This window comes from Lepisma saccharinum, chromosome 13 (genome assembly GCF_977018435.1).
Source record: "Lepisma saccharinum chromosome 13, izLepSacc3.1, whole genome shotgun sequence".
NCBI classification, from domain to species: Eukaryota; Metazoa; Arthropoda; class Insecta; order Zygentoma; family Lepismatidae; genus Lepisma; species Lepisma saccharinum.
The window spans coordinates 67,164,269-67,236,357 of record NC_139241.1 but is presented as its reverse complement, the minus strand read 5'-3'; the positions used below and the strand labels follow the sequence as shown (position 1 = coordinate 67,236,357).

General features: G+C 39.8%; 1 protein-coding gene across 3 annotated transcripts; it reads right to left on the bottom strand.

Moving 5' to 3' along the window:
* Positions 1-30,951: 30,951 nt before the first annotated feature.
* Positions 30,952-63,526, bottom strand: LOC145997018 (small ribosomal subunit protein uS3m-like). Of its 3 annotated transcripts, XM_083133640.1 has the most exons (4): positions 63,409-63,481; positions 61,827-61,904; positions 44,661-44,847; positions 30,956-31,387 (listed from the first exon to the last, which is right to left on the bottom strand). In XM_083133640.1, exons 2-4 carry the CDS (start codon positions 61,836-61,838, stop codon positions 31,098-31,100), a joined length of 489 nt encoding a protein of 162 aa, XP_082989766.1. In that variant the 5' UTR covers positions 61,839-61,904; positions 63,409-63,481; the 3' UTR covers positions 30,956-31,097. The 3 variants fall into 3 exon arrangements, with proteins under 3 accessions (XP_082989764.1, XP_082989766.1, XP_082989765.1); XM_083133638.1 differs by lacking the exons at positions 61,827-61,904; positions 63,409-63,481 and adding an exon at positions 53,116-53,225 and having other exon boundaries at positions 30,952-31,387; XM_083133639.1 differs by lacking the exon at positions 61,827-61,904 and having other exon boundaries at positions 30,958-31,387; positions 63,409-63,526.
* Positions 63,527-72,089: the final 8,563 nt, after the last annotated feature.

Below are 72,089 nucleotides of genomic sequence, written 5' to 3'. Positions count from 1 at the left end.
AAATAATCTTGGTGTAAGAGCCCATTAGGGCAAGTTATTGCGTACCGACTTCGGCCTCATTTCCACCAGAGGTGTGGTATGCACGACGAATGCCCAGTCGTTACTGTACGTTTTCTATGACTCGGTTACTCCACTCATTCCCAACCCATACCAGATGCTGTAACAGCAAAATGTGAAGAATTAAGAAATTGTTCCAATAAAATAACAACATTGTTAAATACGTTAACTAATAGCATTGCCGTCGAGTATATATTGCAGAGGACATTTATTCAGCAGCCGACAGAAGCGAGGAGGGAGGCCGTTCGACTACCCTGAAGGGATAACATGAGAAGATTGCACCAATGCAAGGGAAAAGCGGGGGATGACTTTGGGACAGTGTGCTACGACAGCCTGTTCAGGAACTCAGGTACCGGTCAGGCCCATGGTGTCAGGCCTGCCGGCAGAGGCCAGTGTTGCCACATTGGATTGGATAAAAGGATCTAATCCCGGCATAAATGGGGATATTATTTCTCTGAACCAACTAGAGATAGTCTGCAAAGCCAAGCCTGGATTGAACTACAACTGAGACCGGTCGGATAATAGTTTCTTGGTGCGATTCGTGATTTGGAGAAACCTTGCTCCAAAATACTAAGTTGGCAACAGTAGTAGATACAGCTTGAGTTTCCTTCCACAATTTGGCTGCCCCTGCTCACTGCAAAAACGTCAAACTGACTCGAGAAGAAATGTGTGATTCTTCTTCTTCCCATTTCCACCTCATTTACAAATAAATAAACAAGGTTCGACCACTATTCATTTGACTCTCGTGGTAACCGTTTCATGATTTTTAGGTTTTGCTAGGAGTGTTTGTGGCTAAATCACTGAGCGGATTGCAAGAACGAAATGAACAAAAATCTAAATCGAAGGCGTATCTTTTTAGGGGGTGTAGATGATAGCGTGTAGCAGAATACTGATGGCCGGTAACACTTTTGAAAAAGTCACGCCACGCCACTGCTGTCACAAAAATTCTCTTTTGTCTCCCGAGGTGGCCTCGGGCTACGTGTTGAGCGCAGGTTCGAGTAGAGTTTTTTCCTCTGCTGTGCGTTGCCCTCAAATATACAGGTCGGCCTGATTGGACATAGCAATTGAGCAAATTGTACACGAAAAGTGAACGTCTCGTGATATATGCATTCAGGGAAGTAATTGGGGCCTTTCTCCAATGACATATTAATTTGCCAGTTGCGAAATTGAATGTAAACTTGCCGGGATCTCTTTGTGTGTGAGGGCATGACGTTTTAGTAAATTCAGACATCATGGATTGTCTCCTCTTAAAATATTTTTCCATCCAACACAGGACAGAGGGTTCTTTGAAAGAATAACAAGGACGCGAGACTTCTCAAAAAATTGAAAGTTCCCCTTCCATATCTAGAATTAGAAGTCTTACATGCGCATTAAGGAGTTGATTTTCTCGATAATGATTGTATTTTCTATGGTGGATTTTCTCTTCTGAGGTGCGTGAGGCATATGCCCACGAATGTGTATGACTTGGAACCAGTGAATGTGCGTCTACGCGTAAACAACGATAGTCTACATTCTACACCTAGACTTACTTATACACGTAGATGGCGTAATCTATGCAAACAACATGGCGAAAGTTGATGACTTAGCAAAGGGTGAGAACAGGGATTTCTTCCACCTGTTCAAGAAGCTCTGGCGCCCATCCAGCGTCGTATAAAGTGGGTACCTGGATGAAACTCTGTGGGGTAAAGGCGGCCAGGAACGTGATGCTGATCACATCACTTTCTGCCGCAATCAAGAAAGTGTGGGGCTCTAACTCCACACCCCCTATACGCCTTCATGGCGTGGCGCAAACCACAAGAGCGAGCACTTTATTTTGTAATAAATATAAATATATGAAGACTTACATTATGTACTAGTAGATGTAAAGGTGGTATTATGAGCCCCCATTTTGTTTTGTATTTTTTAAAATTTGATTTTTATCTCTTTTGTTCAGATTCTTATGATAACTTTAACTACAACATTTCATAAAACTACTGTTAAAATATAAATCAATTTGAGCAACTTTAAGGATAAGAAAAATAATAAAATACAAAACAAGTCATTTTGTGGAAAAAAGTTTTGTGCTAGGAAAAAAATAATAGAATAACTGGTTTAGAAAAGTGTATGAAAAATTGAATCATACAAACAACATTTTATTCATTACAAAACCTTAAAAAAGATATTATGATGTGAAATACCATAAAAGAGTTCATAACAAAATCATTGAAAAAATCATTACAAAACCAATGGAAAGTGTCATTAAAAATGAATTGAAAGGGTCATTAAGAAACCATTTAAAAAGTTTTATTTTGTTTCTTTGTAATGTCTATTTACAAAAGTCGCAAATGTAAATATCCAGCGCAGTCGTTGTGTGCCCACATTTCACAGATGAGACATTGCACCCACAGTTCTCCTCGGTTATCAGCCGAAAATAGACCCTCGAAGAACAGACAAACTTCTTCTTCATCACCGGGATTTTCCACTCCGATTGGTGTTTCTGAGACAGATTCCCCAGAATCGATATCTGATTCACAGGATTCCTCATCTGAATCTTGATGAAGCTTCGGTTTCACTGCATGCTTTGTTTTAGTTTGTGTTTTATCAGTAGGCTGTTGATCATCATCAACTGATATTCCTGTCTCGTCAACATTAAATACTCTAACTGCCGGGCGTACTCGGCTTCGAGGATATCAAAGAAATTGTCGACTGCCTCTTTGTTAAAGCCATTTGCTCTTGAAAACGATGTCGCAGCAGGTTTCAAAAGAGATAAAACATTGTTATGACGATTCATGAAGCGGTCGAACCAAGCTCTACCAGCTAACCCCTCTTCTGTGAATGGGTGATTAATTCCATTTCTTTCACACAGTTGGTAAGCTACTCTGCGAACATCTTGTCTGGTAAGACCATAGAATTTACTTTCCATGATAAGTAAATACTCGACTCACTCTGTTTCCAGCTCCTCGCCCATTATAGGTTTTCTCTCTAATTTTGTTAAAGCGACTTATTCCGGTGGTTTGTCAACTCGAACAAGTCTTTGAAGAGTAGGTCTTGGAACAAGAAACATTTTTGATGCCTTTTTCAATCCCATATCTTTGTTTCTTACAGCCTTGATCGCCTTAACCATATCTTCAGTATTCCAGTTTTTTCTTTTGGTCTTGTTTTTTGTACCTAGCACTTTTCGTGGCATCTGAAAAGACAAAGTTGAAACCACTCCTGTAGTGTATATAATATGAGCCCCTTAAAATTTGGGGGCTCATATACCAAGCACGATGGGGGCTCATTTTACAACCCTCGCCATATTGGAATTGGAACACGCATAACGAATCCTTGTTACTTGCAAAATTACATAGTATCTACACAAAAACAATCTTTTAAACATGCTTAATCCAATGCAATAATGCACTACGATGAGTTTAAATGAATAAGTACTGCAATTAAAAGCAAAACACTTACCTTTCAAGGTTTTTCAGATCGAGAAAACAAAGAGAACACGTTCACTCATAAACTATCAGCTGCAACTGAACGAGAACTCTCTGGTGGCAAAAGGCATTACTAAACTAGCAGTTCAAATCGTCGCCTCCAGGTTGAGCGCGCTCCATGAACAGATATTAGGGGGGCTCATAATATATGAATGGCTCATAATACCACCTTTACCTCTAACGTAAGTAAAATACATGTAAGTCTTCACAAAATATTTTTTTACAATTAATGATCGATTTCTGTAACTTGGTTACAGAAAGTAACTGTAACTTACAGTTACTTTTGAAGTACTGTAACTGAGTTACATCAGCCCTGACCCATATCCATGGTAACGGTTGAAGTTTTTGCGTGCGATGACGTATAACCGGCCAAGTGAATGTATCACTTCAATGTGAAGTCACGTGAAGTGACTGAACGACAGTGTTGCAGTATGCAGATATTAAACACCAGAACAAGAACAATGTCTAGATGAGGATGTGTAGCCGCTAACGCTGTCAAACGGTTGGGCGGGAACTTTACGTCACATACCATGACACAAATTTCTCTCAAAATATAACATATCAGAAATCAAAACAAGCATATATTATGGTCTTATATACCTGTACATTGAGTATGGTTATATAACACTGGGAATTGTGGAGGAGTACCATAGAATCGAATTCGTAGTAGTAGTTGTGGTCATATAGATATCGCAATACTATACTTCACTTCACTGAACTGTAACACTGATCACAAACTTGCATATACAAACACATATTTCAAAATTAAATACCACTCTGGCGGGAAAAACTATATAATATCAACATTGTACGAGGGGAGGGATAGGATAAAAGGGAGGGTATGATACAGGAAATGGTATCTTGGCTCTATGTAGTCTGTTAAAAAGGGCGTATCTGTGTTAGTTCCTTAACGGGCAATGGAAGAGTAGATAATTTGGCGTTTGTTTGATTACTCTGCAATCACAGGCAGGAGATTCATAACGTGATGTTCTTTTGATTATATGAAAAAAATACTGGTGATTTTTTTAAGGATTCTATAGAGCAGAAGTTTAAAATTTATTATACAAATTAGTAATAGTATTTTAAATATTTGTGGCAACGTATTCAATTCACTGAAGTATTCTTAAAAATATATATACTACTATGTAAGACCATTACAGACACAGTAATATTTATTTCATAGAACGTATAAGCGATATTAAAAATACAATACTTCTGCAACTGAATTCTACCTTATGGCCAAGTTAAAAAGCAAAAATTAAACCATTAAGCTAAACTACTACAGCTGATCAAAATCTAATTACGGCTTCGCAGTGACGCAACTTAGCTTTGAACAAAACTTCGTGTATATTTTGTGCTTATAAAATACCGACACGAAAGTTGTCGTATTAATCATTTTACACATCGGTAAGAAGCCACTCTTGGTTTCTACCGCAGAAATTAAAGACTACACATCGAAAGGTGTTAAGAATGTGCCCTTGCATGTTAACTGTGACTGCAGTGGCGTGCCCAGGATTTTCGAAAGGGAGGGGTTACATACACTATTTTTGGTAGTCATCCCTCATTTTGCCATCTTTTCCTACATTTGACATTCTTTTTTTTAGGAATACTGGGCAAAAGGGGGGTTTATAACCCCCACCAACCTCTTCCCCCTTGGGCACGCCACTGCCTGAGAGAATGAAATATTACTTCATGACAAGTTTACGTGAAAGCAAAGTTGAACAGTATTACATTTCATGTTAGGCAGACTTAAATTCGCGGAAGCATGTTGTGCACTGAAGAAAAAATACAAGTGCATAGCCTAGTGTAAATATAGCGGACATAAATATTCATTTGAACTTTAATTTTCTGGTATGTACAGTATATTATGTTCAACGTACTTGGAAGATGTATCTTGTGCTGAACTAAAATAAATAATAGTAATAACAAGTGGTGTGCGGTATCTCGAAAAGTAGGGACCGGGATCGGAAAGAAAAATTCCGTCCCGATCCCGACTTCAGCAAATGACTTCCCTACTTTTCTGGATCCCGAGCAGTCGAGAAATACCGAATGGTCATTTTAAAACGGTATTAATTCTTGACGTTTTCTACATTGCAAGTGTCTGGAACTTGTTAGTTTTCATTCCAGAACAGTGACGTGCACTGAGGAGTAGCTAGTCTAGCAGAGATAGATCAATCAATCTCACATCTCGAATTATATTCAAATCACAATATATATTGTCTTGTTAAAGCCACAGTTCATATGCAACACTTTCTTTTCCACGCGCTTCTCGTCCATCGGTGTGATCCGCGGGCAAAGCTGGCTGGATGCCCTAGCTCGTTCTTCTTCCGCCTGACCAGTTTCCAGGTAGAAACGGCCGCCCGAAGGAAAGAGGAAGATTTCTACCTCTACCTCCATTGCCCCGTCACTCCCCGCTGCAATAGTTGAAATCCCAGGCTTTCAGGTCCCCCAGTCTATCTCCTATAGGACAGATAGGGGATTTGTTTCTCATAGATTTTTTTGTAAATCCTCTAAAGAATTCAGGGTAAAATTTCTGCAATACTTATGTTCTCTGTATTTACACAACCTTTTACACGTTGAACAATATGTATGTATAATATGGATGTAGTTTTATTATTTATGAAATGGGAACGTGTTATGTACAGACAATCATGTTATGCTTTCTTTCTTCTCTTTTTTTCAATTATGGAATATATAATGATTAAATTACAAATATGTGCTCAGGCTCTCTCTCACTCTCGTTTCAGTAGTGTTTTATTTAAATATACTAATCTCTTGGCCTCTAACAGTCATAAATACGGATGTATTTATTTGGGCAAGAGAACGCGGGTTCATATTGTTGTTGGATTGGTTTGTTTTACTTCGCTCTTCTGCCACATTTGGTTATTGCAAAAATGAGGATGAGTAGGATATTATGAAATAGATGAACAATCCAGGCCAGGATTCGAACGCGTGATGAGTGCGCATTCTTATCCTATGTGTTGTACTCTGCAGTGAATAATGAAATAATTTGGAATGAAAAATGTATCTCAGAACTCAAGAAGCCAAATGAATATTATTGAAGAAACTACAAAAAAGTGTGTTTTGTTACCTGTTTTGTTTCTGTGCATAAAGTGGACTTAAAACGCCAAATCAACCATCCGTGGGGGAGTGGTTATCACAGCGCGCTACGACAACAGGAGTTCCTGGTTCGAAACCCGACCTGGCCATGGGTGTTCTTTGTATTTGTCCCTTCATTAATTTTATCGTATCATCTTCGCAATTAACCAAACGTGACAAAACGCGACGCTAAGTAACAAAAATGAAATCAAATCATTGATTGATTGCTCGATTTGGTTTATTTTACTTCGCTTTTCCGCCACTTTTGGCTATCGCGAAGATGATACGATAAAATGGATGAAGGGATACACACAAGGAATACCCATGGTCAAGCCGAGATTCGAACCCATGATCTCTGGCTTAGTAGTCAAATCGTTTTTTATTTCGAATGTGGGTGGGTTTACATTTACTTTCTTTTAGTACTCATTCATCATTTTGCAATCTTTTCCTGGTATTGACATTCTTTTTTTAGGAATACTGGGCCCTAAAGGGGGGAGGGGTGTGACCCCCCCCCCTTTAGTACGCCACTGACTGCTACCCCAAGTGTCGACGTCACCGCACGTCACTGTTCCAGAAATGCACTTACGGTGAAAATGACGTGTAGAATTCGAGATTTCCAGAGCCTCTGGAAATTTCGGAAATTTCCCGTCCCGCAAATTTCCCGGCTAGTCGAGAAATTGCGAATATTTCCCGTCCCAAATGTCGGAATTTAAAAAAAATTCCCGTTCCGATCAATAATATTCTGTCCCACATGGGGTAAGTACCTATCGATATTTTCAATTTGTCTGAAGCCACAAAATGTAAATGGGTGGTAATGCTGATTTGTGTATTCGATTTCGTGTGTTCAGTTTCTGGATGGTTTGCTATCTGCATAGTGCAACACTAGCGCATAGATTTGGAATTCAATTCATTTCATGGATAAATTCACCTCTTACCGTCGTTTCGTCCAAAGAGAATAAGATTAGGGGTTTCGGTTTCGTCATCACGAGTAAACAACGGATTGGCCCAACCTATACTTCCAATAACCTTGAGTTACATTTTAAAATGAGTAAATGTTACTTTTTTAAGCAAGTTACTGTAACTCTTTCTTACATCTTTTCTTGAAGCATGTTGCAGGAATAACAACTAAGCGCTGAAACTCTACTGTACATGCATTCCAAAAATTAAACATTTAATCCATAAATATTATCAGTTTGATCATTCTCAGTTACCAGTTACCAGTTACGAGTCTTGGCTTGCTTTGCGCAATATGATGTGGAGTACCAGCGTCAGTGGACACCTTGCCTCCTCTTTGAATTGTTTTTAAAATGGCGTGCGATGTTTTCGGTGTTGAGTTCCACTCTTGCAGCTGTCGCTTGGGGTGGGAAAGTGAGGGTGGCAGTGGCGGTTAGGCTGTGGTCAGTTTTCACTTGTCCTGGCTGGTCGGCTCAGGGTCTTGGTAGACGATGAGTGTGTCTGTGTGGGTTGGCGGTACCAATTGCTCGTGCCGTTGGATTTGGGTTTTCCTGGAGTTTGGCCCAGAACGTGGCGGTTGTTCCATTGATCACGTCATCTAGCGGTGGAATGTCGAGGTCTTCGTGGAGTTGGACGTTTGTTGTATACCGTCCGTGTCCGCTGATGATACGTAGGACCCTGTTCTGTATGACTTGGAGTCTGCGGAGGGTCGTCTTGGGTAGGTGTTGCCAGGCAGGGCAGGCGTAGAGCAGAGCTGGTCGGATGATTGCCTTGTACAGTTGAAGTCTGGTTTCCAGCCGCAGTCCTGGCGATCGTAGCATCGGGTAAAGTGCTCCCACGCGCTTGTATCCTTGTTTGACGATTTTGGCAATGTGGTCTCTGAGATAGAGCCCTCTGTCTAGCAGCATGCCGAGATATGTTGTGGTTTATTTGTGGGGAACAGGTTGTCCTTGTAGTCTGAGATGGTATTCGCGCGGACGGCGTCTACGAGAGAACACGATGGCGGTGCTCTTGTCGGGATTCACTCGCACTCTCCATTGTTTTGCCCAGTGATCGTATTGTTGCAGTTGTTCTTGCATTCTGATGTAGGAAATACGAATATCCTTGGCTGCGGCAAAGTATGCGGTGTCGTCTGCGAAAGTGGCTGGGAGGCAACCAAAGGCTGTTGGTACATCCGCTGTAAACAGGGCGTACAGCAGCGGGGAGAGGGAGGATCCATGGGGTACTCCAGCCGTGGTTGTTCGAATGGTGGAGATGGCTCCTTGAAACACTTCAAAGAAGGTGCGTTGATGGAGGTAGCTGTCCAGCAAGCGTACATAACAGTCAGGTATTCCAAGTCTGTGTAGCTTGTATATGAGTCCTTCGAGCCAAACCTTGTCGAAGGCCTTCTGTATGTCGAGGAATATGGCTAGTATGTGGTGTTTCCAGTTGAAGCGTACCGAGAGATGGTCGACCACCCTCACCAGCTGGGTGGTCGTGCTGTGGTGTTGCCTGAAACCAAATTGGTGGTCTGGGAGTAGATCAAAGTGTTGTACGTGGTCTTGTAATCGGTACAGGAGGAGGCGCTCGAAGACCTTGCTCACGTGAGACAGTAAGCTTATTGGCCGATAGTTCTGTGGGTGTAGCGGGCTTTTCCCCTTCTTCAGGATTGAACATACTCTGGCGGTTTTCCAAGCTCTCGGGTAGTAGCCAGTGAGAAGAATGGCGTTATATATTTGGGTTAGGACAATCAGAAGTTTCCTTGGGGCTGGCTTCAAGGCTTCTGTCGGTATTTTGTCCGGGCCTGGCGCTTTATTATTTGGCAGCCGTCGTATGACTGTGTGAATCGCTCGGGGAGTAATTAGGTGTGGTATGTCGCTGCTCTCTGAATGTGTCCAGGAAGTTGTCCACCGTTGCTATTTGTTCCTCGTCGCATGGTTCTGTATTGGGAGAAAACTGTTCTTCAACGTTGTTTGCGATAGCGTCAACTTGTTCTTGTGGTTGAAATAGAAGATTGCCCTGTGGGTCGTGGAGGACTGGCGTCGTTGAGCTGGCGGTGTGTCCGCGGAAATTTCTTGCGAGCTTCCAGAATTCGTTATTTGGCTTGTCGGAGCTCTTCAGTTTTTCGTCCCAAAGGTGTTCCCTTGATCTCTGAAGGTGTCCTCTCACTCGACGTTTCAAGTTCTGGAGGAGCTCCTTGTATTGTGGATGTCGTGTCTGTTGATATTTGCGTCTGATCCATCGCTTTAGGTGCAACAGGATGTGTAGCTTGAGGTCCGTTGTGTTTGGTTGCTCTTGACGGTTTTGTTTGGTGGTACTGTTTCGAATTGCTGAAGTGATCTTGGCACCGATTTCCTCAACGGCCGTGTCGATATCTTCCGGGGTTGCAACGTGGAGAGGCAGCTGGATTGCTTCGTGAAGAGTTGTTTTGTACTGCTGCCAATTTGTCAGCGGTCGTGTTGGTGCGGTCGTGAGATGCGTCAGTAGTCTATGGGCGACAACACATATAACCGGCTCATGGTCCGAGTCGAGATCGGCGACGACATACGGCGCTACGGTAAAGTTGATTCCTTTGTGTAGTGTGATGTCTAAGACATCCGGCCTAGCTCCATTTTTGGGGTAGTGTGTCGGATCCTTTGGTGCTGTTACCGCAAGGTTTATAAATGGTATGTGGTTGAACAGCTGTACTCCGTTTCGATTGGTGACCCTAGAATTCCACTCTGGATGTTTGGAGTTCAAATCTCCAGCTATCAGTACTCTGGTGCATAATGACTGTAGTGTTTGAAGGTCTTGAAGCTCTACCCTCGTTTCCGGTCTTTTGTATGCTGCAACAAGGACCAGCGGTTCAGTTGGTGTGATGATTTTGATGGCCAAGGCTTCAATTGTCTGCAGTTGTGGGATGGTGATTGTCTCTGTGGGAAAATCTCTCTTTATTGCTATCATTAGGCCGCCTTTTGGGGTAGGTCTGTCTTGTCTGTGTATGATGTAGTTTCGTAGGGTGAATCTGTTCTTGGGTTTCAGGTGGGTCTCGTTTATTAGAGCGACGTCTATCTTTTGCTGGTGTAGATAGTGTAATAGTTGCAGTCTTTGGTTGAAAACTCCATCCGCATTCCAGTAGAGGATAGTCATGTGTCGGTGTACTTGGGTTTTCTTAGAAGCACCCATCGTTGAACATGGCGATGACTGTTTTAATGCACACCGCACACCGTGATTTTGGTCGGAGTGTCGTCTGCTGATCGGAGTTTTTCGAATCCGGTTTTGATGTGCTGGAGAATTTTTTTGATATCCAAGCCATTGATGAGAGTTAATATTTTCTTTATGTCATCGCCGAGAGTTCCTTTGGTAGACGTCGTTGCCGGTGTGGAAGCTACAGTATTTTGTTCAGCTTGTGTGGTGCTCTCCGCTGACGTGGTTGGCTGGGGTACATCGGGTTGGGTTTCTTTTGTTTTGTTTTTCATGACTGGCCATGCCGGAACTGGTGCAATTTCTTTACTGGTTGGTTGTAATCAGGGGTTGCTGGTTCTGTCGACGTGGGTTTTGGAGGTTTGTAGTTCGCCTTTGTTTGTTTGTATTGTTGGAAGGCTTTGCATCCTCTAAAGTTGGCTGGATGTGGCTGGCTGCAGTTTGCACATTTGGCCGGTGTAGATCGATCTGTTTTTGGACAATCCCTAGTATGGTGATTGTCTGCGCATTTGACACATCTTGGTGTCGCATTGCAAGTATGCTGACCATGGCCTATTCTCTGGCAGTTGTAGCACTGCAGGGGCATCCCTTGCTTGGTACGTCTCAATCTTGACAGGCATATGCAGAAGGCGTGTGACGTCGTACATCTCCTTGGTTATTGGAGACCGTTTGAATGCGGCGAGGAACAGTGGCATTTTTACCCGTTCGTTGCTTGAGTTGTCTTTCTTTGACATCTGGGTTACTTGGATTACCGGGAAATTCTCGTCTCTGAGTGCTTCCTCTATGTGCTTTGGGTCCGTGTCGTATGGTAGGCGTCGGATGACCACTTTCATCGGCCGATCTGCCTTTGGTACTCCGGTGGAAAAGGACCTTCCCGTTTGTCGCAGAAAAGCTATCATCTTGTCGTAGTCGCTGTAGTTGCGGCAGGATATTTTAATGTACTCCGCTGTCGGATGTACTTGCGGGTTGTCGAGATTTGGCGTGAGTGTAGATATGAAGGTGTACTTTGATATTATATCATATATGAAAGCAGGAGGTGGTTTGCCTGTCCTCCTTGTGTCAGGCCTTGTTTGTATTTCGTCTTGTGTTAGAGGAGTGAATCTGTTTGGGTGGAAGAAATCCTGCTCAACTGTTCCTTGTATATCCGGCTTCACTGTTTTTCTTGGTGCCAGGAATTCTCCCTCCTCTGGGTCGTCCTCTTCTGTGGTGCTGGATTCGCTATCGCTTTCTGCTTCGCTTGGTTTTCCGTGTTTTTGGTTTGCCAGTGTGCGTGTGTTGGTCTTCGTCGTGCTTCGAGTTGGTAGATTGTCTCTGTCTGTGTCTGCACGTGACACTTTGTTCTTGCTGTTCGCTTTATTGTTGACCTTTTCCTGGCATTCTTGTAATAGTGCATCTAATTGTTGGTCGAAGGAATGTTCACTGGCTGTGTTCTTGGGCTGGATCCCATTCGCTTTTGCAGGCGTCGTTGGTCTGTCCGGTGTTGATTCTAGGTCGTTCTGGGACATTCGTGTGCCTGTCCACCGCTGTTGACCTCTGCCTCTTGATAAACCACCTCTTGTACGCATGTTTCCTCTTTCAGTTCTACCTCCTTTTCTTTCTATTCGATGATCAGTCTATTTATCCCCCTTGATTCTATCTCTCCTCTTTCTCGCATGTGGTTCCGTAACAGCAGGCAACGTTCGCTTACCCGGTGTCCAGTATCTTCCTTTTTGTCAGTGTGAGATATCGCCTTTGTTCACTTTACCTCCTCCGCTGATGCTGTTCGCGGTAATTTATTCCGCTCGCCTTGCCGGTCCGAGGGGGGGGGGGGGTTCTGTCAAAGTTTGCACACTCTCCTCTCACCTGTCGCAGACGTAGACTAGCTAATACTGCTCCACACCGTCTCGTTACACAAAATCGCTCACTTGTTACACTCGCACTACACTACTACACACTCATCGCCACACTGTCTTTGTCGTTAATATGAGTTGATTTTTCTTCACTTTACTTTCTCCACTGGCTTGGTCGGTGGGGGGGGGGGGGTGATGGTAGGGCACTGACAGTAGGTGTGCGTTCTCTTCTCTCCTGTCGCTGGTTATGTTAAATACTATACTCAAAACTGCTTCCACTTTAATGGAAAAATAATGAAAAAGTCTTTTACAAAATTTTAAAATGCATTTGATGCGTGGAAAATACATTTCAGTTGCAAAAACATTAGTAAAAACTTGGAAGAAATAAATTGTAAGAAACATGACTGCCATCTAGTGAGCTTTCTTGAAACTTTAAACCAATCTTCAACCATATCCAGTGTTGCCACAATATAAAGGCATAATTTCCCTTTTAAAAGGATAAAATTTATATTTTCTCTACCAATTTTTCCCTTCAGATAAGAAATTATATAATTGTAGTAATAAGTAGTAGTAGTGTTTTGTTGGTCCATGCTTCATACTTGAAAGTGTTAAAATATTAATCATGTGCCAGATACCTGGCCACGTCCATTCCCCATGGCATAAGCTCGTCCTTATCGTTGCTACAACGAAAGATGTGACGTAAAATAAATACAACAGGAACAAAGAAGGAACAGCAAAAAATGATAGATCCGAAATTGGAAACTAATATTATAATCTCTAGCAACACTGAGTCTGAGGTCTTCAAATTCCTCCGAAAATTTGGTATTTTATTGAAATTTCCCTTCTTTCCTTTTGGCTTACAACAATTGTCTTAAATTTTCCTTCAAAAAGGGAAAGTTCTCTTCATGTGGCAACACTGACCATATCCTGCTAGCTTCATATATCCACATTACACGTTCCTTGACGTCCCAAAATTTATTGTATCTGAAATTGCATCTTGATGGACTAATGATGTGACCTCACGAGCTACATCCAAAGAAGTGATTGCAAGTAGTCGACACGGATACCGCTGTAAATTACACAAAAATACAACACCATTACAATTGTATTAATGAATTAATTTAAAACCAGCATTTTTTCATCATGTACCAAGCAGTGTTGCCACATGAAGGGAAATTACCTTCTTGCAAGGAAATTCGATCAAAAATACCATAATTTCAGGGAAATATCATCCTGCCATCTATGATCATTCTCATCAAATAACAAAACATTCATGAAATTCAGCACTATCCGTGTTATATATTACCTTGATGTCATGTTGCGTCAAGAAGGAGAAGTAAATTCATTCCCGAGACAACAGAATTAATCATGCTTTCAAGGAACAATTTCTCTCGTTCAGCGTTGCCAACCTTCTGATTGTGTTCGGATTTATTATTATTAATACTTTATTATTATTAATTTACTATTTTTTCGGATGACTACAGGTTCAAGTTAAATTTATGCAACTTGTGTTATTGATTGTTTACTATAGTTAAATAATATTGCGAATTGCCCCATTAAACTAATGAAATAGGTTCAATGTAGTGATTGAAAAGAAAGTTTGGGAAAATTCAACGATTACAAACATTCTATCGATTTTCTACAATAAAATGTTGTTCGTTAACTAACCTAGGGAGGATTGATTGATTGTATTTTACTTCCTTCGATGCCACTTTTAGCTAATCGCGAAGGTGGAGATGAGTGATGATAGGGGTACTCACAAACACCCATGCCCAGGCCAGGATTCGAACCCGGGACCCTTAAATAAGGGAGGATAAAGAATATATTAAAAGAAGATGGGAAGGGTGTAGAAGGAAAAACATGCCCTTGGGTCGCTATACCGTGTCATTCTACTATGAATTGATACGAGACTACCCTTTGTTTGAAAATGTCCACCGGAGAAGTAAGATCTCCAGATTTAAAAAAAATCCTCAAAATATAGTCCTTGAATTCAATTCATCTGTCTCCCAGGGATACTCGTTTACAGATGATGCTACATTTTAAATTATGCAAAATACAGTGTGCTAGGTACCAACGAAGTTCAAACTGTGCTAGATTAGTACTATTATGCTAGGGTTGGCATCACTGCTCTCGTTCAAGAAGTTAATGCATCGCTCAATTGGTTGTGACTATGCTCGATCATAGAACACCAGTGGCGGAGCGTGACCTTTCCAATAGTGTAAGCCTAGCATGACGAAGGCTATTTCCCGTTGTGCTTATTTTTAGGCTGACATGGTTAGTGATTTATCCACACACATCGCCCCCCCGCCCCCCCCCCCCCTCAATTTTTCAGAACACTTCCCTGGAATTTTTCACCAAATTAAAAATTCTGGATATCTGATAATTAAGTCAGTGTTATTCCTATCACAATGAGTAACGTAACGATAAAAAATATGCAAAGTTAGATAAAATTAATAATAATAATAATAATAATAATAATAATAATAATAAACGAAAACAGAAGGAAACAGAAAAGTGCTGAATACTTTTTACAACCGCATAACCAAGTATCAGCTCCGTATCATTAATCGCAAAATCGGCGCACTTTATTTTTCGTTTCTGTTACTATGTCTGCTAGAGAAGGAAGGGGTGGGCCTACCTATATCCACAAGTTTCTTCTTGGCAGCAAAATCCTTGCTGGATAACGGCGTCTGCACCAAGTTCTCCACCCCACCGCACAATCACACTCATTTTATTCCATAATGCACTTCACTACTGTATTACACCACAGCACAGGGACGACAGTCCGCTTTTCAATAGATGGAATTCGCAAAAGCAATATCTCGAGACTTTAACAAAGACACAGCAAGAAGGCCGAAGGGGAAAACAAAAAGAAACCAGATCCAAAATCGGTCACTGCTCAAAGCAGTGATCTTTCGGACTGTGAGGGGAATATCCCTTTCGGATATAAATAAATTCACTCTCTTGCCTTAAAATTCCCTATATTTAGTAAAAAAAAAATACAATATAAAATATAAAAGAAATGCTCACAAATTGTAGGGATATATCCAGAAATTTCTATCAAAGGACATGTAAGTGTTTTCTTACGATAGTGTAAAAGCAAATCTAGCACCTAAAAGATCAGAAACAGGCTTTTCGTACGTTGTTCGAAGAGTGTTTGAATCACGGACTATGTAATTAATAATATTTGGTTCACATTTGACATGAAATTTGTAAAATTGGTTCAATCTTCAGTTTTCATTAACATTTATTTATTTATTTACTTATTTATTTCACTTTTTAGCTCAATTATTACCAGCTGAGTTCATACATAAACGGAAAACAGAGTCATAATATGTCTAATGTTTATGCTCTCCTACAAGCGAAAAACAGAAACAACAAGAATTTAGCACATCAATGTGTATCTAGTTTTTACGTATCCCGCTCATTTCTAGGTTTCTCCTTTTTCCCCTTCCTGTTAGTTTTTTGCTTCAGAATTCCCTGTTCCTGGAAAAAAAACCCTCCTTGAAGCACCACCGGCTCAAATTTCCTTTGCAGTCAACCATTCATACCCGACAACGCTGGAGCCCCTCCTCTTGCAGGACCTGTGTCTCGCTGCCGCGTATTCAGTGAAGCCAACCCAAGCATAATGGTGCTAAATTTCGCACAAGTTTAAAAAGTCGTTTGTAAGTTGGAGATATAAATAAAACAACAGGGGCGCTTTTCGTTGTGGTTGAATTTTCTCAAACTTTTCACATAACGTGGAACCCATGTCGTTGGTTGAACCATTCAAATTTATATTTGCTTTTGTTATAAATTAAATATTTATAATATGAAAATCCCAGAACAATTTAGTAGTATGTAGCATAATTTCGGAGTTTAAACGACACCATGGATGTCCAGAAGGGGCAAGGGGAGGAGGCACTTCCTGAAAAATGAATGTCAACCATTTTCACACATATAATTTCATATCAGTCACATCAAATTGTTAATTATTGTAAGCGCGTTGCAGAAAAATGTTAACTTCAAATTGAATTAGTATATTTTGAGAAGGGAAATATACCTAGTTTACTCTAACCCCTGAAAAAATACTTTGCTTAATCCTCCCTGGTGGAAAGAAATACTGCGGACGTCCATGAACAACACTTTTTGTAAACATGAGGTTTGCAACGCTGCTGTAAGCCTCTGCCCGTAGGTTTACACACCTAGGGTTTCGACGCGCTCTTCTCTCTATATTCCTCGCTCTTCTCCTTCCAGATACGTTGGGTGACGGTAGGCACTGCTCCTTCGCGGTCAGAAATTTGTAAGGCAACATTCAGACGGCTTACAACTTTTCCCAAGCAAAAGGCGGGAGTTCTCATGTGCCATCTGGTGTGAAGTGTTGCAATCTAACAAACAGGATCTCGAAGACTGGTATCAGGCCGAGATGAACTTTGAAGTTTTTACGAATTTTGCCATATAATTACATACATTTTACTAGAATTAATAAAGTGTAAGCCCGGCTTACACGGCTTACATGGACGCTCCGCGCCTGTCTAAGAACACTAACTTGTAAGTGCAAATGCACTCGCCATGAAAGTTACGGAAGTCCTCCACATGCTCTAGATGAGCGAGTCATAAAGTCGTCCACACCACACTCACCAATCTCATTATAGTTGTAGATAATTGTGGATTTTCGTTACAACGCAAACTGATAGGATGACAAAATGAAATCCTGCAGTTTGCATTTTCAAAAAAATATTTAAACCATTTGGTTGAGTTCTATTGAAAAACGCTAATAACCTTCTTTATATTGTATATTCTAAATTTATTGTCTGGGAGAAGTGTCATGTCAGGAACATTTAAATCATAGTATTTCAATTAAGTACAAAACTTTCAAAAAATTATGGGTAGTTTATTTTCTTCTCATTATTTCCTAGTACTATATCTTGCAGACTAGAGAAAACAAGACATAAATCTGAAAAGGCTTGCAAAAGAAAGCGTGCTGCCATCTCGTATCACTTAGATGAAATAACAAAACATATTTGATATTCAGTACTATTGTAGCTATATATTTACTTGATTTTACGTTAAGAAGGATAAGTAAATTCATCATTACGTTGGAGACTATTCTCCATCAATAGGGTGAGCGAGAGGGGATCTGGGTAATTGAAATGGTGCACTGTAACATTTATGTTTATAAAAATGCCGAACTACCCGCTTCCGTCTAAAAGCGAGACAGTCACACCTGTTTGTATGAACAAGAAGCAAATTGCAGATAATCAACCGAAGTTAGAATCAACCCGATCATTTGCACTCCGCAAGACTTTTACTAATTCGATTCGAAGATCATACCCAGAAATCTGACTGATTTGCAATATGCAGATGACATCACTAAATTGGCCAAGATGTTTTGGGGGAAATTCTAAGCATGTTTCAGATGATCCAGGGTAGAAGGCATGCTCTGTAAAAACGGACGAATTAAGGAGGACTCATGAGGTCTGAGTCCCTAAAGAATTTCCAAGCACTAAAATTAAATAACAATGAAAATATAGCTATCTACTTGCCTAGCATTTCTTGTATTCGAGGGTTATTTATATCCTCCAAATTTACTGAAAGGCAAGGATTAGATTGGCTTTGAATTACAGTACCAAAAATATTTATGCGCACTGGGCAAATTATAAGTAGTATAGCATAAAATATTAATCAGAAACCTTACTGTTCATCAACTGAATCTGATATGCTCTTTTGTTCTTTCATACATATGTATTCAACTCTATATTTTTTACATAAATTTCCTTTGCTAGGACAGTTCTTACACAAATTTTGACGATCTTTACTACGTATCAGCTGGATAATGAATAAATAGGCACTCTTATTTCTCTATCCTTACCCGTCTTATTACATATTCATATAATAATAATACAATATTAATAAATTTACAATATACTTATAGCATATTGTAATGTGTAATTTAAGCGTTTATATTATTATTATTTCTTGGACGCTTGGTACGAACCTCTATTGAATTATATATCCAGGCAGAGCAGGAGTTTATCCAAGTCGGATCCACAACATATTACATTTTATTAATAAGATCAGTTAGAATTTTAAAAATGAACTTCATGACAACGAACAGAAAGTGCTAAATGAAAATACTTTGAAATTTTCTCAGTGCTCAGCTAGGTTATTAGAAGTATAGGTGCTCAGTACTGCATTTCACAAATATCAAGTTGTAAACACTGGTGTCGGCCTTGGCCTATTTTATTTCGTATAACCTTGAATGCATGCATACGAATAATGAATTTTTTAAGCATGTTGCAAGAATTTTGGCCAAGAGCTGAACATCTAATGCACAAGCTTTCCAAAAAAATCAAAGAATGTATTGTTATTTACTGGATATGTATTAAACACTGGATAATAAACCTTTTCTCGAGCAAGGCCTCATATCAAGGAAGCCATCAACTCGCAGCAAGCCACGGCACCTAGCGACCTGTTGAGGGAGATGAGTCAAGGCAAAATGGATAATAAACCTTTTCCTGCTCCCACAAAAGTTCGTAGGAAATTTATATATTTTAGTTTCTTTATAATAATGTGTTCTTGTATGGTAAATAGAAACCTAAAAATGCGAAAGATCTATTTGATATTGTACTGCCATCTGTTGTCACTTTTATGAACTACAGCATTCAAAAGATATTTTGTTCATTGGAAGTGTGACTGATTCTTATATTCTTCTTTGTTTTTGTGTTTAGTCTATTGGGTAGCTCATTCTGAACTATAAGTGCTTGACTTACGGATGGTACTTCCTGATTTGCAATGTTGTTGCTTGACGAACATGATTATGAAGTAGCTTCCAGAATTGTCATTTGTTGGCGTCAAAAATTTGTAACGTATAATTATTTAATCTTAACTCACTAATCAAGTATAGACCAATTTAATTGCAACTTATCAGTAAAGTAGCACTTTACAACTGAAAATTTGAAAACCTCGATGATATACATTTTTCTGAAGACAAAAGTAATATTTTTATAAATATTCGACAGATAAATGTTGCTCCTATACTTTTTTAATGTAATATTATTTATTTATTTGTTATTAAATTCAATTTTTTTCAATGAAACAGATCGAAGATGCGGCAATTTTAATCTAACTCCGGCAAATGGTTCTTCAGACACATTACGTTTTCAACCGTATTTCCAAAATAACTATAAATCATTCTATTTTATCAACACTGACGTTAGATTCTTAGAAAACTGGTAAGAAGCTCCAGCTCTATAATAACTGCTGAGAAAGGGGAATTCATAAAATTTCGACCCCCTAAGCTATGCTTTGTTTTAGGCCTGCTGACAATACTATTATTATTATTATTATTATTAGCAGGTATCGAGCCATCTGTGAGTTTCATTCGTGTTTTAACGTGTCGAATTTGTCACGTTAAAACATTATATACAGCTAGCTACACGCTACGAAATACAATACACCCTAAGAAATCGTCTGTTATCAAAGGCAAAAGATCCCGATGCATTAACGCTGGCCTACACATTTTAACACAGGTAAAATCAGCGACAGAGGAAGAATTAAGGCGAAACGAAGGGTGGCTCAGGTGTTAGCGTAAGACACAGCATTCTATAGACACTGTCCTATTAGAGGCTGCAACTTCAATTTGTGTAGGTTTAGAACCATTTTGCTAGAGTCAATATCAATTTCAATGATTGATTTTTATTTTTTGATAATGCAAGGATAGGAAACTGAAAAATACAATTTCTTCTCGTTGCACTTCAAAAAAATACAAACGGTTCACCCGTTCTGATGTTGTGTATGAATTTGAATAATAAACCTTTTCGAGCAAGGCCTCATCTCCAGGAAGCTATCAACTCGCGGCAAGCCACGGCACCTAGCGACCTGTTGAGTGAGATGAGTCAAGACAAAATTAATAATAAACTTTTTCCTGCTCCCACAAAAATAGGCAATAATTAGGCTGGAGAGTTCAATGAACTAACCGATCACTGATTCAGACTGAATTTCCAGTTTGTTCTTTCTTGTGTATGAATTTGGATAATAAACCTTTTCGAGCAGAGATGAGTCAAGGGAAAATGGATAATAAACCTTTTCCTGCTCCCACAAAAATAGGCTGGAGAGTTGAATGAACTAACCGATCTCTAACTACGCACTGGTAATGATCAGGTTGCAAATTTCATACAAACTAACCAATCACTAATGGATGCTTGGTTTCTTTCTTATAAAGGATAATATATTTAATCATGACAAAAGAAATCGAAGTATTTGCTGAATATTTAAAACAAATATAAAACGGTCGGAAGATCGTCTGTTGCATTTAATAGAACGAATTATATTTAAATTAACCTTACTGCCATGGTACATATCTTTGGTTCTTGTTCGTCAGAATAGACTTTACTTTTAAGATTCTGTTTTAGTACATATTCCCATCTAGCGGGAAAAAATTAAACGTAAATGTCAAGGTATTTGCTTTTAACACTCCAAAGGAACTGATGGACAAAATATATTACCAACTACGTACTTAAAAGAGATGATGATTGAACAAAGTAAGTAAAAGAAAACACTCTCATTACTCAATCGTCACAATAAAAAGTGTCATCGATTTGTTAAATTTCTTTCTGGTGCCATCTCTTGGGCATAATCGGATTTTTTGTTTAACGTGGTTTGATATTCAGTAATGTAGTCGCAATATAATCACGCAGCGACGGTGCTACAGGAGAGCTGGTAGGGGGGGGGGAGTGTGAGGGCTGAAGTTACCAAAACCGATATCAGTCGGTTTTGTAAACAACAGTTTATTACAACTAGACCTCGGATTTTTAGGTTCTGAAGAGTATACCTTGAGGTTCCTAAAATAGGGTCTAAAAACCCTAAAATAGGTTCTAAAAACCTTACATTAGTCTCCAAAAATCCTCAAATAGGTTGCAAGAAGACTTAATTTGGTACAAAATTCCTGATAAATACAATCGTTAAATACAAAATTTCACAAGAACCGTAATAACCAAATATTAAGTTTCTAAACAAATTTTCATTTCTTTATATCATTTTCAAAATTATCTACAAATGATTATAATACTGTACTTGTGCTGTTAGAAAAAGTTACCTGTTGATAAAAATGATTTACGTTATATATAATTTACTACACAATATCAGAGTGGTTACTCACTTGGAATTCCTTGAATTCCGGGGATTACACGTGAATTATTGGCTCCGGAAATTATGCATGAATTATTGGCTCTGTAAACCCTTTATACTGTTAATATTTTTGTGTATGGAAGGGAAGGTGAGAGTCAGTAATACGTAAGGTTGGAATAGAGAAAAAATCTGCTTGTATCCTTGAATTTTTGGAAAGTTCGCCTTGAAAACCAGAAATTAATACTTGAATTTTATCATGGTCCTAGTGACCACCATGAATCTTTTTGCGATATCGACACTCAAACTCCGCCTTTTGTCTGTGAGGAGGATCATTTCATGTGCTGAAAATTATCTTTCAACAGAATGCTGAAACATTACTTCGAAAGGCGTGAATGCCAAAGAGGGCAAAACTGACACGAGAGTGAGCAAGGCCACACACATCAGAAGTTTGCACTTGGGACCGTGCAGGCATTAGAAACGATTGGCTGCTTAAACTGAGAATGGGGAGGAGGGGGGCAGGACAGTTTACTTTATCTTAGTAGGCATGGCTTAGCATTCAGTGTCTATAGTGCAGGGGTTAAAAAGTAGGGAGTAACTGTCCCATTTCGCCGCCATTGTGTGCAGGTAACCGAGACGCCAGACATTTTTGTTTTGCTTAAAGCTTTGATAAACATCATATACTTGGAGGGAGGAAAATCGATAGAAAACATGTTTTAAACACGCCAGTCATTAAATTTCGCCACCAAACCTAGTAAATACCTCTGTGAGATATAAAAATCCTGTAAAAATCTAAAAAAATATAAAAAACAAAAAAAAGTTAAATTTAGGCACATAAACCTAAAATAGGTTCTAACAAGCAAAATAGGTTATTTTAGGCACTATAAAAATTCGTCAGTTTCGTTTTTTAAAGAAACGCTGATATAACTTGTTATTTCTTATTTACCTGCAAAGGAAAGAATAGGTTAAAACCTAAAATCCGACGTCTAGTTATAACACGGTAGGTGCATTTGCAACGAAAACATCAACACCTAAACATTTTCTTACACAATATTTTCCATTGTGAAAACTTCCATTGGGGTAGATCAATTACAATGTTCAAGTACACTTCGTACTTTAATAAGATCGCAAGAAATCAAGTGGTCTAGATGAAATACCTTCATATATCTATAAAGGTTGTGCTGACCCTCTTCGACTCCCACTATGTTTTATCTATAATCTAATTCCATCGACACAAACCTTTCCTGATCAATGGCAAATTAGTAAAATTACGGCTGTTTTTTAAAAAGGTAATATTAATAACATTGAAAATTATAGACCTATTGCATTAATCTCAACCCCAGCGAAGATATTCGAACAGATCCTGTATAGTATTTTTTTTTTCATGTTCAGCCTTATATCTCTGTTGCTCAACATGGTTTTTATCCAAAAAGATCCACCTAAACTAATTTAATGTCTTTCACTCAATTTATTTTGGATTATTTTAATGAAAACATTCAGGTATACGTTATATATACACTGATTTTATTAAGGCATTTGATAAGATTGATCATGCGTTATTATTAAATAAACTTTCTTCTCTTGGCTTATCTGATGCTTTATTAAAAATAATTATCTATCTCCTATTTGAAAAACAGAAAATACAAAGTGGTTTATAACTATGCTACATCGACATTATATACAGCACATTCGGGTATTCCTCAAGGATCAAAGCTCGGTCCCCTTCTTTTTGCGTTATATATAAATGATCTTCCATCTGTTATAAAGTTTTCACGCTGCTTATTGTATGCAGATGATTTAAAGATTTTTAAAGGCATCATACTTCCAGAAGATGCCATCTTATTACAAAAAGATATAGATGCTTGTTATCAATGGAGCGTTCAGAATAAATTATATTTTAACATTAGTAAATGTTCAACAATAACGTTTACAAATTTTTAAAAAAAGCCGTACATCCCAATTATATCCTTAATGGAAGTGTACTTACACGCGTAGATGTAATCAATGTTTTAGGATTAATATTGGATAAGAATTTAAACTATAAACATCATTATTCTTATATCTGCTCGGATTCATATAAACGTCTTGGATTTATAATTAGGCCAACTAAAGATTTTAAGAATAGGCAGGTTTTAATGAACCTATATAATTCAATCGTTCGTTCAAGGCTTGAATACTTAAGTGAAATCTGGGATCCATTTTATCAGGTACATTCAGATAATATTGAACAAATTCAGTTTAAATTTTTAAGATATTTGTATTTTAAAAAGTATAATCGTTCAGCAGTATCAAATAGAATTTCTTACAAATTTTTTACTTGTAGATTTTGAAGTGCCACCTTTGAAATCTAGATGATTAATAACTCAATATTTTACACTTTATAAGATTATGAATTACTTAATAGATTCGCCTGAAGTGTTGCAATATTTTAAGCTTAGTGTTAAGCCAATAAATTTTAGGTGTCTGCTTCCTTTTCTTTTATTGATAAATCGAAAAATAATATACACAAATCTTGAGTTGTTATCAGACTACGCACAAATTATAACAAACTTGTTCAAAAGGGAATTAAAGTAGACTTCGCACTTCCTTTTATAACATATAGTTCAATAATAAAAATAAATATATCATCATTGCCTAACATTTAAATTTGATTGTATTAAAATTATTCAGTGTGTAGTGAAGCTGTGTTTGTATTATATTATTTTTATCGATACTATGTATTTAAGTCATACTTCATTTACGCTCATATGGATTTGATATTTGTGTAATTAATCTTAGTGTTCATCGACTATTGTGCGATGTATTATATTTTTGCATTTGAAAGTATTTAGCGATACCCTGTTGTGATTGTACTATATTGTGTTTGTATTTTGTTCTGTAACTTTGTATAACATACCTACTGCCTTTTCTATTCTCAATTTTCTGTATCTTTTTCTTTGTACTTTGTAATTTTGTAGTTCTTAAAATGTATATTTATTATTTATTATAAATGTTTTAATATGATACTTTATAATTGGAATTGTATGTTCTGTTAAGGATCTTTGCAAAAAAAAAAAAAATAAAGATTATTACAATTTGTTCTAACATCGTTGGGGGAGGGGAGGACACACGCAGATCTGCCTGAATTAACCACTGATTCTCTCATACTCATTAATTGGCCAATCATGAGTCGCAAAATTTGTTTCAAAATTGACATGATCTGCTTGCCTGGTAGGTGGACGTATTCTAGTGGCTCACAGATTGTTCTCTGGTTGGAAGGTTCGAACTGGACAAAGCATAAAATATACACATACACAGCTAAATCATTATTTTTCGAAATAGATCTGATTGGTGTAAAAAAAAATGAATTTGCATACGTATGAGGACGTTTACCATCTAAGAAGCGTTATTTTTTTCTGTGTGTTCTTCCTTCCAACACTTAACTGTGTAGCCTACATGTTGACCACCATTGGCCAGGCACCCATATTATAGCATACATCATCCACTTACCACCACAAGGGGTGTAGGGAGTGACCCTTCCACGTAGTACTCCGAATTGCCAATCTCACCTCCACGTAATATACTCTGGACTGCATTTTGCAGACTGACGAGGCTCTGGTGTCTGAACCTACGGCCAGAATTGTCCTTGTAGAGCTGCTTGTGTGCTGTCCTGTGTTTTTTTCCTTATGGGTGCTGAGTGCCCCTTTACAGCCTCAGCATTTAATCCAAGTAAGAATGATATAAATCCGACGTTACTGTTAGATAACTTATATTTTAGTTATGGAAAGCGGCTGAACCCCGTATGATGAGACGGGTGCAAAATAGCATAAGTACTGACGAATCCAAAATTTCACATTCAGTCAATCAATCAGTTACCCCCCCATGTGTGTGTGTATATACATAGATATGTATATATGTATCCATCTTATTTCAACTAATCAATATCATAAAAAGTAATGAAAAGTACAAGATTATGAAATATAATATCGAGCATAATATATCATAATAATGTACATACTTGCTCATACCAAGACAAGCCTTACGGATTATATACATGGGTCGTTCAATATATAAGTTCCTGTATGCTGTAAAAAAAATATTTTCAAGATACATTAGAAAACTATACATACATGTACATGTGTAGGAGGATCCTTCCTCACTTCTCCACATAATTCCCATAGAGATTGAAGCATTTGTCCCACCGTTGCACCAATTTGTCCATACCCTTTGCAAGAAAATCAGGGCTCTGGCTATTGAGCACTATTCTCACGTTACGCTTCACTTCTTCATCTGTTTCGAAACAGTAACCTTGCAATTCAGACTTTAACACCAGAAAAAGATGGAAATCACTCTGTGCTAAATCGGGGCTGTATGGAGGGTGGGGCAGCCATTCCCACCCCAATTCTTCAATTTTGTGTTGTGTTTGCAATGCTGAATGGGGGGCAAGCGTTATCGTCAAGAAGAATGACACCAGCTGACAGGTGACCTGGTCGCTTATGTCGAATTGAGTTTTTCAGTTTATCCAATGTTTGGCAATAACGGTCAGCATTAATTGTTCTTCCTCGTTCCAAAAAGTCCATAAGCAGAACGCCCTTAGCATCCATGCTTCTGAACTCCTTATGACGTGAGCCCGCATTTTCCGAACAAGCATTTACCTTTCGCCCTCGAGCGCATGCACCTTCACGAATCGATTGTTGTTCCTTGTAGACGAAGGATGGCGCTTGTCAACCATGTGCTTCTTTTTAATGGTATTGCTTTATACAATATTTTATAGCACAGGGAAACTTATATATTGAACGCCCCTAGTATATAGCAAGGGACACTTAGACATTAGACTATGTATTGATATCATCCCAAAAATATGGTCAAAACACTTTCCGAAGACCGAACGAAGAAAGAGAAAATGTCCAAGATCCACCCTAGTATTTCAGTCTGACCTCTGACAAATTCATTTAGCATGGGTGCCAATCATTAACATTCCATGCAGGTAAAAGTTTTTGTTGAAGCCATTTTGCTTCTTAGCTGGTGTACAACAAGCTTGGACTGGAACCTCTGATTTCTGGGTGGAATCTTGAGAAATTCCTTCCAAAGTTTTGTAGTAAGACCAATAATTATTTAATAACACTACATTATGGTAGCCACACTGGTCATGAACTGAGAAACAAGGATGTTCATTTCAACCTTCAATAACCAACTTTCCACTTGACTTTCAATTGTTTTAGCTGGCCCCCGTGGCAGAGTGTCTAGCACATCATGCTACGATTCCAGGGGTCCTGGGTTTGAATCCTGGTCTGGGCATGGATGTTTGTGAATTTCCATTCATCAATATAATCATGTCATCGCAAATTAGCCAAAAGTGGCACAAGAAGCAAAGTAAAATAAAGCAATTCAATCAATCAATCAATTGTTGTACATTTCTTTCTTTAAGGAACATTTGAGAGCGCTTATGTAGCAAATGGCTTCATTTGCATTCTATTCCATAGACACTTGCACTCTGGCTAAAATAAAACACTGTATATCATGTTATGATGTAAGGTGTTATTTAAACACCAGAAATGCTTTCTTTCTACCTTCCTTCATGAAATAAGCAAGTAAGATGACTTGACATGTTGTTTTACTTTGCTATTAGCACAATATTAAGGAATTCAAATAGTCAATGGTGTTCGTCACTTCTGTACCTTCAGCATCTCATTTTTGTGCAGCCCCTGTACTTTCGACCCCTAGACTGTAGCATAGGATAATAGTCTAGTGGCAAATCCCTCACCCCCTGCTACTAGAGGTGTACAGATGAACCCAGAGATTAATTGATTTACTACATTTTACTTTGCTTCTTGTACCACTTTTGGCCGCGGTGGCTCAGTCGGTAACGCGTCTGACTACCATGCTAAAGGTCCCGGGTTCGATCCCTGGCCGGTTCAAATCCGGGAACTTTTCTAACGATGGAAGCGGCCACGGCGCCCACCCAGCGTCGAATAACATGGGTACCTGGGGGAAACCCTGGGGGTAAAGGCGGTCAGGGGCGTGATGCTGATCACATCACCCCCACTCACGACCGGATCAAGAAAGTGTGGGGCGTTACCCCCACACCCCCTATACGCCTTCATGGTGTGGTGCTATGCACAGGGGAGCACTTTATCTTTACCTTTTACCACTTTTGGCTAATTTGCGAAGATGGAGATGAGTGATGACATGATGAAATTGATGAATGAACACTCACAAACATCCATGCCCGGGCCGGGATTTGAACCTGGGACCCCTGACATCATAGCACAATGTGCTAACCACTCCACCACGGGGACCAGATGAACTCCAGAGATTCAATATTTTTTGTTACTGATAACACTGGGGAACAGTGAAATTGCGGCACAGTGTTTGAGAGCTAATTTAGGGCAATTTCATGCTGCTGAATAATGATATAATAATATATTTCCTGAATTGGCTCTAATTTATGAAATAAATGCAACTAAACCAAAATGGCGGAAACATAAGACATATATATAAATGAACTTCCAACAACAATTTAATATTTCTTTTTGTGATTACAATCATTATTATAAAAATAAATGTATATAGGCCTATGATCAAAATAATTAAGAAAATATGTACACAATGAAGTAACAAACTATGTGAAACGTTTTCTATACGATTTCCTGCTGTATTGCTTTTGAGGACAATCCCTCTGTAAGCTCCAACAGTAGTCGGCCATCACGTGGCGATCCCACCGTCCCTGGTACCTTTCTTCCATTATCCTTATATCCTGATGGAACCTTTCTCCCCGTACTTCACTAAAATCACCAACGTTCTCAGGGAATCTGTCAATGTGGCTATGTAGAAAATGTATCTTCACACTCATATTAGCTCCCAATTTCTCAAAATTTTTCAACATATTTCCAACTATATCGGGGTACACTTCTGCTCTGTGATTCCCCAAAAAGTTTTTGTCGACGGACACAAAGCTCAGTCAGGCCTCAGATTCGATGTAAGACATGTAAGTTGTAAAATTGGCATCATTTATGAGTGTACGAATTTGTGGTGGTCCGTCAAAGATTCCTGCCTTCAATTTTTCAATACTTAGTCCTGGAAAAGTGTGGCATATATATTTGAAACAATCACAACTTGTATCTAAGGCCTTGACAAACTGTTTTATCAACCCAAGTTTAATATGCAGTGGAGGAAGGATGATTTTGTCCCTATCTATCAGCGGTTCATGAATGATATTAGCTTTTCCCACTAATATTTTCCCTTGGGGGCCAAACTTTTATCGTCCAATGCTTTTCTCTAGCACGACTATCCCACAAACATAGGAAACAGGGATACTTTTTGTACCCACTTTGTTGTCCTAGTAAAAAAATCACCATCTTCAAATCCACACACACGAGCCACTTATGTTCAGCATATTCAATTTTTTTCTAAAACCATTTTTATGTTTTGGTATTCTTCCTTAAGGTTTGTTGAGTGTGTGATATATTGCCTAGCAATGCTTCATAAGTTGCCTAGCAACAATTTACAAATAAATAAATAAGTTTATTATGGGAATTTCAGCCCATTATCAAATTTTGATATTACCGAGAAAAGCGTAGAGTAATTTTACCTCCTATATTTTCCATGGTGTGTTTATTTTTATAACTGGAGTCAATTCAACTGAACCAATCATACAATTGTCAATAACAGCTGTTTTGTGTGCTGAAACTGTTATTAAACTTTATGCCGCAAAATAAAATATTTTTTTTGTTCCCCAGTGTAATCTACCTGCTAATACAAATCATCAACAGATAGATTGATTTGGTGCATGAAGTCCATTTTATGCACAGTAAGTTCTTATCGTGTCTGAACCAACAGTTTAAAGTGGGATCCGAAACACTTTGTGTCTCCACCGGGAATCGAACCCATGACCCTTTGATTACTCATCAAATTATATTGAGTAACATTATATACATCTCTATAAATTCTCTCTGTAGTGGCATTTGTAGGAAAGGAAGAAGAAAAAACTAGTCCCTACAAGTACGGCTTTTAGATTGCAATTATGTCTCAGTGTTCAACGGGGTCCGGCAACTTAACCTGACGCTTTTTAATTGCAAATAAAAACAAAAGTCTTTCATGCAATGAAGTCAGTTTAATACATGTCGTTCTACATCTCAAAACATTTTAGGAAAATAACAGGAGTGGTAGTTTGATGCATTTTCATGACAAGGACAGTTCATTGTTTGAATGACTACTCAAAACAGGGACCCGAATTCGTTCGATGTTCTCGCGATTTCGAACATTACGGTATCCACCAGGTGTTCCTCTCATTGCTGATGCAGTCTCCTTGAAGTCCCATGCCGAGAATAAAATGGTATTCCGAAAATGAACTGTCCTTGTCAAGAATTTGCACGAAACTGCCAATCATGTAATTTTCCTAAAATCAAGGTTGTCACTCTAGGACCTTGATAAAATTCAAGTATAATTTCCGGTTTTCAAGGCAAATTTTAAAAAAATTTCTAGGGCACAAGCAGATGTATTTTCTATTTCAACCGTACGTATTAAAAGCCTCCCCCCCACCCCGTCCCCAACACACAAATACATTAACAATATAAAGGGTTTGTGCAATTCCAATTTATCAAAAAAATTCTAATACAATTCAGTTAAATGGTGTGTATATATAATATTTAATCAAAATTGCAGAGTTTAGTTTTGCCATTTCAAAAACTCAGACTCGAAATACATCCAAACACAAGTCACAAATGTTACGGAATATAGTAATCTATGAAAAATTGTTAATTGTATAAAAATTTCAAATTGAAATTTACCTAATAAACTTGGACATATCTTGCAATAATCTTCCATCTGCCAGATATATTGTGCAGCAAAGGACACTAACAAAGCAAATGGGTTGAGAGAATTCTGTTTTATTTTTCATGCAGCTTTCTTTTCTTTTCCTTCCTTTGTAAACATAAAAGCTAAAACTGTGAAAAACTTGCCTCAGGGCATTAATAAATATGAATAAATTCAGTGGGATTTGGATTAAAGCATGAAAGTTGCAATTTTTCACGTCCCGGAGCCAACAATTCGCACATAATTCCCAGAATTCAAGGAATTCCAGGTGAGTAGCTACACTGAAAATGCTTTGAGATGTAGAACAACATGTATTAAATTGACTTTGTTGCATGAACGACCTTTGTTTTTATTTCTAATTAAAAACAGTCAGGTTTAGTTGCCTCACCCTGTAAAATAATGTAAAGAAGTGTGGAATACTCTTGACTCCAAAATTTAAACAATGCGAATATATGAAAATCTAAAGCTGAAAAGTGGTTGAAAAGTGATGCAAAATGTGAAAATCACAAACTGTTGAACTTATTCATCATACCAGTTTTTCGGAACTTGTGAAATGTTAAAAATATACACAGATGTTGGCCAACATAAACATATGTATTCTATGTACAAAAGGAAACTTCTACAAAAATACAGATCAGGCTTATATGTACTTAAACACTGCATCTTTCTTATCGGCAATTGTCTGCAGCTCGAGCTTCACGGGACACTGTAACCAATTGCTTAGCAATTCTTCCGAGTAGCCAATCAGAAAATACATCTTCCTGGCACTAATTGACTGGCACACTATACCTGCAATGCGAATAATATTATGCTGTCTTTTAATAATGACCTCCGACATAAACAGTCCGTGCCATGTGCCGGTCATGAATTTCCGAATGAACAGGTCTTCAACAGCAGTCTCAGCCGAACGTTGACCTCCAACAAGGTTAGCTGTGAACATAGAATGTGAGCTTCAGAAATAGTGCATAGCATAAGTTTATATGTGGACTGGCTAATTATGATCATTTTGAAGTTATTGGTAAAATAAGCAATCTTTAATAGAACAATTGAAAAGAAAAGTTTAAAAATAAGATAAACTCCTTTAAGAATGACTCAATTTTCACTCCTTTTATGAATTCAAGAGCTAGAAGTAAAATAAATTTATTTGCAGCAACTACATGTAATTCAACATTTTCTCTTGCATGTATGTACTGCTTTAATTCTACAATTGATTATATTGTAGTTTATGGTTCTTACAAGGACATAAAACACAATTTTCAAGGATGTAATGTTAAAAATTGTTTTTAAAATTGCTGGGAAATTTAGAATGTACATTTAATTAATACAAAATGAGTAAAAACAGTGCCAGATGGGGAATCCACATGAATATATAATATGTCAATGTCTGAAAGATTATGTGGGGCAAGCTTCAAGAAATACGGCAATAATTGTGTGTGACATGAGGATATATCACACAGTAAGTATGTATGTTTATACAAGAAAAGTCACACACTGAAAACTTAAAAAAAAAAACTATTATCAGGGGCACAAAAAATAACATGTATAAATTGCAAAAGTGGGTCTTAGTAATGTTAAGTAATTGTTTCTTTTACATAGAAAATGAAATGTCATGATCAGTTACTTTTCAGAAAATAAGTTAAAATTTGACTTCAAAGTAGGTTTGTTCTGTATCAGGTCAGACGGGGAGTGCCCCTTGCCCTTCAAAAATATTAATGAAAACATATGTGGTAGGGTGTGCACACATACATTAAAAGCTTAAATATTATTTTTCTTGTAGTACGAGATAATAAAGTTACAAGTCTGTAAAGAAGTGAAGAGAAATGCGTAATTTGGAAATAATATGAATCCATGCTTCTTTTTAAAATTATACCAAAAATTAATGAAACGACATCATGGTTTAATCTTCCTTATTTCGTCGCACCAATGCCAAAACCACGGATGTGCGTCATTGGTGAAATTTTTACCCACTTATGGTGTGTTAAATTATGTATTTTATTTCTCTCCTTAAGGATTTTTAAAGGATTAAAGCACTGGGATTGTCTTTATGAACTCTACAGTTACAATATAGTTACAATTTCAAAGGGTGCATGTGTCCCAGTTTTTATGGTTTTTACTATTTATTCTAGGTATACATTTCGTAATACACACATCAGAAATGACATTAAGTTACAAATAGTATTGTAAAAAGTACAGAAGAGAAAAAAAATTATTATTCATAATCTGAATCTTTATCTTCCTCAGGTTCAGTTAAGCTATCACGAACAGTTTTGTTGCTTTTCAGCGACGTGTAAAATGGATGGTACTCCCTAGGAATGGTTAAGTCATCACACATTTTTTGAAGGTCCTGTAACTTGGCTTCAGCAATTGGAAGTTCTTGATTGTAGACCTTCGGTAGTGGGCTGTCGCTTGGTCTGCCTCTTGATTGCTTCAGGATGACTTCACGGAAATCAGAATTGAAATCAAGCTTGAAGAATATTTTTCTGGTCTCCATTCTTCGATATTGCAACCAACAAACGCTTCTCCATGAAATTTTTTTTGGAATTTGATTTTGAGAAAATGACTTGAAGTCATCTAAATCGTCACAAAGTAGAGTTTTCACAATCACTGGCGAAGGTTTGCTTCGGGCAGTGCGAATCAGCTGTACCAATCCTTCAGTGGTGTAAACCGGAACATGTTTCGATTTCTTCTCAATCACCGAATGTACAGAATCACATTCCAATTCTGCGTGTCCACTTTCAAAATATCTATGATCTATGATTTGCAAAGAAGGATGTCACACATATCAGCAAAAATAGAGTTGTTGTCCTCCACATCCTCTTCCCTCTTGCTTCCCTCTCTTGTCCTTTTCCAGTATTCCTGTTGTGGTACACTTCCTTAGGGAACTTCTTATTAATGCATCTGTGACATTTAATGTGGACATGAAGAACTCTCAACAGACTGGCCTTTTCACATCCTGAACTGTGAAGGAATAGCGATTTGAGAATTTTCGTCTTGAATCTCTAATATTCCTTGTGGTTTTTCCTTTTGGATTCTGTTCTATGTGGTTCCTTATGAACTGGCGCTGGTCGTCAATAGTGGAAAGATTTCGAAACTCCGAATACAACTGTTCTCTATCGGCTTCACTGATCAAAGTTGAGCATTTGTGCTTCACTTTATTAGAGCAAGGGGCAGGTAACATAGGACGAGCAGCATGTTCAATTCCACGGTGTCCTGTATACAATTCTCCTTTCAGCTGCCTACGCTTTCTCACACTCTTCTTCTACTGAGATGGATTTCCTTTCCTCTTTCTAGGTATGTCACTTTCGTTGTTATCTGCTCCTGGATGTAATGCACTACTGGTTTCATCAGCATTGTCATCTGAAGAATCATCGCCTGAAGGATGGTATCAACTCCCAGAATCTTTGAATTAATCAAAATCCTCCTCATTCAAAGCACGAAGTGCTAGAGCCACACATCTTGGACCTCTACACAGCTCCATCTTAGTCTTACTAATGATTCGACAATTTTTTTTTTTTTTTGTTCATAAATATATAAATAAAAACTACTGTCTAGGTTAGGATGTTTGAAGTTTGATAAAAGAAGGACAAGTACACTGTTAGACAGAATCCTTACCACTTGTACGAACGTACCTTACAAGGAATAATTTCCAAATGGGTGGTAGTATGTTTTACAAACAAATATGCATACTTTTACAATGTCCATGGATGAAAGTACAATACCTGACACTGCTTAGGATTAAGCTTTTTCCTTACTGAAATATACATGTGTATACAGCACGTTCAAATCAGTTTGGGATAACCTTTCAACACAACAGCTGGCATACGCAATTTCACCATCTTATTTCCGACACAACACAACACGCTGTTAAGCACTTTAATGAAGCAAAAGAGTGCCTTTAGATTTAACGACGACATTAGAGGTCTTTTACCCTTAACGAAGGTTGGAGAAATGCCTCGATGTGCTAATGTAGCGTAAAACTTGATTTAACGCTTCTTTAAAATTTAACATGCATTGAGCAAACCGGGCACTAGCAGCATTGTAGCATGATGCACTAACCACTCTGGCATGGAGGTTGGCTCATGTCAATAGGCATTGCAGCAATGGAGTACAGTAGCAAAAAGTATTAAGAGTGTAGATTATGAGAAAAGGCACAAAAGAAATGCATATAAGACATGTTAAAAAATAAAAGTTGCAAACATTGGTCATCTGGCTCAATCTCTGCAAAGGTGTTTTAGTTATAGTATCACACTGTTATCTACAAATGTAGTTTGCAGTAGCTGCTATACTCGATATATACGAGGGCCATCCAGAAAGTAGTACCCGTCCCATGAAGTAGTATTTGGCTCTTTCAAAAATAAAAACTGCAAGTGTTAATCTCTTTTCATTCCTTTGTGGTATAACTTTGAAAAGAAGCATGTTTTCATATTAAAGGGTTATTCAAAATGATTGTTGGGACTTCAATATCTTTTTGTTGATTTCCGGGCAAGTCATGAAACATTTATAACCACACCAATTGATGGAGACACGATCAAAGCTTTATTTCAAAATTGACAATGTCCTGTAGTTATGCATTTGGCCACTAGAAAGCATATTTTACAAGATTTACATCAGTCTGTCAGTTAACATTGCCCAACACTTGATTGTTATCCTCAAGTGATCAAGCTGGAAGGAAAAATGTCATTACGGCTTTTTCTTAGTCACTTCAGCAAAATATGCCACACTGTCAGTTCTCTTCATTTTCTAAGACTGCATTGGGAAGCTTCTCTACCCTGAACCACTTGTGCTTCTGGTTTTTTTATGCAGCACTCTGGCTCTTGAACCAGAAACTATGCATATTACAGGTGAATGGAATTTTGTTGAACAATGTTAACTGACAAACTGATGAAACTTGAGCACAAAGAACAAAGCCATGACAGGCCATTTTCTAAAACCTGCCTTCTAACAGCCAAATGCGTAACTATAGGACATAAGCTGTTACGAAATAAAACTTTAAGAGATTCTATGTCAAATCAACCAGTGCATAAACCTTTGATGTCATGGATGTGGCTAAATTTTGGTATATACGTACATGTCTTTTATCATCTGAAATATACAAAATATTTTTTTTTTCATGTTGCCGGTTTTTGAGTTATTGAAATTTGAAAATTGCCAAAAACTGCTCACCGCTGAATACAATTTGCAAGAGACCTGTTTCGAGTACAGGGCTGGGCATGGTCTCATTTTAAAGCTTATGATGGGCTTTCATTTGGTATACAACATGCTTGTTGTTTTTTTTTTTGCGAAAAACAAATTTTGAAAGTTTTTCAAAATTTTATTTTACAATTTCCAAAAAAATGAAATTTTTAAAAATTTTACACATATTGGCACACATCTACTGAAGGTTCAGTAAATATTTCAAGGTGGTATCTCTTTGGTATCATGAGAGAGAGACAGTTAAAGCTTAAGTGTGAGTCATCCCTTTCCTACAGTGACTTGTTTATTCCTGCTCTCCTATGCTTCTTTGTCCAACTGGATCAGTTGTGCTGTAGCTATCGGAGTGTGTACATCTCAGTTAACTTCTGTGCTGTGAATTGTTTGAAACTTGCTTTATTAGTGTCTTCATTTTTTTTAAAAAATCTTTATATGGATGGCAAGAAGTGGTCCATTTACTGTTGTAATCCTTTGAAGAAAAAGGGACTGGTGTAGTAAAGATCTGAGGAATGTGGCAGCTTGGATGATTTCTTTAAATTACGGAATTGAAGAAAACATGAAAATTTGTACTTCCTGTAGACTGCAGTTAGGGAAGGAAAAGAAGGCTATCGTTCCAGAAAAGAAAATCCTTCAGGGCCAGATGATAATGCTGGTCCTAGTTTCAGTAACCAAGATTCAGAATATATGGATGTTGATACAGGGTTCAGCTACTTGAATCTCTTTGATCTCTCTTGGTGAGTCTCCAGTGAGGAAGAAGAAACTGAAGAGTTCGAAAAGGTATTGCAGGTAAAGAAAAAAAATAAAGAAAATAATAAACACTTATACCCAATCCCTTTTTAATGCAAAAGGAGATAAAGATGAAGAAGAATGCCACTGTAGCAATTCAGAATCGGAAATCTTTGAGCAACTTAAAGAGAGATTTAAAACTGCAAATAAAAGTGAAAAGTTCACGATTTTGTCTATTTTGCCAAAAGTTGGTCTTATGGAAAAATTGAAAATGAGTTTGGTGTTAGTAATTACATAGGAAAGAAAAAAGAAAAAAAAACCTCTACGAGAAGGAAAGTTTGTTCTCACCTGACTTCACACCTGGAAAAACTTTGCCAAAACAAACAGTCTCATTAGTTAAAGATTTTTACTGCAGTGATGAAGTTAGCAGGCAAATGCCTGGCAAGAAAGACTATGTTTCCGGGAGGAACACAGATGGTAAAGGTATCCATATTAAAAACAGATTGATCCTGGGAAATCTGAGAAATATTCAGACTTTTTAAATCTAAATACCCGCTACTTAAGATTGGGTGTTCAAAATTTGTAGAATTAAGAGCAAAGAGTTGCATAATAGTGGTACCCACACTGTATGTGTTTGTACCACTAATCAAAATGTTAAAATAATGATAGCTGGAGCTCACTTAAATAAAATAACTCTCCCAGGACATGAAAATTCATTAAAAACATACCAAGATTGTTGTTCAAAAAAAATGTGCAGGGTACCACAACAGAAGTGTTTTCTAGATGTGTATGTTTCCTGTCCCAGCATAATTGATTTCAAGGAAGCCTTGCTAACAAGCCTTGAGGAAGAGATGATTGAAAATATAACCCTACAAGCAGTGAATATCAGTGGATCGCTGTTTTGTTGACACAATTACTAAATCCAGAGGAATTTGTTCAAGATTTTTCAAATCCGTTGATCAATCTCGAGAGACACGATTTTATAGCCAAACAGCAATCAGTATATTTTTATGAAAAGAAAAGTTCTCTAGTGCATGATGAACCTGTGGTGAAATGTGATTTTGCTGAGAATTACTCATTTATTTTGCAGGATGAAGTAAAAGGGTTCCACTGGAACAACTCAATGGCAACAGTTCATCCATTTGTAGTATGTTTTAAGGACAATGAAGATATTCTAAAACATAAAGAGTTGTGTCTTCATTTCAGACTGCTTGATTCACAACACTGTTCTTGTCCAAGTTTTCCAGAGAAAGCTTTTAGATTTCTTAAAAATTGATTGTCTGCCAAACTTACGGAAAGTATATTACTTCTCTGATGGTTCAGCAGCTCAATATAAGAACCGCAAAAACACTGCAAATTTGTGCAACCATCGTAGAGATTTCGATGGCATTGCGGTTGAGTGGCATTTTTATGCAACATCACATGGTAAGGGAGTGTGTGCTGGTGTTGGAGGGACAGTAAAGAGGCTGGCAGCCAAAGCTAGTCTCCAGAATCCTCTTTCAAACCAAATCATGACACCACTCCAGCTATTTGAGTGCGGAAAGGAGAACATTCCATCAATAATTTTCTTTTATATGACAAATGAGGAATATCTGGAAGAAGAGAGACTTTTACAGACATGGTTTGGTGAAGCTGTAGCTGTAACAGGAACTCAGAGGTTTCATGCATTCATACCAGTAAGCACAGTAAAAGTGGAGACTAAAGTGTTTTCTGCATCTGGAGAAACTTTGGTACATTGTGTTAAAGTTAATGCAGATGTTGAAAATGTATCCTTTGAACACATCACAGGTTTTGTAGCGTGTGCGTATGATGCCAATTGGTGGGTGGAATGTGTATTTTCAAAAGATGTAGAACGTGAAGTGCAGGTGTCTTTCTCGCATCCTTGTGGTCCAGCAGTCATATAGTTATCCAAGGTGACCACATGTTTTTTTTAAATCCCAAGATACGCAGTCCTTTGCAAAGTGAACCCTGTAACAGCCACCAGTAGAACATACCAGCTGAAGCAAGAGGAGATGACACAAGCATCATACATTTTATCAAAGAAATAATTTCTGTATCACTAAGCAGTTTCTTGGTATGCATGCTTCTGTATTTATAATGTGGTTAGGTATGTAAAATATGTTAACTTAAATCATTACATGGTCTTGAAAGGAATTCACTTTTCATATGATACCAGAGACATACCACCTTGAAATATTGATTGAACCTTCAGTAGACCTGTACCAATATGTGTATATTTTTTGACATTTTATGAAAATTTCATTTTTTTTTTTTTTTGGAAATTGAAAAAAAAAATTGAAAAACTTCCAAAATTTGTTTTACGCAAAAAACCAAGCATGTTGTATATGTAATCAAAGCCCTCTTCATAAGATTTAAAATGAGACCATGTCCAGCCCTGTAGTTCAAACAGGTCTCTTAGAAATTGTATTTAAAATTTCAGAAGTGAGCAGTTTTTTAGCAATTTTGTCAATTTTCAAAATTCAGTAACTCAAAAACAGACATGAAAAATATATATATAAAAAAAATTCTATATTTCAGATGATAAGAAACATGTATACCAAAAATTAGTTAAATCCATTACATCAAATTCCATTTTTTTTTCCTTTGGTTGATTTGACATGGAATTTACCCAACTTCAATCAGCGTAGTTGTAAATGCTATATGGTTCATGACCTGCAAAGAAAAAAATATATATTAAAACCCTGATAATTATTTGGAAAAACACTATATTTCCAAAGTACAAGTCTGTAATAAAAGAAAAATATATTTCAACTTTCAATGTCTATACACCCTAACACATAATTTTATTTTCAGTGAAATCTGTGATGATTATGGTATACACTTGCACCTCACCTGTCTTATCTGAAATGCAATGCATCAAGAGTAAACTACTGACTCATCAAATTATGTATTTTTAAATTGCTGACACACACATGTACCAGCATTTGTTCCACAGTAACAATAGCAAATGCACAGAATCAACTATAACTGCATTATGCAGCATGCAAAAAGGATGCATGTACAATATATTAACAAAATGCAGACAGTTCTTCTTCCTCAAGCCTAGATTAGATGGAAGACATCCACTGAAGTGGTTAGAGTAAAAGCAAAGACAAGTATCCCATCTCAGTTTTTAATCAAGGTTAAGCTGCTTGTATATATACATTTGTAGGTATACAAATGAGAGTTCAGAACATCTACAAGCCAAGCAAATGAATACACCATCAGGCATTTTAACTCTATGCGGTTAACAATTAAAAGCATGCTCATGCACAAAATATAATGCAAAAATTGAAAGAAAAAAGTGTGTCCAGCACACATAAGACATGCATTTATGGAACAGGCAGAAAGACAAGTCAAAAAACATTTAAAAAAGTTGGAGCTCTATTCATGGGAGATACATGCACTCCATGCATGCTGGATTTCTTCATTTTCCCCACATGAGGGAAAACCACAGATATAAAAAGACAAAGGAAGGGCAGTTCAGAGTTGCAAAGTCTCTTCATAATTTTCTTCAATTAAACAGGACGATGTGGGGGAAAGGGTGGACATTAGCCTCCCTTACAAGTCTTTCACCCTCGTGTGTACCACACTTATGGAATTATTGGCGGGAGTTATCACAACATGCATATTACAAAGCCTATAGGCAGCACGTCAGCCTAAACGCCCATAGATGAAAGGAAACTAATTCCATGCAATTTGAATTCTAAATAATAGGTAAGACACAAATATGATACATACGAATGTATGCAATGCCTACAGACTGAAACCTATGGATACACACGCTGACAGACTTGTCCAAGTAATCATGATGCAACAAGCATCATTGTTCACTGTGGAAAAGAATAATCGTATTTTGTGAAATACAAAGATAAAGTCAAATATCATTTTAATGTGACAATAATCGTAGAAACACACATAAATGTACACGCTCAAGTCATCTGCTGTTGTGCTTAGAACATTGAAGTTGCAACTGAAAAAGTTACCTGCTCACCGCACATCCTTGAAAATGAGGAGCAGGTAGAAGTAGCTCCCAAGCAGTGGAGAAGAGATACAACAAGCAATGTAAGTACTGCTTGTACTACAAGAATATTGTTTAATGTATTTAATGTTTTAGCCTATTTAGTTTCCATTGCACTTGATTTCGCTAAAATTTATGGGCACAAACTCCCCCTGCAGCTCTGGGGACAAACACCAGCCATTCCGATTTCTGTCGCAATAGGGAAAACAAAGCATCACACGGAGAAGCATGAAATTCAAGTGGAAAAAGCTGAGCATTATGGAGCTTTCGTGCTCCTCAAAAACAGCGTAGTTCAACTGATAGCAGATGGAGACACTGTCATCAGAAACCAGCAATCAACATGTATCTCCTTGAACACACAAAAATATTGCGAGGATAATAATATTCATATTCAGGTTTAATAAAATATCAAGTTTTCGATAAAAAAAACTGGGCACATTTTGGGATCTAATGCGGTATATAAAATTGCATTTTGGTCTTTAAGATTGCATTTTGGTCTTTAAGATGGTGCCATATTTATTACAACAAAAAACCTTCTCTTCCTAATAGCACATTTATGTAATTATCACAGTATTAAGTTTATTCCTACTTAACAGCAGCAGCGTGCATTCTGGGAATGCAAGGTACATTTTTTTCGCCTTCCCTGAACATGAAAATTCTATCGCTTCAAAGGCATTTCCACTGCAAGAAATTCAGATTTCCGCACGAGCACGCTACTGCCTGCCTTGTGTCGCCTGCACCATCTGGCCTTCCTGGATGCAGTCCCGATTGTGCCTTCGGCAATGTCCGCACCCACCCAATCCACGTTTTTGCCGATTTCCGCAAGAAAACACAGCCACTTCTCTTGAGTACCCTAGAATTTCGGAAGGCAACCCCATTGGCTTAGATCAACCACAACCACATGTTTGGATCTGCCCGCACTCGCCCCATACTGTGTTTACCTGTTCAAAGCACTGAGGTCTGAGAAGCCAGGGTACCAAGGATGTTGATAGCATCTGCAGTGTTGGCAGTAGTCAACATATATTTATTTCTGGAATGTTTAGCTTACTCACATTTAGCAGTCACGCGTAGATAGATCACTGTGCTCGATTGCAATAAAAATACATTATAAAAAATGATTGCTATGAGGAGGACAAGAATAGGGAGGTGAGGATAGCAGAATGGACTGACCAACACAGGAATGAGCATGAACTCCCTTTTGGCATCGTCACTGTCTCAGGGGGAAATTATGTGAACAAATTTGCAAGTTTCACACAATACTCAAGAGTATGAGAGTATCTGTTTATCCCATTCTAGATCAACATTTTATTTAAGTTCATTTGCATTTCAGCCTATAAGTTGATGTGGATGAGTGTTGACTGTTGACCCGACAATACAATATGAATGAATAGAAAAACAAAAAACATAAGTAAACACAATGCTACTATCAGATTCAAATGACTCCCCCCCCCCCTTCCCAGCCATTTAAAAATGTGGTATATATATGGATGGTATATTGTGCCCAACATTTTTTTTTAAGTGTGCTGGGATGAATACCATTGTATGCTGACGTATTTTCCTCGTGAGCTTTATCATTTCCCTAGACTGGCAACTCCGAGTCATTCATCCACAAGAACTCGCGGTTTTCGAGGACAGCAGACACTTGCTAGCGTGGGAGGTTGACTTTTGCTTTCTTCTGTCGTGTGAAATTTGCAGCAAGTGTTTCGTTCATATTATTTGCTTGTTTGTCGGTGCAGTGAAGTGATAAAATAGGGGGGGGGGGGATTCTGGAGTGATTGATGGCATTCTGGAGATGGGATTTTCGGCATAATAATTATGAAAACAGTGCAAACAATCTGAAATGGGACGTGTGTGTTGTTTCAGGCAGGAGTTATGAAGGATGGTAAGCAGTATGTTAGGCATTTTCAGAAAAAAATAATAACTCTACAGTTGACTGGCAGTAGAAAAAGTGGAAACTTTATTGTTGGCTTTGTTTGTTGGTTTTCTCTGAGAAAGGGGTATAGTAGAGGATATGGAGGATACTGACATTTATCAAATTTATCACATGCTATTTGAAAGCACGAAATATCATTATGCCAGTTCGTTTTCATTAAATGTTCATTGCGCTGCATGAAGGAATTAATCTAAGTCAATTGTTGGACTGTACGTACCTACTATCAGAATATATTTGCGAATATAAAATATCATACATATATCTTTCCTCTTTACATTTGGATCTCTCTGGTAGCATTTAAGGTTGTATCAGAGATTCCTTAGTTTCCTCAATGTTTCAATAATTGACATCCTATTTTAAACTAGCTTCAATTAGTTTCCGTGTGCCCAAAGCAAGCTTTAAATAACTTCTGCTTCCCTTAATCTTCAGAACATGTTCCTCGTAAAAAAATAATTAAAAAATGGTGTGATTCTTTATTCTCAAGCAACAACTTTTATGCGGGATGAATGAAGGTCTTACAAAAGGGTGCAACAATTGATAAATGCTGCTATGACGCTCCAAAAAGTGATTCCTGTTATTTGAAAATGATACAAGGATGATAAATTTTCCATTACAAAAATTTTGGAAAAAGTAATTTTCTGTATAACATGATGGACTCGGGGGAGGGGGGTCTGACCCCTCTAACCGCCCCCTTCAGTGCACCCATGTTGCATACCCTAGTCTAAATGTCACCGCATGCCTTCTACTGTCCCTCTCCAATCGCCACCACTGCTACTTAAAGGAATCCAATTAATCAATGTTCCAAGATTTACTTAACTCTAGGGATCATTCAGATTTTAGAAAGTGTCACATCGGTAAGTGAACTCTAAATTTCATGTTTACGAGTTAATTTTGCAGTTCATTTCACATCATTTAGTAACAAAACATGGTAGGAAAATGCACCTCACACTTTTCAAAAGCATGAAAAATTAACATTACAGTGTATTATTTTGCATTTCTGTCCAAAAGAAACAATGTTCGCCTCTATTAATCATAAATGGAAGAATTGTTCATTGTTCCAAATTCCATATGGATCACATTGCATTATAAATTATTTGAGATTTTGCAAATTGTGAAAAGAGTCAACCTAATTTGCATTCGGAGTTTGAGCAAAGATGTGTGAGTGTTTGTATTTCTCGGAAGTGGAATGTCTGCACCCTGAATCCATCTAGGACCAGCTCATACAGGGTGTCTACCAAAACAAAGAATCCAAAATTCTTGACTTTTCTTGACCTATCTTTCTTTCTTCTTCACTTCCCCTCCCTTTTTCTTAATATTTATTTAATCGTTCCCTACTTAGGTATATTTAGAAATTAAGAAAATAGATATTTTAATGGGGTTTCAAAACAATGTACACTTTATGGGGTGGAGTTGTCAGCCTCATGGCCAACCCCCAACTTGGAGGACCAAGTCTTTGATTTTGGGGTTTCCATTCCCTAAGATGGTTGCTTCTCATAGTTTCAGAGTCCATCCCACCCCTGGTTTCACACCAGTTTTCTTCTCCCTGCCTTTGGGTAACCACACCCCTCTGTACAAGGCAGCAGTCTTCCCCCAGCAATCCTGTAGGGCCGATCTGTTGCTTCTTAGTATGGCCTCTCCCCCCCCATCCTCCCCGCCCAGCCTGTCCGGCATGGGAGACCTTACCGGTAGCTAGCTCTGCTACTGCCGGTATAGCCTGGGGGATCATTGAAGCTCGCAATCCCCACCACTAACGACAAGGTCCTGCAACCACTAGGTAAATTCAATAAATAGATGGCTTTTGAGAACTTGCTGGGGGAAGGGGGACTGTCTCAAAAAGAACTATTTCTGATATTTGTAAACAGCACAAAAGTAAATTGTATTATATTCTGACAATGAGGCTACATAGCCTATTATCCCCCACCCTTTCCCAGCATTCTATTGTACTACATGTATTGTACTGAAACATCACTTGCCTTCTTCACAAGACCAGGCTTCGCTACTGCTCCCCAATAAATTTGCATTTAATACAGTATAAATAAAATAGAATGTGGCTCACAATTAACAGTTACTGCCCCTACAACTTTGTGAAATAGTAAATTGTAGCGGATGGCCTAAAGAGCCTTCTTATAAACTACTCGCTGTATACATTTAATTTTCCGAGTGCATGCATGCACATAGAGATACAAATTGTTAGTGAAGAGTAAGTAACAGAATAAATTTGCAAAGCTCAAAAGAGCACATGCCATTTCCCATAACAGCCTCTACATTATTAGTGTACACCCCAACATGCAGCATGTGGACCAATATAAAAAGAAACACTTATGAAAACTTACATGTATTGAAAGAGTTCCACGACTTCCTGTGGGCAATGTGGTGAGGTTTGTTGGCCATTTCGTACGTCAAGGGCTTGTCACCCTTAGGGCTTGGCTTGTACCTTCCAGCCTGAACCTTTGAACACACTGAGCTAACGTGAAGAGACCGTTGTTGGGCAGAAACCGGTATGTGGACATGAAGCAAAACCTGCAGGTACAAAAACATTAATGAACAACAATTATTAATTACTCAAACTGTTTGTATTGATGTAAATACTATAACAGTCTATTTTTTTTGTGTGTTACTAGCAGACAGTACCATGTAGGTGTTTAAGTACATACAGAAAATAGATGTTACCAGATAATACATTCTTAATCCCTTGTATGTACCCATATTTCTTGTTGCATGGTTTGCATAACTGGGTCAGGCAGACCATCATTACATGGGCACCCACAGGGAGGGGGGAGGGGGTACTTGCCCTCCCTGAGATTTCTGGAAAGAGTTAATGTAATTCGAATGGTGAAATTGTAGAGATATTTTACAACAAAAAAGTATTGATTCTGTTACTTACAGGCAGTCTGTTACAGAAATTATTATTATTATTATTTGAAATAGGGTTACACTTAAGCCTACAGTCTATTTTACACTGATTATCTAACTATAAAAAAAAAACAGTTTATTGTCCTACATGAATTAATATTAAGTATACAAATATGCAAATTGTATATAAACATACATAATATGGATTGAATGATTTTCTATTGTAAGTCCATTTTATGCACAGTAAGGCTAATCGAGACTGGACCTACAGTTTAAAGTGGAATCCGAACCACTATGTGCCTCCACCAGGTATCGAATCCGGGACCCCTTGATTACAAGGCGATTACACTACCACTGCGCCATCGAGGAGGCTTAATGATAGTTCGAAAAATATCAGCTGCCATGTTTATTTACAGTTTAATGGTATTGACACATGTTCAACATGATTAGTATTTTGTATATTTTTCTACACAAAATATTTGCTATTTTTGCCCATAAAATTATTGAATTTTAAATGAATAGAAATGTGTGTTTTCATTTCCTTTCGAATGAGCTTCACACCATCAGTACATATATGTATTTTGCTTCCATTCATTTCCTATCTTAGAACCTAATAATCACCATTAAATGATTACGAGATTAATGTACTTTCACCAAAAGTGTTTCTGATATTTACAAAATCCTTATGTACATTATTCTATAAATTATTTATTTAGTGTGTTTTAAATAAATGGTTGTTTTTTTAAAAAAATCACCTGATTTAAATCGTGATTTAAATAAAACACCCTGTAACTACACCACTCTGTAATGTACCAACGTAAGAGATTGAACCTGGAACCCACTGATTACAAGGATGGTGTTACCACTATGCCAGCAGGGTGACCAATAACACACTGTTACTACATAACAATAATCCACCTTCATACATTCAAAATAATGTAAAAACAGCCCTACTGCAGTTGAGATTTTAACATGTTTGTTACACATGCATCATTTGATGCACAATAACAGTTCACACTTACTCAGTCATCAAGCAATTCAGGGCCGCCTCGATGGCTTAGTAGCGACGTTGTTGCCTTGTAATCAAGGGGTCCCGGGTTAGATCCCTGCTGGAGGCACATTGCATAGTGGTTCGGATCCCACTTTAAACTCTAGGTCCAGTCCCAATTAGCCTATATATGCATAAAATGGACTTAATAATTCAAACTAACAACCGAGGAAATTTAATCATGATTTACCTGTTAACCTTTAACATTTAAGAGATTTTAAGTTTATTCCATGTTCTGAGCTAACTATGGAAAACAGTTATGGCAGTGGTTCAAAAAGTGTGCACCGCGGCGCCACGAAATGTTCCGATATTCTCACTGAAATGATAAGATTGTTCCAAATATGTGCTTTTTTAGTACCTTTTACATGTAAAATGTTTCTGAATTTGAAATATGTGTTTATTTTTTAAATTAAGGCAAGCAACCTAACCACACTACCTACAAGTGTTAAATGGCCTACATTCTGACTTGGGTACCGCGGAAAAATCTTGAAATACTAAGAGTGTTGTGTAACGAAAAAGCTTGGCAACCACTAAGTTATGGTGTGTATATAAAATTTTCCATGATGAAGTTGAATTTATTTTCATTCTTAAATCTTGAGACTGCTGATTCTTCCATGTTCTCCAGGTTAGTGGAGAACCCTGACAATATTTCTCCAGTAAGTAACACCACTGGAGAACAGCCACAGGTCGCCATTGCTGAAGTGTAGTTTAACAGGGTGGCTACTCCAAGACCATGATAAAATTCAAGTACAATTCCCGGTTTTCAAGAAGAACTTTCCAAAAATTCAAGGGAACAAGCAAATGTTTCATCCATTTAAACATCTGTCTGCAACCATAAGTATAGTAAGAAAATGCTGATGATTATAGAATTAACACACTTTTGTCTGCAAGAACATGCACGTGAGAGAACAACAGACAACGAATTGGGCTCTAACGCAGTCGAATTTCGGTCATAAATGAACGCGTAGTTTCCAAGCTCCAAAAAGGTTAGGCTTGGCTATGTCTATCAGATAGATTGTTCTGCCAAGAATATTAATAAAGTATAGGGATTGAGACATTTATGTTTTGTTTTCCACTGCAGCTTTCTTTTCCTTCCTTGATAAAAATAAAAGCTAAACTGTGAAAACATGCGACTTGGATTATAAAAACTGCAATTTTTCACGTCTGTGGAGAAAAATTCATACAGAATTCACGTATAATTCCCAGTCAATAATACATACATAAATCCCAGGATTTCAAGGAATTCCCAGTAAGTAGCCACCCTGTTTAAAGCGAAATTTAGTATTGGTAAATTTCATATATCCGCAAGACGGCTGAAATGTGCTACTTCATTTAATTTGAATATTCGTACTTACGTATTCTGCATTCAGAAACATTGTTGAAGGTGGCATTTCACTTATTTCACGGATAAGCTCTATTTGCGACATATTGAGTAAGTTTTCTTGGTTTCTTTTTGCCTTCGGTAACATGCAAAATGGCGGTCACAGTTTCACTACCGTACTCGGCATGTAGTGTTTCCACCCCACTGCACCCAAAAATACCTACGTAGCCCCACAAACCATTGACACATAGCCCCATGAACCATTTCCGGTAAGGTTAGGTTAGGTTGTGTCACGTTTAGGTTATAATAGCTAAAAATTGTTTTAGAAAAAAATATGCGTAGCCCCACACACCATTCTCGCATAGCCCCACGAACCATTGACACATAGCCCCATGAACCATTGACACACAGCCCCACGAACCATTGAAATATAGCCCCACAAACAATTTGCGGAAATGTACCTTCAGTTACAAAAACACGTGTTTGGAAACACTGACCGGCATTGACCGTGATTACGTCATCACACACAGGCAACATCCGGCTGGAAGGAAATGGATGCAGCAGCTTTCATGCATCGGTCACACATTTGTAGCGACAGCCACTGTGGTGCAGCGAAAGCCGCTGACTTTTGCTGCCACCTAACGGGGGGAGAAGGAACTTTTTCCGCCTTACCAGACGCGAGGGATTTGACCCCTGGAAGCAGGGGTGAAAGACTGGGGGACGAAAAGAGCTACAGAGGGAGAAGTCAGCCATCTCCAGGACAACGACGGGAGCGGTCTCTTGCAGTATTACTTAGTGTTTGTAGTGTTCATCTAGCTGTAGTGTTCATTTAGAATAAACAACCAGGTAAGCCAACACCCTTTAATTTGGTGATTATTTCCCAAACTGGTGACCCCGACGTGATCGTTTTTTTTGGGGGGCCGTGAATCGTGATTACCCCCCTTTGTGTACCATACCAGCCGGATCGAACAAGTTCACGCTAGACGACGCGCCCAATCCCCCTTTGTTCTGGACGCACCAACTACACCGCGATGACAGAGGAACTTCAAGCGCAGCTCGACCAACTCAGGCGGGAAAACGAGCAACTCAGACAGCAAGCACTTCAACCGAGGACTCCAGCACCGCACGCAGTACAATCGCAACAGGACTCCGTACATCGAGTGAGTGTGAAGCTCCCCCCATTCTGGCCCGAGGACATGGAATTGTGGTTCTCCCAAGTGGAGGCCCAGTTCACCATCGCCCACATCACCCGGGAGGAGACGAAGTTCGCATACGTCGTGGGACAGTTAGAAGGTCGGTACGCGTTCGAAGTGAGAGACATTATACGTACACCACCGGCAACCGACCCTTACACCCGGCTGCGGACAGAACTCACGCGAAGATTTTCCCTGTCTGAAAATCAGCGATTGCGGCAGATCCTGATGGAAGAAGAAATGGGCAGTCGCAAACCGTCCCAGTTCCTACGTCACCTCCAGTCACTCGCAGGCACCACTCCCATGCGTGACGACTTGCTGCGCACGTTGTGGCTCCAACGCCTGCCTGCTCAAGTTCAAGCAATTCTGCAGGTGCAGTCTTCGGAACTTCCGCTGGACCAACTTGCCACGCTCGCGGACCGCATCGTGGAGGTGAGCCCCCCCATGCTCACCCCCGCGACAAGCAACATCGCCGCACAGTTCGTCTCGCCCAACCCGCCGGCTATCTGCGCGACCGCGACGCCACTCGCGCCCGCCTCCGACACGGTTCGGCTTCTCCAACGCATCGAGGAGCTAACTCGTCAAGTCGCGTCCCTGCAAAGCGACTTTCGCGCCTTCCGCGGCCGCTCGCAATCGCGTGACCGTACCAGCCCGCGCCGCTACGGCCGCAGATCGCCGTCAAGAGGAAGAGATGAGGGAATATGCTGGTATCACCACCGCTTCGGCGACCAGGCTCAGAGGTGCAACGACCCATGCACGTACGCGCCCGCGACAACAAACACCAACGGCAGCCGCTAGTCGCGGCAAACGGCTGCCGTCCTGGTGGAAGCCACCTGTACGTGACCGACCGCTATAGCCGCCACCGCTTCCTCGTCGACACAGGGTCGGATATTTGCTGTTTCCCGAGACGTTTGCTCCCGGACCGACGCCATCCGACCGACTACGTGCTCAGTGCCGCAAACGACTCGACGATCAAGACGTACGGAATTCTGCCCCTCTGCCTCAAACTCGGCCTGCGTCGCGAGTTTTCATGGCGTTTCGTCGTCGCGGACGTTTCCGTGCCCATCATCGGATCGGACTTCCTGGACCACTTTGAGCTGCTGCCGGATTGTCGCAACAAGCGCCTGCTCGACGGACGAACGGGACTCTCGGCTCCCTGCCAGCCAACGAACACTATGCAACCCAGCATCAAGGCCTTGTCGAACGATTCTTCATACAGCGACGTCCTAGCCGATTTCCCGACGCTCACGCGTCCCGCCGGCACGCCGCGAGAAGTTCGTCACTCCACGGTTCACTACATCCGGACGACCCCGGGCCCCCCCGTGTCCAGCCGACCTCGCCGCCTAGCTCCAGATCGGCTACAAATAGCCAAGGCCGAATTCGACTCCATGTTGCGTGAAGGCACCGCACGTCGCTCCGACAGCCCCTGGTCTTCGCCGCTGCACATGGTACCCAAGAAAACGGAGGGCTGGAGACCGTGCGGGGACTACCGTGGCCTCAATGCCCGGACGATTCCGGACAGCTATCCAGTGAGGCACATCCACGATTTCAGCAACCACCTCCACGGATGCACCGTCTTCTCGGTCATCGACTTGGTCAAGGCGTACACACAAATTCCTGTCAACCCAGACGACATCCCGAAGACAGCGATCACCATGCCATTCGGGTTGTTCGAGTTCCCATACATGACCTTCGGACTACGCAACGCCGGGCATCATCGACGAAGTGCTCTCAGGACTGGATTTCTGCTTTCCATTCATCGACGATATACTCGTCTCATCACGCAACCACGAGGAACACCGCGAACACCTACGCGCCCTCTTCGGACGTCTCTCGGACCACGGCATCCTGATTAACACCCAGAAGTGTGTGATTGGGACCCCCTCCGTCACGTTCCTTGGGTACGAAGTCTCCGCTGCCGGTACACGACCGCTTCCCGACCGCATCGCAGACCTACAGGACTTCAAACGACCAGCCACGGCTCGCGGCGTGCGTCGCTTCCTCGGCATGATCAACTTCTACCGTCGTTTCCTGCCATCTTCTGCCGAACACCAAGCTCCTCTGCACGCTGCCGTCACCCCCCTCCGAGGATCCCAGCCATTCCCATGGACGCCGGACCTGGAACAAGCTTTCGAGGCCTGCAAGACCAGCCTTGCCAACGCCACGCTCCTGGCCCATCCGCATCCCGAAGCCCCGCTGGGACTTTTCACCGATGCCTCCGCCACCTCCGTCGGTGCATGCCTGCAACAGTTCGCCAACGGCTTGTGGCAACCCCTCGCCTTTTTCTCCCGGAAACTCACCACCAAGCAGACCGAGTGGCCACCGTACTACCGCGAACTTCTCGCAGTCTACGCAGCCGTTCAGCACTTTCGTCACATCCTGGAAGCGCAACACTGCACCATATACGTGGATCACAAGCCCATCACCTACGCCTTCCAGCAGCGGCGTGACAAACTACCTCCAGTGCAACTCAACCAACTTTCCTTCATAGCTCAGTTCACCACGGACATCCGCTACATTGAAGGCACCTCTAACGTGGTGGCGGACGCGCTATCGCGGGTGGACGCAGTTCGCGGGAACACCCCCTCCCCCGATCTGCGCTCCCTCGCCTCCGCCCAAGAAGAGGACGATGAGCTCCGTGAGCTCCTGAACGGCGATTGCGATCTCCACCTCCAGCTCATGGACATACCTGGCACCGAAGTCAAGCTCTTCTGCGACACCTCCACCGCGAAACCCCGGCCGTATGTACCCGCCGCGCACCGCCGCCGCATTTTTGATGCCTTGCACGGCCTCAGCCATCCCGGTACCCGAGCGTCCGCGTGCCTAATCGCGTCGCGTTTCGTCTGGCCCAGAGTCCAGCAAGACTGTCGCGCTTGGGCCAGATCGTGCCCAGACTGCCAGCGCACCAAAGTTTCCCGACACGTGCACGCACCATTGGGCAATTTCGTTCCTCCGTCTGCAAGGTTTCAGCACGTGCACATCGATCTGATCGGGCCTCTCCCTTCAGCGGGACCCTATAAGTACTGCCTGACAGCCGTGGACCGTTTCACCCGTTGGCCCGAAGCCTACCCCTTGGAACGCATCACCGCGACGGCCTTCACATCGTGTTGGATCTTGCGATTCGGTTCCCCCGCCCGCATCACAACAGATCAAGGGCGGCAATTTGAATCAGAACTCTTCCGCGAACTAGGACGGACCATCGGCTCCGAGCGCCATCGCACCACCAGCTACCACCCATGCGCCAACGGCATGGTCGAGCGCTTTCACCGCCACCTCAAGGCAGCACTCATGTGCCACCCTGGCTCCACCTGGATAGAAGCCCTGCCCCTCGTGCTCCTTGGGATTCGCGCAGCCATCAAAGATGACCTCGCAGCATCGCCTGCCGAACTGGTGTACGGCGAACCTCTCCGACTCCCAGGAGAGCTCATCGTGCCACCAACAGCCACCCGGATGGAAGACCCTTCCGACCTGGTTTCCAGACTTCGGCAACACATGGCTCGCCTGCGACCACAATCCGGTTCCCGTCACAATCAACCCAGCACCTTCGTCTTCAAGGACCTGTCAACCTGCACCCACGTCTTTCTCCGTGACGACTCCGTACGAGGCAGCCTCCAACCACCGTATTCCGGACCCCACCAAGTTATAAGCAAAAACGACAAGACCTTCACCCTGCGTCTCAACGGTCGTGAGACCCGCGTCAGCATTGACCGGGTCAAACCAGCCTACACCTGGACGGAGGACGTCCCACCAACCAAGGGTTCCTCAGAGACACCAACGCAGCCCCCCACCAACCAACCACCATCGGCGCAACGGCAAGAGAGTCCGTCACCAAAAGGTGACTACGTCACCCGTTCTGGTCGACGCGTAACATTTCGCCTCCCACACAAGGTGTAACCCTTTTTCTCCGTGGGGGGCTGGTGTAGCGACAGCCACTGTGGTGCAGCGAAAGCCGCTGACTTTTGCTGCCACCTAACGGGGGGAGAAGGAACTTTTTCCGCCTTACCAGACGCGAGGGATTTGACCCCTGGAAGCAGGGGTGAAAGACTGGGGGACGAAAAGAGCTACAGAGGGAGAAGTCAGCCATCTCCAGGACAACGACGGGAGCGGTCTCTTGCAGTATTACTTAGTGTTTGTAGTGTTCATCTAGCTGTAGTGTTCATTTAGAATAAACAACCAGGTAAGCCAACACCCTTTAATTTGGTGATTATTTCCCAAACATTTATATCGAAAAATAGAAGATTTACCAGCAAAATTCAATGAACGATGCGAGAAAACACTTCCCCGAACTTCCACAACTATAAAGAAACTGCATTCGGTAAGTAATTTCTCCTGTAAATTTGAAGAAATCCATCTTGCGGATATAAGAAATTTACCTTAGTTTTTTTTTCTCCTTTGAATTTTTTTGCATTACTTCCTTTCATGCAAACAGTATGTCTTAATACACTGGTGCCACTGGCATAGTCAGACATGAGCTAATGGGGCATAGGCTTCTCTCAAAAAATTTCCAAATTATCTAGAAAGAAAGGTGGAGGTTTGTAAAGCCCTTTCCAACACATACAGTGCTTCTTTTCATTACTAATGTTGAAACATCAGTTTCAAATGGGAACAAATTATGAGAGAAGCCTACAAATATGATGAATGAGCTGAATGCATATTTGAAGTGTAATTCTGAAGAACCAAAAATTATAACTTTCAAAACAAATATGCAAAAATCAAAACTATAATTGAATTAATGGTTAATACAAAAGTAGAATATTATGAATGCAGCACATATGCATAGCACACATCAGTAATATTTTCCGGTAACAACTGACTCACTCATTTTTTTATTGGAGCTTAGGACCCCACCCTCCCCAATAATGGGTACACTTCCAACTGTGCCTCCAAAATGGTGACAAGATGGGGAACTCAGCATTATGCAATTTTCCCCAAGTTGTTATGTATTTGTGTCTTGCATGTAGATACATGTACAAACCTTACTCAGCCAGCCACTGAAGCGGAATGGTTAGCATAAAGAGTCATGCTGGTTAATGCAAGGGTCTCTCATTATTAGAGCCCGGATTTTAGGCAAAATGCCTATTCGTTTCCGATGCTGGTAGACAAAAATGGAACACAAAAGTACACCGATCCGAAGGTTCTTAACATTCTGAACAATACTTTATGTTGCCTTTTTTTGCCTATTTCACCTTACGCTGCCTTTTTCAAAATTTTTTGCCTCTTTTGTCATTCCGACATTCATATTTCTCTTCTTCTATTTGATTTCGTGACCCAAGTTCCTTTTGTTTTATGGGGATTTCATCACAGGCCCGTAGCTAGGCAGGGGCCAGGGGGGGCTGAGCACCCCCTGGAACTACCGTCAGCCCCCCCATGGCACTGCCTTCAGCCCCCTTGACATTAGGCAAAACTATTCTCTGTAATTTGTTTGCAGTGAAGAGTGAAAATGTAGACAGCAGATATTATTTTGCTCACAACTTTGGTGAAGGATAAATTCACAGAACATGAACAACAGCTAACACATTTCTTCATCTTATTTGGAAGAAGAAGTAAAAGTAGTGGCAAGCATTTAGAAGATTCTCTTCTCTAGGCTCTAGAAGGTTCTTTCACAGGGCAGCTTCTTTATCTGTACTTTCACTGCCCCTGTTACGACCTCCCACTTAGACAGAAATCTGTGACTTTGATGACATCATGCAAATTCCCTCCGCATCTGTGTCAAAGGTCAACAGCTCCCAAGTTTTTGGAACGAAGGGGAGTTTCATTGCTTCTGCCAGGGGTGGAATGTACTGTAGGCACTATGATTGAATATTGTTCATTTTTCCTTGTGTGATATATATATCTGTATCATCAAAAGTAGTATGGAGCGTGCAGTAAGGAATGATTTCAGTCGCAGTCAACACTTATAAGAAAACGATGTTTTAAAAGATATAGAAAAAATGTTGTATTTGTATGATATTTCTAAATTTCATATAACTTAATGACCCTCCCCACACATAATTTACCTTCATTTAATACTGTTAAACTTTTGAAAATTGGACTTGGTTTACAAAGCCCCCCCTGATAACCCGTGAGCCCCCCCTGGAGATCAATTCTAGCTACGGGCCTGTTTCATCATGCTACGAATGCAATTTTTACATGGTTCGATTTCGATGTACAGCTGTTAACACATACTGCGGAGTCTTGGCGATTACTTAAGGTTCCCTTAGCATTAAAATAAAGTCCCTAAATGCATTCTACTAAAGTTCTGATTTACTTCTACATTCATTCCCATGCTTCTACGATATTAACTGTCGCTTGTCGACGGAGAATATCTTGTCCATGAGAAGTGCGTAAGGTAATTTTCAAGTTTTTTTGCATCATAAATAACTTTTTTTTCGAGTTCAAACAGTGCTCATTACTTTAAGGAAGGTTCAAATTTCGAGTGACAATGATTTCCAAAATTCTATGATAATTAGTCTTTGTGCTAGGAGAAATCATAAAACAATCGAAACAGTTACAGATTTTGTATTTCAATAACCCTTGTTATTCAAATTATTATTTGTAAATACATTTTTAAAGATTTAAGAAGAATTTAAGTCCTTCTCTTCAATTTTCACTGCCTCTTTCTGAAACTTGACTGCCTTTTTTTCGACATACACTGCCTTTTTTTCAATTTTTCGTTACCTTTTTGCCTGCCATTTTTAATACTTTTCAGTGCCTGAACATCCGGGCTCTACTCGTTATATATTTCATCATCCTTACCACCAAAATTAATCCACAGGGGTAGATAATGGGGGAAAAAAAACTACCAGAATTTTGTTAACATACACAACCTGCAAAAATATTAATTGACTAGTAATATTAATTAATTATAGCAGAACATATGCAGACATTTCTTTAATTTTTGTAAAATATATAAATACGGTAATAGTACTCAAAGCATGATAATAACATTAAATAAATATTAGAACTTTCTGTGATGCACTACTTTAAAACATATTAAACCAATGACATGAACATAATTGTCTTACATAAATCAATAATATCTAGTGCAAAAAAAAAGATGTGACTGAACTACTTCACCATGAAACTGCACCATGATAAATTCAGAATTAATCAATGAGATCTTGGGTCACTTGATGTAACTGCTAAGGCAAAAAAGATGGACACACTGGTCCATGCATTGATGTTGAAACTTTGCTCCACCACATTTTATCCGTTGAGGCCTGGTACACTCCACATGTATTAAAACAGTCATTTTTAATTGTCTGTAGGATCCTTTATGTGAAAAGATATATTTAACGTGTGTATGGTGGGCTCAAGATAATTTTGTTTTATTGTGATTTCATCATGCTACAAATGCAATTTTAACAAGGTTCTATTTCAATTTACTTCTTTTAGCACATACTGTGGAGTTTTAGCGATTACTTAAGATTTTGTTCAATATATGCTGTCGCTTAGCAATAAAATAAAATGCATTCCACCAAGGTTCCAATTTACTTCTACATTAATTCCCACAAGTCTACGATACTTACAGTCGCATGCAAAAGGAAAATACATTTTTTATGGGAAGCACTCATGCTTGCATAATGTAATTTTTAAGTTGTTTTTTTAATTTTTTTTTTCAACATGAATAATCTTGTTGGCCCAAGTTTCTTTAATTTTATTGCGATTTCATCATGCTACGAATTCAATTTTTACATGGTTCGATTTCGATGTACGTCTGTTAACACATACTGCCGAGTTTTAGCGATTACTTAAGGTTTTGTTCAATATATGCTTTCGTGGTTAGGTTAGGCAGATTAGGTTTGGTTCCCTTAGCATTAAAATTAAAGTCCCTACATGCATTCTACTAAGGTTCCGATTTACTTCTTCATTCATTCCCACGCTTCTACGATATTTACTGTCACTTGACGATGGAGAATATATTGTCCATGAGAAGTGCGTAAGGTAATTTTTCAAGTTGTTTTTTTCAACATAAATAACTTTTTTCTAGTCCAAACAGTGCTCATTACTTTAAGGAAAGTTCAAATTTCGTGTAACAATGATTTCCAAAATTCTACGATAAGGTACGCACTCTGTGATAGGAGAAATCATAAAACAATCGGAACCCTTACCTCTACGATAATTACCCTTCCTGCTAGGAGAAATTGAAAAACATCATGGTATGAATGAAGAATATAGACAATGTCTCTAATTACGTTAATATTTGGTATACTAACTAAATTTGGCCTTCTAATCACGAATCTGTTGTTAAAATGGCACAGACGCGTGTAAAAATTCACTGGTAGCCCCACAAACCATTGACGGATAGCTCCACGAACCATTTCCAGCAAGGGTTAGGTTAGGTTAGGCAAGCATAGTTAAAATTTTGTTTGCAAAACAATGCGAAAAAGCTTTTTTTAAAAAAAAAAATTTAACTTACATCAGCTTTTTTCACGATTTCCAGACATGTCCGTGGCATTTTAACAACAGCTTCATGATTAGAAGGCTAAATTTAGTTAGTATACCAAATGTTAACGAAATTAAGACATTCTCTCTATTCTACATTCGCTTCAAAATCATAAAACAGTCTGGTAAATTTTTCGTTTTCGCAAAACGTATTTCTTCAATTTTACAGGAGAAAGTACTTACTGAAATGAGCTTATTTATAGCCTACTTTAGGAAGGTCTTGGAAGTGTATTTTCCCCTCGCTTAAATTTTTTTGCCAGTAAATCATGTAATTTTCAACATTAATTTCACTCCGATGCACGAAAGCTGTTCCCTTGATGTCCGTCTACTACGTGAACCAAATTTTTGTGTGCGTTTAATGACGTAACAACCGGTCAATGTTTCCAAATATGCAGTTTTGTAACTGTGTAACAGTTGTAGAACGTAAATAAACGTACGTTACTGTTCATCATTTCTGATTACGAACTTGCGACAACATGACGTGCACAGGATGCGTGGTGAAATTGCACGGCGTTGAAGATCCAGTAGAATCTACATGTAACTCACCATGGAATTGTGAAGGAATTGGAATGTCCTAAAAATAAATTATCTTTAATTTCTCCAATTTAAAAAACAATTTTAACTATATATAACTAACTAACTCTCTAGCCTTCTTAAACCCGAAGGTTCATGGCTGCAGCAACACAGGCCTTCCATCTGTCCCTATCTTGAGCAAGATCTATATACTCTTTTCCATCTCTACCGATTTCCATTAGGTCCATCTCAACGTTGTCTCTCCATCTTCGTCTTGGCCTTCCTACAGGTCTCTTACCATCAGCTTTCCCAACAAGAATTCTGTAAACTCCTCTTTCCTCTTCCATTCGTGCCACATGGACTGCCCACCTAAGTCTTCTTGATTTAATCATTCTAATAATATCTGGACATGAATACAAATTATGTAGTTCTAAATTATGTAACCTTCTCCATTCACCTGTCTCTTCATCCCTTTTAGATCCAAAGATTTTCCTAAGGATCTTATTTTCAAATACTCTCAATTTATGTTCCTCTTTCAATGTAAGGGACCAAGTTTCACATCCATATAATACTACAGGCAAAATTACCGTTTTGTATATTTTAACTTTTAGTTTCTTAGATATTAAACGAGAAGACAAAAGTTTATGAAGAGAGAAGTAACATGCATTTCCTGAATTAAGCCTACTTTTTATTTCCTCTTTAATATAATTTTCGTTTGTTAATATTACTCCTAAGTATTTGAATTTGGAAACTGGTTCAAACGAGTTGTTATCAATAATTAGATTTTGATTATTACCTAACACTTGGTTTCGGCCTGTAAGCATATATTTAGTTTTCTCTTTGTTAACTTTCAAACCTATCTCTTTAGCAGTTTTGAAAAATATTTTAGCATTATTCATTATTGTATTCACATCATCCCCCAGTAAGTCTACATCATCTGCATATGCTAACAACTGAGTCACACCATTTAATTTTAGTCCTTTGTTAGTTTCTTTTACCTTCCTAACAGCATATTCTAAGGCAAAATTAAAGAGCAATGGAGATAATGCATCTCCTTGTTTTAACCATCATGAATTGTAAATTTGTCAGACATATTAATACCCACACGAATTTTACTTTCTGTTTCACTGGTGCATATTTTTATCATACTAACAAGCTTCTTAGGTATTCGAAACTCTACTAATATATCATATAATTTCTCTCTTTTGACCGAATCATATGCTTTTTTGAAATCAATGAATAGCTGATGGACATTTTGATTATATTCCCACTTTTTTTCAAGTGTCTGTCTGATGTGAAAAATTTGATCTGTAGTTGATCTGTTACGTTTAAATCCACATTGATAATCACCCATAATTTCATTAGCATATGGTGTTAGTCTTGTTAAAAGAATGTTAGACAATATTTTGTATTTTGTTGAGAGTAGAGAAATTCCACGGTAATTATTGCAGTTCATTTTATCACCTTTTTTAAACACAGGAACAATTATGGATTCTTTCCACTACTGAGGGATTTCTTCTTTATTCCATATTAAACAAATTAATTTATGAATTTGACATATTAATGAATTTCCACCATATTTAATTAACTCATCTGGTATTAAATCAATGCCAGGTGCTTTGTTATTCTTTAGCCTTTTAATAGCATCTTTAACTTCAGTCAAGTTAGGTTCTGGAACTAAAGGTTCTGCTGTGTGTACTTCATTTACTTCTGATTTATCTCCTACATGGACATTTAAAAGGTCATTAAAGTAGTTCTTCCATCTATTTAGAATATCGCTTGGGTCAGCTAGAAAATCACCGTCTTTATCTTTTATCAAGTTTACTTTAGGTTGCCACCCCTTTTTAAACTCATTTACACCTTTATATAAATCTCTGATATTTTTATTTTTGCTGTTTGTTTCATTTTCGTTAATTTTGCTTTTCAAGTAATCTCTTTTTTACTTCTAAACGTGCGGTTAACTTCTCGCTTTATTCTATTATAATTGCTTAGATTTGTATCATCAGAGTTATTTAACCACCTAAGTCTAGCCTGATTTCTTATTTCTATTAGATTATGACATTCATTATCAAACCATGGCTTACATTTTCTCGGTTTATGGTATCCTATACTTTTTTTAGCAGCTGATTCTATTGCATTACGTATGTGCTCCCAATTCTTATTTACGTCCATTTCATTTATATTTTCATCATCATTTAAATCCTGCAAAACATCAAATCTATTTGACAGTTTAATTTGGTAATCTTTCTTAATTCTTTCATCAGTAAACTTTCCTGTATCAAATTTTAGAACTTTTAGATTTTGTTGCTTATGATTTATCACTGCGAGTCTTTCTCTTAATTTAGCAATTACTAAATAATGGTCACTGGTACAGTCAGCACCTCTATGTGTACGAACGTCAATTATACTAGTATGCCTTCTCTTATCAATGAGAATATGATCTATCTGATTATGAGTTTTACCATCTGGAGAAGACCAGGTATATTTATGAATATCTTTATGTTTAAAAGTGGTACTTTTCACAATTAAATTCTTTGAGGTTGCAAAAGTAATCAATCTTATACCATTATCATTACTTAATTCATGAAGACTTTCTTTACCAATCGTGGGTTTAACCTTTTGACGCCCAAGCCCTTTTTCAATAGTAAGCCTCGGTTGCCCAAGCCGATTTTGAGCAAAATGCAGAGTTTCAATTAAATGAGTGTAGTTCGGAAGCTAATTGCCCTAGAGAGATGAGTGATATACCGTTGTACGCGGAATGAACCAGAGATTCAGACTATATGAAATTTTTGCAAATTCGGCGTATATGTGGCGGGGGGAGGGGGCTAACTCTCAAAACGACTTTGACACAGCGTCTCGATCGAGACGCTTGGGCAATTGAGGGTTACTATTGGGTATCTCGATCGAGACGCTTGGGCACCTAAAGGTTAAATGTCTCTTCTTTGCCAATCTGTGCATTACAGTCACCTAACAGAATTTTCATATCATACTGAAAAAATTTATCAAAGACATGTTCTAACTCTGTATAAAAATCATCTTTAGTTTTATCATCTTTATCTTCCTTTGGTGCATGTATGTTTATTAAAATAATTTTACACCACCTACCCTCTAAAACTGCATATGATATCCTATCATTAATAAAATCTACTGTTTCAAGAGCCGAGATAATTCTATTATTTATGAAAAAGCCTGTTCCAAAATTATGATTTTCAGTACCACCATAGAAAAAAGTATAATTTTTAGTTTTACAATTCCATTCTCCTGGCCACCTAACTTCCTGGACAGCTACTACATCTAATTTATACTTAACTATCTCATTAACTGTACACTGAAATGCCCCAGGCCGGTAAAGGCTCAGAACATTCCAGGTGCCTAATTTAATATCCTTATTCCTAACGTAGATCTTATCCTTAGTCCAGGGACCTCCCAAAGTAGTCCCCACCCGGAGATCCGAACGGGGGACTATTTTACCTCCGGAATATTTTACCTTGGGAACATCCATGGCCTTATATTGCTGTTTCTTGACATGTCTTTTTACAGTGCAGAGTTGTCAGCTCTACGCCTAACCCCCAATATGAATGGAGGAACTACTACACAAGACAAACACAAACACATTAGACAGCACAATTACTACACAAGATGAACACAAACACATTAGACAGCACAACTACTACACAAGACACACACAAACACATCACAACTATAACACAATATACACACAAACACACCAGAACTACTACACAATATAAACACAAACAAACTACACACCACAACTACTACACTTTTTGTGAAATGACCTTGAGAGTATTTGCAATGTATTATCTTTTCTTGGAAGAAGGATAAATTGATTACTTATTACTTCCTTCTTTTCTCTTGTCTGGTTGTGCGCTTCTTGTATTTTTCTAGCTTTCCATCTCCTTTGTTTAACTATATATGCCTAACCAAACCTTGCCATGCAAGGTTCGTGGGGCTATTTATGAATGATTCATAGGGCTATTCATAAATGGTTCGTGGGGATATCCATGAATGGTTCATGGGGCTATTTATGAATGGTTCGTGGGGTTTTCGAACCCGAAAAAAAATATTTTTCTAATTTTAAAAAACAATTTTAACTATATTTGAATAACCTAACAGAACCTAACCTAACCTTGCCACGCATGGTTCATGGGGCTATTTATCAATTGTTCGTGAGGCTATCCGTACATGGTTCGTGCATTTTTCGAACCTGGAAAGAAATACAAAATCAGTAACACGAAAGTAGGTATTTTTCTATGAAGAAGGTTGCAACACTGCATAACCACTGATCATGGACAACGCTAGTCAAGATTTTTCCACCATATCGCGTGTAACGCAAGCGAAAGCGTACAAAAAAAATTACTCGATATGTCTAAAATTGAGATTATTTGCGTGGAAAAAAACAAAATGCCACCTTCAAGAATCCTTAGGAATGTAGAAAATGTAAGTATCAATGTGAAAAATAAGAAAATAAGGGAATTAGAGACGTTTGGTGATTACTGAACTTTTACCCCCCATGAACCATTGACACAGAGCCCCACAAACCATTTGCGGAAACGTACCTTCCTCAGTTACAAAAACACGTGTTTGGAAACACCAACCGGGATTGCGGTAAAAATCTGATATTCCCCGGACACCTATAACTTCTTCGTTTTGTCAGTTTTTGACATTTGTACTTACCTATCTGCTTCGCAGAACATTCTTTAACGTGTATTCACGTTTTTTATATCAAAGTAATTGCATTTTTTCTTTAAAAAAAGTGTTTTTGTAACACGTACGTTTACGCAAATGGTTTGTGGGGCTGTGTGTCAATGGTTTGTGGGGCTATGTGAGAATGGTGTGTGGGGCTACGCAAATTTTTTTCGAAACCAATTTTTAACTACTGTAACCTATACGTGACCCTACCTAACCTAACCTTACCGGAAATGGTTCGTGGGGCTATGTGTCAATGGTTGAATTTCCGCTATGAAACATTTCCACATCACACAAAACGCCTTCCAGATGTTAGACAATGCTACAGGAACTTATTACCGTAAGTAGTTTCGGTAAATATGCGATATCGCCCGAACGGATTTCTTCAAATTTACAAGAGAAAGTACTTACTGAAAATCGCATATTTACCGTATTCTGTAAAAATGAAGCAATCTGTCCGGGGAATATCAGATTAGTACCCACATTTATATCGAAAAATAGATGATTTACCACCAAAAGTCAATGAACGATGCGAGACACTTCCCTGAACTTCCACAAGTATAAAGAAACTGCATTCGGTAAGTAATTTCTCCTGTAAATTTGAAGAAATCCGTTTGTCCGATACGAGAAATTTACCAAATATTCTTGCTGCAAGAGTATGTGAGGCCGGCTTAATTATTCCACAAGAAGTAAGTTTTAGTTCGTGGATTTAAATATATCATTTCGTTGAAAATAGCTGATTGATGTGAAATCTATCGTTTTATTATAAACATCCGTTTATTATGTCTTTCTACAAAACATTGTCTGCAGTGAATTTCCTTTTATAACACGGTACATGTTCATCATTTGGAAAATTGTCCGCGAGCTGGCCTGGGTCCTAGGTAATTTCTTCTGAATTAATTTCATTACAATGTGGCTTATCATGAAACACTTTTATTTTAACTACATAAATATTACACATCAGAAAACTAATCGACATATATCACAAATATATCAATTTCAAACTTCCCCTAAGAGCGTACCTTTCTAAATATACAGAATCCTGCCATTTTTATTTTGAATCTTTCCACAGATTACTTGCTTGACCACATTTGCGACAAGGGAACCTTCATATTACAGCGCTGTACTTCAAATGTTGAGTTGAGTTGGTGTTTTAAGTCCACTTCATGCACAGTAAGGCTAATCGGGACTGGACGTACAGTTTAAAGTGGGATCCGAACCAGTTGTGCTTCCACCGGGTATCGAACCCGGGACCCATTGATTACAAGGTGGCGGCGCTACCACTGCGCCATCGGGGAGCCCCCCCTTCATATTTAGAATTGATGTATGAAAATGTACTATATACTAATGGCCATTTCGTAGGGACATAGAGTACTACTCTATGGTAGGGATATGCGGGATCCCGAAAGTCGGAACTGGGATCGGAAAAAAAAAAATCCCGTCCCGATCTCGACTTCGGGAATGACTTCCCGCGACTTTTCGGGATCCCGAGCAGTCGGGAAATACCGAATGGTCATTTTAAAAAGTTGTTGATTCATGACGTTTTCTGCATTGCAAGCAGTGGCGCAGGAACGGGGTGGGGGGTACAAGGGTACATTGTACCCCCTCAAATTTTTGAAGGGGGGTACTGTACCACCTAAATCGTAGATTCGAGTTGTACCCCTTGTACCCCACTCAGATAATTTGACAGACGCGAGGTGCTACTGTTAAAATAACCTAGTATTTTCTATTCGCTCAATACAAAAAGTGTATATTGTTTATAATCATTATAATTCCTTACCACAGGAATTCAAGCCATTGTAAACTTAAGCCCCTATCACACGGAACTGGATTTCTAGTTGGAATGCCCTAGTTGGCGATGAACTGACTTTCTGGGTAGTAATCATGGCCGCCTGACTGACTGCTTGACTGGTTTTGAGGAATAGGACATGTTCTAATTGCTACTAACTTCTTCAACTAGATTCTGTGGAACAGCCAATCAGAGCAAAGTTTGGCCATGTGAAGATATTATGTGAGTTTGTAAAGTAGCCTTTTTTTGTCTGTGGCTTCCGAGTACATACAACACGAAAGGCATGTTTACAATTGAAAAAGCTAAAATATTCTTCCATACGTGTATAGTAAACGTTCTAAAGTACGTATTTATCAGCGCCGTTCTTCTCTACCTAAAACCATCTAATGCGATGCGAAATTCCTCTCGGTTGGATAGTTATCGTATTTTAAAAGTGTGAAGTGATACGTTGTTTACATCTCGCGCGGCCGCCATTATGGGAACGAAAGACTATCGACAAGTACGGTATAACAAGTACCGTGTGAGGCGAAAACAAGCAAATGGGTAGCCAGTCCAGCGTCAACTAGAGCATTCCAAATAGATATCCAGTTCCGTGTGATAGGGGCTTTAATCTACTACATTGTGCTACTAGTTAGTTCATTGACCTTTGTTCTTGGAAATCTTTCTAAGATGAAAATTGTTTAAAATGTGTCTGAAACCATGGAATCAGTTAAAGTTTACTTTCATAAAATCATGCTGTAGACGAATGCCCCTTTGTGTAAGGGGAGTACACGTTTGTAGAGAAGTGATCACGTCGATTCGAAGATATAAACCTGCATCAGAAGAGTATATGACTGAGTTTCTTTCCTTTTGAATTTTTCAAATGGAATTTTCCGAAACGAAATACTTTCACAATTCCTGCCTCGTCTTGTTTCCGAGATGCGACAACAGACCAATTTGGTGGGGGGTACAATATACTCCTGTGACTCACCGATTATTTTCTTTTATTATTAACTTTGTCAGGGGATGTTCGGAAAACTTTTTTTTTCTTTTGAAGATAGAGATGGTACGGAGACAAAAGAAGTCTCGAGACGAGACTGAAATAAACCTCTGCAAAATTAAAACGGGACGATCTCTTTCGAAACTTTCGTATCATATTTGAGGAATTTACTTAAAATAAATTGTGCCTTATTCAGATATACCAAGCGTATGTCTTGTTCATATTGTTCATATTTCAAATAAGTCGTATATTTTGTTTATTGTAATTCCAAAGTTAATCCATTAGTGACAATTGTGAACCTATGCTGCACGATTTCATCTAGTCGGGATAAAATTCCGTATTTCGACTGTTTGCAGCGTCGAACAAAATGTAAAGCCGAAAAAAAACGTTATTAGGATTTTTTGCTTTAATGACATATATACGTTGTGGAAGTTTGAGTGGTGACACGTTCGTCTCACCTCGATACCATTCCTAGTTCAAATGAAGCAGCGAGGTTTCCTAGACATTAAAGTAGGGTGCGATTTGTGATTTTATCAGAAGGGAGAGGACTTATTTTACCTATGCATTGGGTATGCTTAGAATTGCACATAAATTGCTAAGAATCTAATTCAAGTTCTAAGGTCCCTTATTTTTTTCTTCATTAATAGAAGCAGTTATAGACGTGAGAGTTGTTTGAGAAGAAGCATCCATTCTTGAAGGTTGACGAGGCCAGATGATAGCACTATACGACCCATAGGAAGTTAGTGGCGCTATCTAACGACTGACATGTTTTTGATACTGGGAATGACATCATTTACATCGAAAGAACAGTGTGTTATTATCCATTTTCTTCACCTGCGTGGAGTAACACCCATCGATATTCATTTTGAATTGATTGATTGATTGATTGAGTTAAAATTTATGGGTGCGTCGGCACTTAAGGCCATTTCGCACCCTTCTATGTATACGGGGAAATGTCCCCTTATCTAAAATTCTGACTTAATTTTAAAAAAGGGGTGTAGATAGCCCCTTGGGAAAAACTAAAAGTGCAAGGTTGTAAAAAGACCTGCACGAGACAAACACAACACATTAAAAAGTCAGAATAAACTAAAAACCTCCTTACAGACGGTGGAAGAGTCCAGCTCTTCGCAAAAAACTAAAAACACGTGATAAAATACTGCTATCATCACCCAAGAGGGATGACAAACAGCCGGAAAGGTTAAAAGTCTGCCGGAGGTAAGCAAGATCGACACATTCAACGAGAATGTGTCGGATGCTTAAAATAACATTACAAGTACGACACAACGGAGGGTCCAGCCCTTGCAGTAGGTGACCATGCGTGAGACGGCTGTGTCCTATACGCAGGCGGGTAAGAATAACGTCTTCTCGCCGAGAGGGACGAGACGAGGAACGCCAAACACCTATGGTGGGCTTAACAGCGTGAAGCTTGTTCCCCGTTTCCACATCCCACTCGGTCTGCCAAGTGTCAAGAAGGCGAGAACGGAACACATTCTGCAGGTCGCTAGCTGGCAAAAGGTGGACGAGAACGTCGCCATCTGCATCAGCAGACTTGGCGGCAGCATCAGCTGCTTCGTTCCCCTGGATGCCCACGTGGCTAGGGACCCAACAGAAGTGTACATCTGTGCTGGCAGATAAGGACACAAGCCGTCTGAATATGCGTTGCGCTACTGGATGCCGGGAATACGGCGAATCCAGAGACTGCAACACGCTGGTCGAATCACTGCACACAAGGACTTTCTTCAGACCATTGACGTCTGCAAAGTCCAGTGCCTTTAGAATGGCGTACAACTCTGCCGTATAGATGGAACAGGCAGGATGTAGCAAGTAACTGGAACTTTGAGAGTCTAGGACGAAGGCGCAACCAACTGATTCGAATGTCTTGGACCCATCCGTGTAAAACACATTAAAATTGGGGTGCTTCGCACGAAGTTCTAAAAACCGTTGCTGGTATACAACCATTGGTGTCTCTGACTTTGGAAGAGCAGTCAGAGAAAAATCGATAGAAGGTGCAGGAAACTCCCAGGTAGGGAGAGGCGAAATGAGTGGAGAGACGCCAGGAAGATCACTGTCAACACCAAGTGCTGAAAGGATCTCGTCTGCACGAACACCAAATGGTCTAGTGACACTGGGGTGGAGCCGATACCTTGCCAGCCTACCCTCGTCTGAGATGGTGTGGAATGAAGGATGTGAAGGCATCGAGCGAAGATGGAGGAAGTAGTTAACTACCAGCCGCTGTCTTCGCAGAGACAGCGACGGCTCAGATGCCTCTACGTACAAACTTACGACTGGACTGGTCCGAAAGGCACCAGTGCACACACGTACACCAGCATGGTGGACAGTGTCTAGGATGCGAAGTCTAGATGGGCGAGCAGAAGAATACACAACACATCCATAATCAAGCTTCGACCTGATGAGTGCACGGTATAGACGAAGCAATACCGTCCTATCAGCACCCCAAGAAGTATGAGATAAAACGCGTAAAAGGTTGAGAACTCGAAGACAAGAGAACTTTAACTGGCGAAGGTGAGGTAGCCATGTTAATTTCTTATCGAAAATGAGGCCCAGGAAGCGGACCTCATTCACGAAGCACAGGGGAGACTTCCCCATGTACAGGTCAGGATCTAAATGACATGTACGCTGACGACAAAAGTGAACACACACGGATTTCTCGGATGAGAAGGTGAAACCTGTTTGGGAGGACCACTCAACCAAACGGTTTATCGTCAGTTGGAGTTGACGAGAAGCTGACGCGAGATTCCGTGAGCGACAAAAGATCGTGAGGTCGTCGACATAGAGGAGGCCATGTACAGGGGAAAGAATGTTTGCCATAACACTGTTTACTGCTATGGCAAACAGAGTCACACTAAGTACGCTGCCCTGCGGAACACCGTTCTCTTGTTCGTGAAGATCCGAAAAGGAGTTCCCAACACGTACGCGGAAAAAGCGATCTAATAAAAAATTTTCAATAAAGTACGCCATATGGCCACGCACGCCCCAAGAATGGAGCTGCTTTAGGATGCCAAAGCGCCACGTTGTGTCATATGCCTTTTGGAGGTCAAAGAAAACTGCAACTAAATGTTCCTTGTTGAGGAATGCATCCTGAATATGTGTTTCCAGCTGAACCAGATGGTCCAGTGTGGAACGGTTGGAGCGAAAACCACATTGAAAATTACTTATCAATGAGTTTTCCTCCAAAAACCAGGTGAGACGCTTGTTGATCATGCGTTCCATCAACTTGCATACACAGCTAGTTAAGGCAATAGGCCTATAACTCGAGGCTGCGGTGCGTTGTTTACCTGGTTTCAGGATGGGAACAATAATAGCTTCTTTCCAGGAAGTGGGGAAAGAGTCCTCCAACCAAAGCCTGTTGAATACCGCCAAAAGGAAATTTCTTGCTCCAATGGGCAGATGACGAAGCATCTCATAGTGGATCTTGTCCACTCCAGGAGCTGTGTTCTTAGAATCTCGAAGTGCCTGATCGAACTCTCGTTCAGTGAATGGAGAGTTGTATGGCTCGGTGTTATGACTTCGAAAAATTAGAGGGCGTCGTTCCTGACGGTCCTTCTCACGGCGGAAACGTGGTTCATAATTTACAGAGCTAGACGCATCAGAAAACTGCGTGGCCAAGATATTAGCTATGTCTCCGGAATCTGTGTACAACGTCCCATCGTGCTCCAGAGCGCTCAGAGGAGTACATGCACCCCCCTGGATGCGACGTACTTTGGTCCAAACGGCTTTCGACGAAGCCTGCTTCGTCAGAGAAGACACGTATTGGACCCAGCACGCCTTCTTACTGGCTCGAATGAGCTGACGGGCACGGGCACGTTTAATGCGGAACTGCTCGAGGTTTGCGGCAGTGTGGTTCCTATTAAATCGATCGAGAGCATTATTGCGGTCCTTGATGGCTGCACCGATCTCCGCAGTCCACCAGGGGACTGGGCGTCGCCTCGCAGGTCCACTGGGATGTGGAATGGAGGTGCGTGCAGCATCATGCACTACTGACACAAAGACATCTAAGGCGTCGATTGGTGGTAAAGTCGACGCAAGATCGACTTCAAGGTCCACTGCACGCTCGAAGGCTTCCCAGTCGGCCCGACTGAGATTCCAGTGAGGGTGTTGTTCACGTGATTGCTGAAGATGTTCGAAGGTAAGAATAAGAGGGAAGTGATCACTCCCACAGAGATCAGGATGAACGCTCCAAGATGTGGTAGGAGCAAGGCTGGGACTGCAAAAGGACAAGTCCAACGCAGAATATGTGCCAGAGGAAGGGCTGAAATATGTGGGAGTCCCATCATTCAGCAACGTTAAATCTGATGCCTCACGGAATTGGTCTACAATTTGACCCCGGGGCTCTGTACGAACGGAGCCCCACAAACAATGGTAGGAATTAAAATCGCCCAAAAGAACTACAGGAGACGGAAGTTGTTTGAATATAGAAAGGAGGTCCTCAAGAGAGAATCGCTCCTCCCTTGTGATGTAGACACAGCACACAGATATTGGCTGTGGTAGATGGACCCGCACGGCGACAGCTTGGAGGGGGGTGGTGAGAAAGATTGGCGTTGAGTGGATGTTATCTCGAACACAGATTGCAACACCACCGTGTGCACGACGACCCTCAGGAAGCTTGTCGGTGCGGTAAAGCGTGTATCCGTTCAGAATCACTGATTCATTTGGACGAAAATGTGTCTCTTGGAGACATATAATGGCAGGGTCAAATTCAGATATTAGAATTTGCAGTTCCTCGAGATGTGTACGGAAACCGTTAAGGTTCCATTGGAGACAATAAGCCATAGCTGTAGGAGTGATTGTTACCTTTTAAGGCGTACTCTATTTCTAGGCCCTGTCACCTTGATAAATTCTTCATCCGCGGCTTCGTCCTGTATCATGTCCTCGGGTAAGGACACAGAGGGCGAAGGGGATGAAGGAGGAGGAGTGGGGGCGGGTGCTTTGAGCGCCCGCCGGGCAGCTTTCAGCTGCGCCTTAAGTTTCAGGGTGGTGGCTGCCACCCTGACTGGAGAGCTACTGGTCTTCAGGAAGTATTCTTTTGTGTGAACCTGCTTGAACTTTTTCTCTGTGGAGCGAGGAGTGGTTGCTGGTTTCCTCGAAGCAGGACGAGCTACTACAGGAGGCGTTGTTGTTTGCGTGGACACGTCGCTGGTTTGTACCCCTATACTGCGACGGGTAAGAGCAGCTGCAGCAACTGTAGCGAATGGCACAGGTAAAGTGGTGCGTATACTGTCACGGAGACGTTGTTTTGCTTCACCAGCAGAGATTTTCTCTGTGACGACCAACTCTCTGATTTTCTTCTCTTGTTGGAAAGAGGGGCAGTCACGATGCCAGACTGGGTGCTCGCCTTGGCAGTTAATGCATTTGGGACCTGAAGAACAAGGTTCGGTCCCATGATCAGGCTTACTACACTTACCACAAAGGGCGGTAGTGGCCTTGCAGGAAGGCTGAGTGTGCCCAAAGTGCTGGCATTTGAAACACCGCATCGGGTTAGGTATGTACGGACGGACTTTGAGTCTCAAATATCCAGCCCGTACAATATCTGGGAGAATGGTCGTTTGGAAGGTCACTATGAGTGAAGCAGTTGGTACTAGTTCTCCGGACTTACGAGTCTTTATTCGCTGTACTGCGGTCACATGTTGGTCTGAGAGTGCTTCAAGAATCTCTTCCTCCTCAGCATTTAGCAGATCCCAGTGGCGAATCACACCTCTACTACTGTTAAGTTGACGGTGAGGTTCAACATTAACAGGGAAGTCGCCCAAAGATCTTAACTTTAAAAGGTTGTTGGTCTGGCGATCTGTGCTGGTCTGGATAAGTAGACTCCCGTTTCTCAGTTTCTTTATTTCTGGTACGTCTGAACCAGCGGCGTAGTCTAGCTGTTTCTTGATCAGGAACGGTGACAAGTCCTTTAATGTAGCAGCTCCATGTTTCTTTGTTGTTGCAGATTCATCGTTACTCTCGGTCTTCTGCACAATACTAATCACAAGATAACGTGGCACGTTACTTGTCTTTTCCAATAATTGAAGCGGGCTCGAAGGCCGCGCTCGTTTTGGGGGTTTCCCCCCGTTTGAGTTGTTTTTTGTACCCATATACAAAAAGATTTATTGTGGAGGGTCCATAAATTGTCGCCTCGACATGCCCTCTATGCCGAGGAAGGCCTACCCCCAAAAATGGAGGCTACTCGAGGACCAAACCGAAATCCCCGAGGCCACGTTCGCGACTGCACCTACCCCTGCAGCCAACACTGTCCCATCGGCACGTGCAACTCACACCTTGGGATAGGGGTTTTTTATCGAGGTTGTCTCCTCTAGCAGGACCCTTAGTTATAGGGAGGTCAAAGATATGGAGATGAATGACGTGATGGAATGGTGAAAACGTGAGATATGGATGTGAAGAATGAGTGAAATGATGAGATGAAAATGACCTCCCTACATAAGTTTCTTAGAGGGAGGTCAAATATATGGAGATGAATGACGTGATGGAATGGTGAAAAACGTGAGATATGGATATGAAGAATGGGTGAAATGATGAGATGAAATTGGCCTCCCTACTAAGCCCCCTCGCCCCGTCAAGGCAGTCCTACATGGAGGGGGTCATTTTGAATTGACTCAGACATGCTGTGGTGGTGTCATGGATGTGGCCAATGTGCGTTCGTGGGTCCCATAGTTCAAGGAATGTCGAACGTCGTGTGAAAACAAACCAAAGGAGCCTTGCCCACGAACCAGCCGCCAGTTACTTCATTGCTGAGAAAAGGAATGTTTTGGGACAGCGAAGGCGTTATACTCACGCATTGCTATCCTAAGGGTACCACAAGCTATGGAACTGATTTGAGGACCAAGTTGCTTCCAGGATTGCGAAAGAAAACGCCGAAAATGGCTGCAGCTGTATCCTTTCACCAGGACAATGCACCTCACATCGGGCGACCATTG

Coding starts and splice junctions, on each gene's coding strand:
- LOC145997018 (XM_083133638.1), bottom strand. CDS start 53,211: ATGTCTGACTATGCCAGTGGCACCAGTGTATTAAGACATACTGTTTGC. Junction 44,848..53,115: donor AAGGAGAAAAAAAAACTAAG/GTAAATTTCTTA, acceptor TTGTACCTGCAG/GTTTTGCTTCATGTCCACAT. Junction 31,388..44,660: donor GTGGAACTCTTTCAATACAT/GTAAGTTTTCAT, acceptor CTATGTTCACAG/CTAACCTTGTTGGAGGTCAA.